Genomic DNA, 64,633 nt, shown 5'->3' with positions numbered 1-64,633 from the left:
TCCCGGTTCCTCGTGACATCAAACCGTTTCCATAGCGACCGGCTGTGAAGTCACAACCAACAAGGCGGGGGGGACATGGGACACGGGAGCTGATGGAGAAACGGGGCTCAGGGTTTGGGGTGAATATTAGAAATATCAGTGAATTGCCGCACAGCATCCCTACGCAGAGGTACCCGCTCCCGCTTCCCGCCCTAGCAACAGTGAAATGAGGCACCGGTGGCGCTTGGAGTTCAATTTGGGGACGTGATGGATGAGGATAAAAGCAGCAGCATCGTCCCGTGACACAGAATTATCTGCATAGATGCTTCCTGGAGGAGCGTCTGTCGTGGGGTTTAAACTCCATGAAATACTGGGCTCGAACACCAAAAGGCGAGAGCGTTTTCCATAGAGACACTTGGCGCTGGGAACAGCTCCCGAAAATGCGCAGAATCCCGTCACCCCGTGGATACGTGTCATATATTAACACATGTGCGGCGTGACACCGGGGAAAACCCACCTTGCTTATGGGTGGGAAGGTGTAACTGATGTTTCTTTGGTGGTGGTGGAGAGAAAATGAAGCATAAAGTGTGTTCTCTGGACGCAGAGCATTGCAAAAGCAGCAGCCACCTGGGCTCTATGCTTTCTTACCTTAAATGATCATCCCCGCTGGTCTGGGTGAGAATCGGTGTAAACGGACACTCTGTCCTCCTGGAGCTGGAAATTCAGCAGGTTTCAGGTGGAGTTTCCTTGAAATCCCTTCTCTGAGTGAGAGATGCCTGTGAAAATGAGTATTTGTAGCCTTAGGTTTGTATTTCCAGGCCGGACATTAATACCCGCAAGGCATTCAGGTGTCCTCAACACAGGCAGACTAAAATCTACCCATTATTCCTCCATTTTCTTGGGTAAAAAAAGAGGCTTTTTGGTAGTGGGCAGCACAAATTCTGCCCATGCAGGGGAGGGATGCTCCTCCTATTTTCTGGTATTTCATGCAGGCTGTTTTGTGTCTGTCCCTAAGAAAGAGACAGCGAAGGAAAAACCAACCCTGCTATTAATGTGATATTTTCTCTTTTTCACCTTGCATTTGTAACAGGTGACAAATACAAACATATTTCAAAGTTAAGATGGTTTCATTGTTCAAATTCTAAGAGTTTCTCTTTGCAACCAAAGGGTCTTGATAATATGATGACAATGATGAGCCTGCTCGTGGCTTTGCGGTCGAGGTTAAGTACAGTTTTGCTCCTAAAGAAGAAATTATGAACAGAGACACAGCTTTACAAACAAGCGGGGATGTGTCCTGCCTCTTATTGCGGGTGTTATAATTATTAATACATCTCCCATCAACACACACCAGCCTCACTGCTCCGGAGCTGATCTGACTCCTGCAGAATTAAGCCCGTCCTGTATCCCGGGCATTTCTCTGAAGTTTAAAACGACTGTTAGACCCCGGTTTAATCACAGCAGAGGGAGCTGCTCCGCTCCCCTCCTGTTTATTTCAATTGTGACAGTAAGAGCTGTATAATGAAAACCAACTCCTGCCCCAGGTCGGGCTCTAGGTCAATTGTCTTAAAAGAATCTCCGTCAGATATTTCAAATTTCAAGGATTACCTTATTGACATGCAACGAAAAGCTCTTATGATGTATTTTTTCTGTAACGTTTTCTGAAAAGTATGTCCCGGCCTAAGCCAAGGAAGTGTGTGGAATTCGTACCCATGGAGACTCCAATAACACAGCCGGCTCCAAACGCCGCAGGATTATTAGTTTTCTTACCTAAATATCAGGAATGGAGTTACTGGAAAAGGGAGAGACGGAGAGAAAGTGACCGAGGGAGGCAATGTAAATTGGAGAGACCCAGTCTTGCTCGGTTTGTCCACAGAATTAGGGTTCATAAACCTCCTCTCGATAGGTTACTACAAGAGTTATACTGGAAAAATTCCCAGAGTGGTGTGGCTGAGCACCGAGGATACGCCGGGTGAGATTTTGAGCCACTCCAAAGCAAAATAAGTGTCTTAATGGGCTGTAGACCCTTAAGCCAAGGATAAAAAGAGCAACTCTTAATTGAGGGTGTCTTTGCTTAATAAACAGTAAAACAGAAAATAGAGACTGAATTGTTTTTGAGAAGTCAGCTAATGCACATAAACATCCACCTTCACCATGGGAAATGGAGACCAAATTAATATCTTTTCCTTAATGGCTCCTTCTGCTCTCATTTCTTCCCTCCAGCTTGTTTTCTAATTAAGCAACGCTCCGTTTTTTTTCTCTTCACGAAAAACCCCAAGCCTTTCCAACAGAAGCGTTGTGTAAATAGTGGGGTTTGATCCTGCAGTACCGTGGTCATTTATTCCTGCCCAAGCACCATGCTTTGCATTTGGCCATATCGAATTGCGTCATGTTGATTTTGAGTCATCCCCCGAGTTTCCTGAGAGCTCAGTGAAATCCTCCCCGAGCACCCGCAGCCTCTCCCAGTTTAGCGTCACCTGCAACACACTGTTGCGGATCTGTCATCCCTTTAGTTTTTAGGGCACGATTCTCTGCTGCACGGCACCTGTTCCTCCGCAAAATTAATGTCAAACATCTTCAGACGAGCTCTTATTCTTTCCAAAGCATCAATTATTGTATGAAACCCAAAGCAGAGGTTCCCTGCCTTGCCCTACCCTCCCAGAAATAACCTGAAATTCTTGATAATGCGCAGCACACAACCTTCTATAAAGTCCCATGAACCTCGGGAAGTTTGCCAGTTCCCACCTGGGCACGCAGAGAGTAATCCCAGGGCTGTTATTTTTAATCAGGGACTTGTTTGTCACCTGTTGACGATCCCTGGATTTATTTTTCCCTTGTTTTTTTGCAATCTCTTGCATAAGCCAGATCTCATTCCTCTCGGCCGGTGCGGTATCGGGGTGGGTTATGGGGAAGGAGCCTTATTTAAGAAAGCTGCTGGTAAAGAAAGAGAAGAAACTTGAGCCTGATTGCAGAGGAGCATGTTTGCTGCAGCTCTAACAGACACCCACAGGAGGGCACGTTTCTCCAAGCAAACAGGAATTCAGCTTAACAAAGTTTGCTGGTGTTCAGCCAGATTTAATAAAAACTGAACTTTGCATCACTGGAAATGCTGATGCAGACGGGACAGGTTCTGGTTTTGTTGGTGGGCAGCTGCTCAAGCGAAGCACTTGAGTAAATTGAGTAAATCTTCATACCTGCTGCTCCCGGGGAAACTTCTTCAAGGATATTGAAACAAACTCAAGCGACGGCTTTTCCTACCTGGAGCCCTGCAGCGAATCGATGGTTTTGAGCGGCCAGGGAGCGCTGTCTTTGGCGTGATACATTTCTGGATTTGCTGCTGGTCAGACAGCAACCCTCTTCAGTGCCTTGGGCTGGGTTTAAGAGGATTAATCTGTTGAGTGTGGTTGTGCCAAGGCCACGCTGGAATTTCTCAGTGGCATCTTATCATGTGTCCTCCTCTACCCAAAGGTTTCTCCAGGAAAATGAAATCTGGGCTGTCCCTGGTCCTGTGTTACAGGATGCTCTGTCCCATCATGCCAGCCTTACCCAGCCTGAAAGCAAACAGGTGAGTGCTGAGGACGAGAGAAGGATAAAGGGCATTCAGCCGTCCTCTTGCCCTTCTGTCTCCCTTGGGTGGCAGCAAATATCACAACAGTCCTCAGCAAAGTCTTCCCAGTTTGCCATTTTGAGGACGCAGACTTTGCAGAGGTTGCTCTTCTCAGCCTCGTGTCCTCCCTCTAACATGTTTTTAGCACAGCTAGAAACCCGGATGCTCTCTTCCCTTCACCCTGCAAGTTTCCTTTCGGCAGAATTAAAGGACCAAGCATTTATCTGAAGTGTTGCCTGTTTGGTTTGGCCACAGCTGTCTGGAAAATCTGCAAGAAACGCTGGGAATGGTCATGGCAAAAACAGTGTTGAGTGGGTTTTTGTGCCACTCCCTGAGGATGTGTCCACAACTTGGATGTAATCAAAGATAATCATGTTGATATAGCTAAATCAATATAGCTTATGTCAACACAATTTCTGTGTGGAGGCAACGTCTGTGCAATAAAACTCCCAACGACTGACTAGCCCTGGCATAAGGTTTCCAGAGAAGTTCTGTACAATGCAGAACTTCTTTTCTAGTGCAGTGAGTTTAAATGAGTCTGCCGCTGTTCCCCAGAGAACCTCAGCCACAAGAACAACACGGAGGGACAGTTTCCTTCTACCAAAAACTCAGCGTTGGGAATTGTGCTGCAGCATCCCCTGGGATGGACGAGCAACAGGGCAAAGCCCCACGGCTGGAGATGGTGGAACTCGCATCCTGCCCAGGGAAGCTGGGGTGGAAAGAACCTGAAAACCAGGCTGTGGGAGGACAAACACCTTTTATCCACCTACCTGGTGAATGTTTTCAGTGTTCCAGGTCAATTCTTCCATCCTGAACTGGCACAAAAGGTTGAAGTCTTATGGAAGTTTGGAACCTGAATATTAAACAGAAAGGTTCAGCTTGTTTGTGTGTGTGACCATTTTAAAGTTCTGTAACTTTTTTACTACAGTGAGTGTATGTTTAAAAAAACACAGAAAAATATTAAGTAGCCCTGTGGATTATTAACATTTCAGACTGAATTACAGGTCTTGCTCCGCACTCCAACTACAGTCAACCACCGTCAGCAACTTTTCTGCTTGTATTGTCTCCCAGCACGCAGACCGGTATCTGGACTCTGGGTAATTAGGTGATAACACATGTTTCCATGCTGCTATCGCTTGCTCTGGTTACACATTGATCCCTTCCCTGGTTACACCACAGTTTAAACGCGGAGGACAAGACAGGGCACAGCCTTGTTGTGCTTCGGGTCAGACCTACCTGGTAAACATTGTGACACCGTTGGAACAAAGTCTCTTGGCTTGAGAACGGGAAGCAAGCCTGCTGTTCTGCTAGGCAGCGGGAGAAAAGATATAATTATTTTGTTTATTGACATTCCAGAGATGCAATTGTTTTGATTTTTTATTTCTGAGCTGCTGTAAACAACCCTACTAAATTGAACTTCCGCTGGTGTCTCATTTTGGAGCAAACGGCTTTCCATCAAATTATTTTTCAGAAGTGGAATGGTGATAAATAGCATTGTGATTTGGTTTAACTTCAACATTCAGAGGATACGGTCAATACCTCTGAAGAGAAGGGATATCTAGAAGCGAGCTATATTATTGCATAGGCTAAAAATTCTAATTCTCCACTGCCTTTCCACTATATAAATGCATGTGCTACATACACTGTGTGTTGTGTAAAACAACGGGCAGCCTTTGCCTATACCGCATTGTTTCAAAAACCACTAGTGTGCATGTTTTAGTGCAGGTTTTTTTCCACAGACACCCACATCTATTCACTGTAGACCCTTTCACGTGACCAGAAAGACGCTGCAAGTCCTTGGCCAGGAAGATAACATGACCTGTTTAGGTTTCAAAATGATTCTGCTCTAACCACTCTTCTGTTTCTTTTCCTTGTGACTGCGTGGTTACCAACGTATTTTCTCAGTGCATTCATTTCTCCTTGTGTTGTACTTGTTGTGGACATTTCTGAACTAGGCTATTGGCCCAACCCATCACCCCATTATCCCTCAAGTCAATGTCCTGAGGTGCAACTGAGTCACTTGCTCCCAGTGACTCTGGAGCTCTACATTTGTGAGTGTTATCGGAGGAATGCTGGCCCAGAATATCTTACAGATCCAATGCCAGGACTAGAAGGGAAAAGTGATAAAAGTGAAAAGTTGTGTAAATGGTTGTGGGTCATTTAAGCCAGCAGATATGATTTGTTCCATATGGGGAATGATTAAGCTGAAGAAGTAACATTTTTCCACTCTGTGTCTAGAGCTGTGTGAAGAAACAATTCTTTGCTTGAGATAGGAAAGAACTTGCAAATGGGATTGCTTCTGTTTCAGCTGAAAGCAGAGAGATGTTCTGTGGGTCACAGGAAACCTGTGGCCACAGGAAGCGGCTCTGGGCAGCTGCCAGCCAGCACCTTGCCCACAAACCAACATTGCTGTACAGCAGCGTTTCCAGCCACAGGCAGGCGATTCAACCTGCACAAACCTAAAGTACCACGGACCTGGTCTGCACTTATCCTGGGCCTTGTCAAGACGCTTATCCAACCCTGTTGTCTTGTGAGAGGCCACCCCTGTCCTCAGTGGCATCTTCCTCCCCTCAGCCTTCTGGTGAGGCATGTTAAACACCTGCAAATGTGGAGGCGGGATAGAAACAGGAAACAATCAGAGAACTGTTTTGGTTGGAAAAGACCTTTAAGATCAAGTCCAACTATAACCCATCCCTGGCACTGCCCCGTGTCCTGAGAACCTCATGTCCGTCTGTCCAGCCCTCCAGGGATGGTGACTCCAGCACTGCCCTGGGCAGCCTGTTCCAATGCCCCACGGCCCTTTGGGGAAGAAATTGTTCCCAGATCCAACCTCACCCTCCCCTGGCGCAACTTGAGGCCGTTTCCTCTGCTCCTGGCGCTTGTTCCTGGGGAGCAGAGCCCGACCCCCCGGCTCCAACATGCTGTCAGGTAACCGTAGAGAGCGCGGTCTCCCCTCAGGTCCCGTTCTCCACAGCAGAGAAACAGCTGCTGCTCATGAGTTTCCGAGGCGCAGCCGCGCTCATCGGCTTCGGGGTGACTCTGTGGCCTCTACCGCCTGTTCCACCGCCCCGCGGGCGCTGCGCTGGCTCGGCACGTCCCGCCTCCAGCCTGCGGGAGCCGAGGTGCCCCCAGGGGGGCCGCGGTGCTCGACCCGAGGCCGCTGATCGGCGCTCGGCGCCGATCGCAGGCTCCGCGCTTCGGGCAACGACCGCGGGTGACCCCGGCTCGGGTGGGCGGGGCCTCACCGCCTTCCGACCGCCGGCTCAGCCAATTGCGTGGCCGCGCGGGTCTTTCGAGCGGGGGCGGAGCGGAGCGGAAGGACACGCCCCTTTCTGGGCGGGGCCCCCGCCCGGCGCGAGCGCTTTAAAGAGGCCGCACGTGGCTGCGCGCGGCAGCTGCTGTGGCGCCGCGTGGGGGGGGTCGTCGCGCGCGGCTCCTGAGGTAACGGCGCGCGATCGGTCCACGCGCGCGGCCCCGCCCTCCCCTCGCGACCGGCCGCGCGCTCCCTGTCCTGTCGCGACACGGGGAGCGCAGCGCGGGAAACCCGCCGGCGCCCACGCGGGACGGGACAGCCCCGCCCACCCCCGCGGGGTGCGGGTGGTCTGGGGGAGTGGCTGGGGGCGGGGGGAGGGGGCAGCTCGGTGGGCCCGATTCTGTCCGTGCCTACGGGGTGTCCCGAGTGGGGCTGGTGCTGAACCCGGCCTGTCAGGGGCGTCACTCACCGTGACATTAATCAGCCTGGCAGCTTCTCCTGACGCTCCCGTCACGAGTGGGGCGGCCTGGCCAACGGAGAGGAAATACCGTCAGTTTTGGTGAGATAACCCCGGGGTCTGCGTGGGGCCCACCCGTCTGTTCAGAGCAGTGGCCGGTCCCTGGTGAGCATCCATCGCTTCCCACGGGCGGCCGTCACCGGTGACACAACGTGAGGTGCGTGGAGCCCTTAGGGACCTGCCAGTTCCCACGTGTCTCCGAGCACAGGTCCTGGGACATTGAGGGGATTTCCCACTCGGGGCAGGTGGCAGCAAAGAAAACAGCGGTTTGGGAAACAGAACCTTGAGTCACGTCCCTTGGCCAGGACGCGGCGAGAGCCGCACCAGGCGGCTTCCTGTGGGACGTACAGCTGAACAGGATCCTCAGACGGCGTTATTTGAGCTCACAATTCGCTTAACAAATCTCAAACTAAAGAGAGAGAGATACAGGGTAATCTGGCGTATACGATAATTCACATGTTGAAGGGCCAAGTTTCACTTTTGGGGGAGATGTGGAAAGGCGGTGAGATGATGTGGCAACCTCCTCAAGCTGATGTGCGCAGATAGCTGGACCGGATCAGCCGCGGCGCTTTTACCAGTAAAAACAAATGAAATCAGCAACAGGAAACTCTGAGCTGTGCTGGGAAATGTCAAGGTAGCTCGCGAACATACTCGGTAATTTAAATTTCAACTGGTGTTTTTGAAGCTTTATATGTATTTCAAGCAAAAGTGTGTTCAGAGCATATTAGAAATGAGACCTTCACTCCTGTCCTATTGACTGTCATGCGGTTGCACCTAGTGATTTTGTTTTGTCAGTGAAGCTTTGTAGCGGTTTCAATGAAATCGTTTGCCAACTTCCATTCCTTCCAGGACACAGTGTTCCCTCAAGCTTTGTGTTTAAATTAGTTAAGTCACCGCACGGGTTTAATGAAAAAGTAGGTTTCTTTCAGCAGGTTTTTGGGTGTGTTTTGTGTGTTCCTCGTGTTCTGCACAGCTGGGGTGCATCACGGTGTGTGAACTCTGGGAACAGCATGTGCCAGGAGAGGATCATTCATGATCCCGTTCACCCCAGTGAGCTCTGGTGAGCGTTAAGCCTGGCTTTGGTGAGCATTAAGCCTGGCTTTGAGTGTGTGTGTGTTTTCCTGGGGCTGTGCTTGTCACTAAGCACCTGCACAGGAAGGGGTTTGTTGCAGAGCTAGTGAGAGTATATATCGTCAAATTTTTTTTGTTTCTAACCTAAATTTGTTATATAAAATGCATGATTGACTTGGGATTGATCTGGCCTGTGTTCACAAGGAAAGTTGCCCAGTCAGGTTGCAGTTCAGCTTTCTGTTTCATGCTGCGAGGAGACCTGGGTGCTCAAAAAGTTCTGCTGCTGCTCTCCAGACCCCAAGGGCCGTGATTCCATCCAGACTCCCCTTAAGGAGCCCATCCCGCTGGATGTGATGGTGACAGTGACATCCTGCTGCATCTCCCTGGCCTTGCAGGTTGTGCAGCCTCATGTCCTTGGTCTTTGTGCATCTTGGGAACCTGCTCTCGAGGTCTTGAAGAGCACATGCACAGCCAGGACAGAATGCAGTGGTGGTTTTCCACCGTGAAGTGCTTTCTCCTTCTGAGCGGCTCAGGGTGCGGCACAAACCCACAGCCGACGAGCCGAAACGCTTGTCCGGGAGATGAGGCTTCTGCCTTTTGTTGCCCGACGTGTTTCCAACCAACACCAGCCGCCCAGGAGCTAGCAGGGCGGTGCTGCGGCATCGCTGGCGCGAGGACACCCCCACCTGCGCTAGAGAGCAGATGGCAGGAGAAAGGCTGTAATTAGAGAAAGGCTTCCTTCAGGAACTCGAGAGAGCCTTCAGCTCCCCGCTGCGGGGTGCTGGGAAGGAATGTGGGTACAGAATTGCAAAAGGGGGTCAGGTCTGATGACAGCTCGTATGGCACGTTCCTCCTCCCTCGTGTCTCCTTGAGCAAGAGGGGTGGTGGTGACACCTCCAGTGGGGACTGTGGCCGGCACGCTCGTGCTCCTCTGCATGTGGGTTTGAGTTCCTCCAGGCTGGGGAGGGAACTAAAACCAGGTTTTACAGGTCTAGGTGGCTGCTCTGTAGAGATAGTGCCGGTGTCTTTTTTTCTCACAGCTGTCACGTTAAAAAATACTCAAATAAATCTTTCTGGTGTTTTGGCCGAGAATGGGGGGCTGGGCAACATCTACCGATCATCTTGGAGCTTCAGAGGTGGGATTTCTGGAGACATCCCATTCTCGGCTGCTCGTGAATGAAGCTGGTTTTGCGTTGTGAATTGTAGCTCGCAGCAGTGTGTCCTTGCGTAGACAGGGAGGCAGAATGTGCTTTCCTGGGCTGGAGGCAGCTCTGCCAGTTGTGAATGAACCTCCAGCCAGTGAGAAATTCCTTGAAACAATTAAAACTCAGCCTGCTAAGTCATAACCATCAAATGCTTTTGACTGTCAACCTTAAATAAAGCTAAGCTTGCTTTCAGCATTAGGAAACACTTTGTTTAGATGACGAAATCCCCTAAGGACAAGATACGGAGGGGGATGTAGGAGCCGCGGAACACAACAGCTGCAAAAACGCTGATTCTTATGCAAATAGGTTAAATCTCTGGGGTGTTCCAGGGCTGTGTCCCCAAACAGGGACCCCAGACCCTTGGGGTGCCCCAGGCTGGCGGCAGGTGTGGGGCCAGAGCTTCCTTAAGAGGCGGCGTGTGGGGTGAGGAGCCGCTTCCAATTGCGAGCCAGGCAGCACATGACATAAGATGCTCCAGATCTGCCTCCTGGGCGCTAGTTTAAAAATAAAGGGTATTCCACGTCGTCCTTAGCGCTGGTCCGGAGCGGCTGCGGGAGGAGAGGCGGCCATGCGTTGTAAGGCTGGACCCAGAGCTCCGCGGTGGGGGGGTTTGGGGCTCCATGGGGGGGTTTTGGGGTCCGTGGGCGGGTTTGGGGGGGTCTGAGACTCGAGTGGGAAGGTTTAGGACAAAGGGAGTGTAACATTTGAATTGTTAAGCTCCCAGGGCTCTCTCAAAGCTGTGATTGTCATGCTTGTTTTATGTGGGATGGGTGTCTCATGTACTGCTGATCAGGGTTGTTGAATGAACCGAGCACAATGTGGAGTGTGCTGCGTCCGCTCGAAGAGTTTCCCATATTTCACACACATACAGCAGTCTCCGCTCCAACCTGCTTTGGGATCGTCTCCGTCAGACGGCTGCATCAATATAAGCTGCTTTTGCTGTAACGTTTGATTGTATTTTAATTTTTAATACCTATTTTTTCCAGGGACGATGCTGTGTGAGTCAGATGCACGCATGGCGCTTGCAGAACCAGTTCCCACGGCTTATTGTAATTCAGATCCTCAAGAGAACGGGGAGGTGTCACTTGATGATGTGCTGCTCCACTCGCCAGCGAGGTTTGTCTAATTTAGGATTTTATTTTCTCTGTGTACATAGGGTATTGTTTGTATCCTATCATGTTTACTTAGATTAATTAAGCTTTTCTTGGAAGAAGTCTCAGCCATTTCTTAGTCCTTCCAAAATCCACAAGCTGCATTTGCAATCTCACCCTCTCAAAAGAAGAGGAACACAATTAAATTTGCTGTATGTAGCTACCACACAGAGTTGGGAGCTTGAAGCAGTGTACCTTTAATAAAAACTTAAATGACAGGAACAACAGAATCTTCTGTGTAACCAAAGATCACCTCTTGCGAAGGAACTTTGCATAATTGTTAATTGGGAGGGCACTGATCGAATAGTTGGAATACCAATAAGTAGGACGTTGTTTGTGAAGTGTTGCTGGCCTATAAACAGAGGTGTGCTGGGAACAGCTTGTGAGCAGGACCTACGCTGATTTATATCAAACTCCTGTTTGTTTGGCTGGAAATTTAAGCAGCCTCTTAAAGAGCGTATTAGTAGCTAAGTGTCTCTATCTCACCACGCTGTAATGGGATATAGCTGAAAAAAACCCTCTTTACCTCATTTTTTTCAGGCTTCATTTGAATTACATGTAGTAAGGGGGAGAAAAAGATGATGTAATTCACTGGAAGGGAAATAACTGGGGCTTTTTTTGCTCATATTATTGGGTCATTTGCCTGCTTTGATCATAAAAACTGGTGGAGCAATGGTGCAGAACTATTGCAACTGAGGATTAATCTGTGCTGGAAAATGCTCTCAGTAATGAGGAGGAACTGTGTAGTAGGGAACATCTTGTAATCCCTTTGGGGGAAATAAAGAAAAAAATTGATTTACTTCCCTCTTGTTTCTGGCTTGCAGATTAGATGGGAGAAGCAGTTCTGCTTTTGAACAGCACACTGGAGTAGCCATGTCAAACCTTCTCTGTGCCTTAAACCTTATCCTATGCTCAAGGCAAAAATAACTGACTATCCCCTAGAAATTCAGAGGAAAGGTAAACGAGAAGGAAGCGATTTACCCCTTACACTAAAGTTCTTGTTGTGCTGTGTGCTGATTTGTCTTCTCTTTGGTCTGGTAGAAAGGGAAGAAACGGCCTCAAGTTGCGCCAGGGGAGGTTGAGGTTGGATCTGGGAACAATTTCTTCCCCAAAGGGCTGTGGGGCATTGGAACAGGCTGCCCAGGGCAGTGCTGGAGTCACCATCCCTGGAGGGCTGGACAGACAGACATGAGGTTCTCAGGACATAGGGCAGTGCCAGGGCTGGGTTATGGTTGGATTCAGTGATCCTGGGGGGCTTTTCCAACTCAAATGATTCTATGACTGTGATGTCAAGGGTATGCAGCCCTTCTAGAAGACCTGGGAGCCAGTGCCAGGGTAAAACCTTTCAGCAAGCATGGCCGTGGGGAAAACACCTGCCACTGGCATGAGGAAACAAACACCTTCATCGTAGCCTGAAGTGAATGAGTGACCCCAGGAGGGCTGTTTGGCAAGGCAAGATTGAAATTTGGGTTCTCTGGAATAAAATCTTGGGTCAACTAGAACTTGAACCTTAGTACTACAGTGATACTCTGAGCATCACCGGGTATTGACCAGGGCAGGGGAACAAATGTCACCTGCCTGTGAATCGGAGGGTGGGATGTCCTAGAGAGCAGGGCACAGAATACCAGATCTCACAGGGTCTGGCTTCCACCTGGTGGTGTCAAGCGGGACATGTGACTTGATTATTCCTCATCCTCAACACTTATGGCCGGGAGAAGGTTTCTCTTGGAAAGGGATGGCGGAAAAACACTGTTCTGCAAATGTGCGCAGGTGGCATCTCACCAGATCTTGCAAGGATGAGAGTAAAAGGCACCACAGGACAAACCCCTGAGCAGGAGCGTGGCTGAAGCACACAGAGCATGCGCCTGTTCCCATTTCTTCACAAACATCTGGTGGGAGCCCGATGCACTGACTTTATTAGGAATGCCTAAGAACAAGATTTCCTGTTAGATCCATTTCCTGCTCTTCAGCTGGCCTGGCCCTTCTGCAGGAAACCTCGGGGGTTTCCCCAGGGTGACTGGCCAGCAATTGCAGCTTTGGAGAGAGGCCCCTGGTCCCCCTCCCTTAAACTCCCATCCTGCAGATGGGAGAAAAACACCAGCTCCATCTGCCCCTTCCCAACCTCCTCCTCACCACTGCAGACTTGTTGTTTCAGGCAACTAGAGCAGATCTCCGGTGCTAAATTATCGCTGTTTTCTAGATGTTTACGAGTTCTTCTGCAGCCTATCTGCAATGATAGCTGCACTTAGGACAACATACACTGGTCTAAAACAGTGCAGGCAGTTTGCACACACTCTGAGAGCAAGCAGTTTTGTTGCCATAGCCATGCAGGCTAGTAAAATTAATAAAGGCACTTGCAGAACATCAGGAACCACTTGGACATCCAAGGACTAACGTAATTAAGCGCTGGAGCGAGCCTAAGGCGTTCTCCAGCCCGTGTGCTAAAGCTTTAGCCAGGGCTAATTGCCTTTGCTTTGCAGAACTGGGGAGGCCCAGAGCACTGGGACAGTTGAAGATACCGAGATGGAGGGAAATAAGAGAGACACACTTAGTTCAGAAGGTAAGTGGAAAGATATTTTAGTTCGTGTGGTTGTGCATACAATTGTTATGGAAATGAGAGAGGAATTTATCGAACCAAAACAATGGAAGAAATAACTCAAATTGCAGAATGGTCTGTCCAGAAGCCTCCTGACGTTTGGCTTTCAAGCACAGGTGTGCTTCAGGGCGTAAAATAAGTAGTGTTGCTGCCTTGTGCTTGTCTGCTTTCAGTCCTCCTTCAAAAACCAAAAGCACAGTGTATATGATTGTTGTGGGAAGCTGCCACCTTAGCTGTACAAGAGCTTTAGGGCCGCAGAGCAGGTTAGAGATGGGGATGTACATGGAAAATGTTTAACAAAACTTTGAAAGTGCTTCAGCGGCTTCATCTGTTAGTCCTGATCTAAAGTACTGGGAGTTGTATGGCAAATTTCCCGAGAGCAAAGTCATAAAACTTGGGTAAGAGGCGGGGGTATAATGACATTTTCTTTCTTCATTTGATACTTATATTTATATGTTTGATACGGCGGCAAGCAATATCTATATATAAGACGCTGAGCACGTTTCTTTCAAAGCAGCCTCTGCACCTGCTGGCTCCCGCTTGTGGACCACGCAGCGCGACGGGGAGGTGAGGCTGAGGATGGAGGAGCAGGGCATGGGCAGCGAGCCTCCCAAGACCGTGCACGAGCTGTTCCAGGAGGCCGTCCAGAGATATGGGGACAACTATGCCCTTGCATCCAAGAAGGGCGGCCAGTGGGTAAAGATGACTTATAAGAAGTACTACGATGAGTGCTGGAAAGCGGCCAAAAGCTTTCTGAAGGTGAGTTTTTTGTTGAATTCTGCTCCGCCTTCATGTCCAGTTTAACTGCTGAAATGGCTGTGGTCAACTGTATCTTAAACCTGCACGTTTTCTGAGTGTAGGTGAGTCTTAAAGTGACAGTGAAATACTTGAACATGCATGAACAGCTTGGTGATTACCGCCGTGTTCTTGTTTGGATTTCTTACAAGTTGCTTACAAGTGTGTTAGAAAACATTTCAAGAGAGTTGTTTGAGGTGTATGGCAAAGCTGGACAATGCACCTCATGAGACATGTAAATTCTAATCTTTCTAAGAAAAGAATGATTAATTTTCTCTGCTTATGAATCAGACTTAAATGTCAATACTGGTTGAGGCTTTTACCTGTACTGTTGGGGTGTTAAGCTGGGTGTTAAGGAAGGTGTTGAGAGAGAAACCAACATTACCTGTACGTACTGTTACCATTATGAAGTCTTATTTCTTGAAGTGGGATCTTCCAGTCTACACACTTCATCCCTGCCTGGGATGAAACCAGAGAATCGCTGAAGGAGATTAAAAACTGGGACCTCAGCAGCTGGGAGTTGGTAGCAAAGTGCCTCTGTTGTCACTGGAGCTTGTTGCTTGTGTCAATTTTGATATCTGGCTACCTAACCTGTACTAGATGACAAAATATCTCAGTGGGTGTTGTTGAACTTAACCTCTCCTCATTCCCAGCCCAAAGGGAACTCGTAACTACCTGGACTGCAGTTCTATAACCCCGTTAGTGTCGGTGAGCTCACCATACCAAGCGCAGACCTAACCAAATCCTCTTTTTCCTGCCTACTGATGAAGTGGGACAGTGTCTGATGTGAAACTTAACTGGTTCCATATTAGATCTTCCGAAGTGTTTCAGTGTGAATTACTGTATATAATAGCATGAACTTCTCCCTTGACATTGTCTTCGCAGCAGAGATCTGTAAATTTAAGCACTCCTCAAAGGAAAAACAAGATTACAGCAATCTCCTCTCTTGTTTACAGCTGGGACTGCAGCGTTTCCATGGCGTGTGCATCTTGGGGTTTAATTCTGCGGAGTGGTTTATTGCTGACATCGGAGCGATCCTCGCAGGGTGAGGAGCAGTGCTGGCTCTCGAGATGCGTTTTACTTTAGCGTTCACATAGTCATTTCAGTGTTCACGTGAGAAGCAGCTTTCCATTAAAACCAAGCCAAATCAACTGCTTATATTTGAATTTAATTAAGATAGCTAGAACATGAACTTCCTTTGTACTTCGTTATGAATTAATGGAACAAAAAATCATTTTGATTAGACAGGTGCTTCTCTCAAAATAAGGTGAACAGTGGGTTAATCCAAAAGTGTATTTGCTTATTTAGAATATGATGGGAAATGCCAGAGCACTGCATTTTGATAGCTGAGGCATTTTGGTCCCTTGCACCACTTAGACATTTCCCATGCCCCAGAGCAGAGCCTTTGCTCTTGGAATTAAGTCCCCTGCTTTCTGTTGTTATTTTATGCGCTATTCTTCCTAAAGTTTTCTCCCTGTTAAAGTTTGAAATGGTCTGACTTTTGCCAGCAATTCTACTTATCCTCTAATTCTATTTCTTTTGTCTTTCTTCTGTAGTGGACTTGCTGTTGGTATCTACACTACAAACTCTCCCGAGGCCTGTCATTATGTAGCGGACAACTGCAGCGCCAACATTCTGGTTGTGGAAAACCATAAACAGCTGCAGAAAATCTTAGAGGTAAATAGACTTTTTAAATGGCTGGGGGTGGCTCCAGCATCCTCTTGGCAGATGTGCGATGGAAATAGCCAAGGGAAATGCTGGATCTGAAAGCAAGAGGTGCAGTGGCTGAGCCTACTCGGTGTGTTCCCTGCACAAGCCAGAGGAATAGTCGCTAGTGCTAAATCTCACGAGAGGTTAAGCGGTGGTTCCACAGCTTAACAAAGCTTCGACCTTAAGATATAAGAAGCCAAAATGAACAACTGAGCATCCCTGGGTTGTTTGGCAACATCCCAGTCCAAATGATTAATATCTCTATGGAGGCTTCCCCGTGCTCTTTCAATAACGCAGATGAGATTCTCTTAACTTGACTTAAAATGGCAATTGGAAGTAACATGTGAAGTGGTGGGTTACTTAGGCTTGGAAGGAACAAGCAGGATTTGCTCCTTCTCATGAATTTCCCTTCTTAATGCAGATTCAGGACAGACTACCTCATCTGAAAGCTATTGTCCAGTACGGGGAAGAGCTGAAAGAGAAGAGGCCAAATCTGTACTCTGTAAGTACCGGCTGTCTCGATGACGTGTGAATACCAGCTGCATTTATTTCATGGTTTGCAAGCGACCATCACCTTCCACGGGACTGTCATCACGGGAGCTTGTGGTGGTTTTAGTGTGGGATCGCTTGTTTTGCTGAAGCAACAGGCGCCCAAACCTCGCTAATCTGTGTTGCAAGGCAGGGTGTTCACGTGCCCACTGCTGCAGGGCAGCCTCGGGTCCCACAGCTACTCCAGCTTGGTGTTCCCAGTGAGTACCAGGGTTGCTACGGAGCCAGCCACCTTCCTCAGGCTGCATCCGCCTCCTTTTCTGCTTTCCACCACGGCTCTGTGGCAGCCAGAGAACATTATGGGGGTGACGGTGCATATTTACAGCCTCTTCCAGATTCTGCCAGAGGTTTGGTTGTAGGAAGCAGTTTTCTTCTCTTCATGGGTAGCAAAACGTTTAATTTCACGTGCGAATGCGAGCCAACAAACTCATGGAGCTCTTCTCTTTTATATACACAGTGGAGTGAGTTCATGGCCCTTGGCAAAGATGTTCCAGATACTCAACTCCGCGAAGTCATTAAGTCGCAGAAGCCCAACCAGTGCTGTATGCTGGTCTATACCTCGGGGACAACGGGACATCCCAAGGGCGTCATGCTCAGCCATGACAACGTAAGCATCTTTTTGTATAAATGCCCATTCTGTGACCTTGGCTGGGGGCTGAGACCAGGGAAATAAAAATCCCTGATATAAAGACTACAGGATGCCGTAGACATGTTTTATGAGCTGCGTGTTCTGTGTTGCTGCTGGATGCGCCATCACCGAACGCTGCTGTGGGTCTCGTTCCAGCTGACGTGGACGGCGGCCGTGGCGGGACGGTTCATCATGCACTCGCGCAATAAGGAGAAGCAGGAACGGGTGGTCAGCTACCTGCCCCTCAGCCACATTGCTGCACAGATGGCAGATATTTGGTTGGCAGTGACATTCGGTGCACAAGTTTTCTTTGCTCAACCAGACGCATTGAAGGTAAAAAACACAAACAGAAGAGATTAAAAGTCCTACCCCCATCCACCTGCTTGTAGCGGGCATGGGTGTTTTAAAATGACCGTGGCTGACTTACCTCCTGATTCTGAAAGCTGTTTATTTGTGTAGTGACCGACTGCTCCAGTTTAAGGGTCTGTTGGTCACTCTGACCTTTGTCTTTTGACTGTGTGTTGCCAGCAAGGCTGAGCTGACCAAGCGCTTGACAACCAGAGCTTCCCAGTGTCTGTCTCACCTGACACCAGCTCTCCACCCCAACGGCTCGGTTGAGCAACGTTTGCTCTGTCCACATTGCCAAATGCCACTACTGTTAAATCTATTTGTGTCCCGAGGAGAGCGTGATTCTCCTCTCAGTGCTGTGTCAGCGTTGACACTGAAATCCTCGACCCTTGTTTTCTTAAAACCTCTTTCTCTTGGTGGCAGCGCAGCTGAAAATGAGCAATTCCTCAAAACCAATGGCAAAGTCAGTCTTAGGCCTGGCCTAGTGACCAGCACTGACCCAACGATGTCTATAGTGAAAGCTGTGTTAAATTCTTCGCTCAGGGCACCTTGGTAGACACCCTGCGGGAAGTGAGGCCAACGGTTTTTTTGGGAGTTCCTCGTGTCTGGGAAAAAATTGAAGAGAAGATGAAATCCATCGGTGCAAAGTCGTCGTCACTCAGAAGAAAAGTGGCATCGTGGGCCAAGGGAGTCGGGTTGCAGACAAACCTGAAGTGGATGAACGGGTAACTATCAACTATGCTTAATAGCTGTTATGAATTTATGAGTATTAGGAGAACTTTGCTATCAGATCAGATGTATCCCATGTAACAGGCCGGACTCATGGACAGTAAAAGCCAAAGGTTGGACCAGAGGGTGAGCAGCGAGGGCTGGAGAGGGAAGTAATTTACTTGTTGCTGAATAAACTAAACCGGAGGAAGGGGGAGAAGTTCTACTTTGTGACTGAGATCTTGCCACCATTTGTCTCCTGCAGGTGCTCTGAAGTCCCAGTGAACTTCCACATAGCCAGGCACTTGGTGTACAACAAAGTGCGAAAAGCCATTGGGCTGGACCGCTGCACAAAGTGCTACACGGGGGCCGCTCCCATCACCCGAGAGACGCTGGAGTTCTTTCTGAGCCTGAACATTCCTGTGCTCGAGCTGTACGGCATGAGCGAGAGCACCGGGCCGCACACCATCTCTCTGCCCCACGTGTTCAGGCTCACCAGGTAAACACCTTTGTTGAGCAGAGAGATGGTGCCAAGGAAAAGCTGCTTTAAGGTTTCTCCTGCATCTGGCACATCTGTCTGGCCTGATGCAGTTTATCAGTGCAGGACACACATGGACCTGCTGGAGAAGGGCCAGAGGAGCCACAGAAATGACCCGAGGCTGGAACAGCTCTGCTGGGGACAGGGGAGAGAGCTGGGGTGTTCAGCTGGAGAACAGGAGCTCCAGGGAGACTTCAGTGCAGCCTTTCTGTGCTTAAAAGGGGCCCATGAGAAAGATGGGGACAGACTTTTGAGCAGGGCCTGTTGCGACAGGACAAGGGGTGATGGTTTTAAACTAAAGGAGGGAGATTCAGGCTGGACATGAGGAAGGAATTGTTGCCCTGAGGGTGGTGAGAGCCTGGCCCAGGTTGGCCAGAGAGGTGGTGGATGAACCATCCCTGAGACATCCCAGGCCAGGCTGGACGGGGCTCTGAGCACCCTGAGCTGGTGACGATGTCCCTGTCATGGCAGAGGGGGCACTGGGCGAGCGGGAAAGGTCCGTTCAACCCAAACCATCTGTGATTCTGTGATCCCTGGAATCTTGCTGCCAGGAAACAGACACTGGGGAGCCAGTTCCTTTGGCCACATCTTGCAGATGAAGAGATCTGCCAAGGGCAACAGCCATGTTACTGATATTTGACTTGGCCTGGATCCTCTAGGAACTGAGGAGGAATCAAGTGATAGGAAGAAGGAAGAATTAGTAACTCTAACCTACAGCTCACTTTAATGTCAAATGAATTGGAACCGTAAGGCTGTGCTGTTGCTTTGAGTGGCTTGTTCAGCCTGCAGAGTAAACAGCCCCATTGGTAGAAGTTTGCTGCCAGGGACATAGATCTTCTCATTCAAAGCTCAGGTGTTTGAGAACAATGAGTGGAAAACACCAGGTGTGTGCGCACTGATCTCTCTGCAATAACGACTTCTTCTGTTGTTCCCCTTACATAAACAATGCCTTTTAAGTCTGTAAGCTCCTTGCTGAAGCCGTTGCAATAAAAGACTGCCCGGCTTTGTTCAGACGCTTTAGCTTGAGAGAGTCCTGACATAATCTCAGTCTGCTGCTCAGCCTTGAATTGAAAACCGAAATCAATGGCATGGCTTTGTGCTTGTGTTCTCTTTGAGCTGCGGAAGGGAAGTCCCGGGCTGCCGGACGCTGATTCATAAGCCAGATGCTGACGGCAACGGGGAGGTCTGCTTCTCGGGCCGCCACATCTTCATGGGCTACTTGAACATGGAAGACAAGACCAAAGAGGCGATCGATGAGGACGGGTGGCTGCACTCGGGTGACCTCGGCAAGCACGATAAAGATGGATTCCTCTACATCACTGGCAGAATCAAAGGTAACGCACCCCCTGGCTCTGCCTTGAGGTTCCACGGTGCTGCAACACCTAACCCTGCACGTTATGTATTTTAAATACTCCTGAAGTTTAATATGAATATGGCTGCGGTGTGTTGTGTCACCGAGCAGGTGACCTGGTGTGTAATGGGAGTAGAGGATTGTCCTCTAAACCAGCGTGTGTTTGCACAACGGATCCTCTGATCTCCCGGGTGGCAGTTAAAGCTTTATTGCTGTGTTTTATGGCGCCGGACCCCTCTGTGTCCCTCTGGTTTCAGCTGGCTGGGCTAGTTGAGCTCTAAGAGAAAACAAGAGCTTAACGTTGTTATGAAAGGGGCTTGGGACACCGCTTTGAGCAACCCCAAACAAATCCAGTTTCATGCAAGATTTCGGTAATCAAAAAGAGAGAAATAGTCATGCAAAGGGGCCGCTTGAAGAGATCTATAAAAGCCAGTTGAGACACATGGGTTCTGTGGATCTTCAAGATCCCCGCTGCGTCTCGGCGTATTTTGTACTTCATTTTCTGAACATCTTGGCTACCAACTGATGTCCCCTAGAGTCTAATGGGACTGAGGTGCTCGTAGCCCACACCCTGTGTCCCTGAACTGCAAACATCTCTGGAGCAGCAAAGCAGCTTTTGCAACGAGCCTGAACCAGAGCCTGGGTTCGCTGGGACACAGACTTGCTGTCCAAAGGTGCTATAAAGTCATTTCAGATGGTGAAGGAATAGGGAAAAGCTCCAAGCGTCAATCCAGATTTGACTCTTTTCCAGAGCTCATCATCACCGCAGGAGGTGAGAACGTTCCTCCCGTTCCCATCGAGGACGCTGTAAAAGACGCTGTTCCCCTCATCAGCAACGCGATGCTGGTTGGAGACAAAGCCAAATTCCTTGCTATGCTCCTAACGCTGAAGGTAACGGGGAACGGGGGGGAATCTGCGGAATGGCTTTAGCTCCAGCGAGGAAGATCACTGTTACACATTAAGTGTATTCTGTGGGCAGGAAGGGTTGTAGCCAAGTTGCAAACAGTTGTAACTGTCCAGAAAAATGAGCATTGCAACTCGAGGGTCTTCTGTTGTTCAGGGCAATTCTTCTGTACCACGCAGGGCAGAAAGAAACAGAAGTAAAAGACCTAAAAATGAGACTAAGAAACGATTCTGCTTTTCTTACCCAGTTTTAGTATCTCCTGGCGCGGGTTGGACAGTAACAAGCTCATTAGCGTGGAGGGAATCGAGTGTTCAACACCAAGTCACCTGTTTGGCCTTGTCTTGCAGTGCAACGTGAATGTGGAAACTGGTGAGCCAGGGGATGATCTGACTCCGGAAGCTGTTGAATACTGCCAGAAACTGGGCAGCAAGGCCACGAAGGTCTCCGAAATCATCGGCGGCAAAGACAAGGCTGTGTACGCGGCCATCCAGAAGGGGATCTCGGCTGTCAATGAGAGAGCTGTCTCCAACGCCCAGAGAGTCCAGAAATGGGTTCTTCTTGAAAAGGACTTTTCCATCTTCGGAGGCGAGCTGGGTGAGTGCTGGGTGGGCACCGGGGTCAGCCCGTCCTTGGGGATGAACTGACAACACACGCAGGACCCCCAGTACATGGGGCGGCTCAGCCCTTCCTTGCTGTGGCTCTTCCACGTTGGGGTTTTGGGGAGAGTGGGAGGAACTTCCAGTTCTGCCCGGCTGGGCAGTGCTGGCCCAACAGCCTCAAGTTGCGCCAGGGGAGGTTGAGGTTGGATCTGGGAACAATTTCTTCCCCAAAGGGCTGTGGGGCATTGGAACAGGCTGCCCAGGGCAGTGCTGGAGTCACCATCCCTGGAGGGCTGGACAGACGGACATGAGGTTCTCAGGACATGGGGCAGTGCCAGGGCTGGGTTATGGTTGGACTTGATGGTCCTGAGGGGCTTTTCCAACCAAAATGATTCTACGAATCTACGACCCTTGGTTCTGCGCTGGCTCTCGCAGGGCGGTCGTGCCGTTTGTACTCACGAGAGATTTTATCCATTGCAAAGAGTAATTTTGAATTCAACATTTGTTCACGTGTTTGGAATCTTCCCCCGGGCTTCCTTCACCCTAACATCGCTTTGTGCCCCAAAACGCCGCCCCCTGCAGCCCCATCACCACCAACCTCACGCCGTCTTGTCTCCACAGGCCCCACAATGAAGCTGAAGCGACCCGATGTGGCGCGGAAGTACAAAGAGCAGATCGCTCAGTTTTACGTGGACGCCGAGACGCCCGCGGCGCCGGAGAACGCCCTGCGGCAGTGACACGGAGCCCCGAGCCCCCTGGAGGATCCCCCGGGCTCTGTGTGAATAAACCTCATCGTGCAGCCCTCCCCATTCACCCAAATCTATTTCATTTTGGCCCTCGTACTGCAGTGTGGTGAGCGTGGTCGTGCTGTGTCCTAATGCTGAGTATTCCTGTGGATGTTTTTGTCTTTCCACTTTATTTTTAAGAAGGGCAATGCAATGTTTACCCCAAATCCTTATTACTGTTGCGTTTTAACCAAAGTTGTCTTTTCTAGAGCTGAATGCAAACCAATCGGGAACTGCAATCTTCCCTACATAGCCCTGTCCTTACCTCTCCCAGCGCGCATTTATCTGCATGCTGATGACATCTGAGTTATTTAAATCTACCTGCAAACTGTCCTATGTCAAAGACAACAACGCCATATGGCCGTGTGGAACCTCATATTTGCTGTGTTCGTGCAATATTTTGAGTCTGTTTTCTCATTTTGAGTTGTAACGAAGCCATAAATCGTATTGTTACGTGGCCTGTGGTGTGAGTTTTCCAGAAAGCGCCTCATTTATAAGGCAAATGTGTGTGAAATCTGCGGTGTTACAGTTGTAGGAACGGAGTGTCCTGCAATGGGGGAAACTCCAGAGCAGATGGGGTGGAAACCCAGTTCTGAAGGTCCATGATCAACTGTTCACCCAATAGAGGGGTCCAGAAGCTCTTGCTGGTCTCTATGTGCTTTTATAAGGTTAATCCCAGTCTGCCCAGTGCCCATTAATCCCCCAGTAAATGAAGAATCACTTGATTTCAAACTAGGAATCATCCTCTGGCAAAGGAGCAGCACAAGGGGACAGATCCTGTGCTATAAACACGGACAGCGCTGCATTTTAAACCTAAAACTCTGTATCTGAGCTCAGAGAAATTCCCTGTGCTGAAGGGTAACTCAGGTAACTCACTGATGGTCTTGGAACCACCTCCACCATTCAAATGTCTAATAAATCAACTCTCTTGTTTGCAAAACAACAGTCAACTCCAACTCAACATCTGAGCCATTGGGGGTTGAATTTGGGGCCTTAAATCCCGCATTAGTGGGATTTAAGGCCCCAAATTCAACCCCCAATGGCCAAGCAGCTCTTTCCCCAACCCACACATTTCAATTCCCTGCGCTAATAAGGGCGTGGAGAAGCAAAACACAACCCACTTAGGACTTTTCCATCTTACTTTATTTCACTTTTTTTTCTAGAAAATTCCTCCATAATTCCACAAATTTACCAAAAAAAAAAAAAAAGAGCTTAAAATTCAGGACGAACAATCCCGTAACATATTACAAACATGATTTTTTCATCTCGAAGCGAGCTGAATTTCTTACAGCTCCGCAAAGGATTTCCTTTCCCAACACAACTTTTAAAATGCTCAAGTGCCGAGGTATTTAATACCTCGGGCTCTAGGCAGAAATACAGTTAAAAATCATCTAGAAGAAGTTGAAGTACTTACAGTTTTTCTTTAGGAGTGCAAACTCATCTTGTCAGGTTTCGATGGCTATTTTCACGCGCCCCAGGAAAGCGAATACCGATGGGTTTTCATCTTTATTTAAGTCAATACTTGCCCGTGGACACAAGCGGCGACCCGGAGAAGCCACGACAGAGCTCCATATGGGACCTTTAAACCTCGCTCGCCATCAAATCCGTTCCAAGATCTGACGAGATACCAAATAAAAACCTGCTTCTGGATTGTTGCATCGATCGCTTCACTCGTTCCGCCGCTCCCACCGTGGAACCGGCGGCCAAGTCGTTGCACGTCCGCGTGTCCGGCGGCCTCGGCACCGCGTGGCCAACGCTCCTCGGCCGGGTCGGCGTGCGGCCGTTTACTCGGTGAATCTTTAATAGCAAATATCAGCGATCAGGCTTCATACGTACGCAGACCAAGACAACGGGAAAACACTCCTGACCCCGCTTTGGCCCGGAGGCCAAGGGCAAAGGAAAAGCCGCGTCCTGATCTCACCTCCAACACGATTCGCTTCGACGACTCCGAACCCATCAGCAACAAGGTGAAGGACACTGAGGAGTAACAGAGTTCTGTCCATTTACTCAGAAATAAAAACCATTATGGCTAGAAGTCTTTTTTTTTTGTCCTTTTTTTTAACAACGCAAGCTACTACACATCCTCGAAGACCTGACAGCAGCACTGCCGCCTCCTTCTAGAGTACAACAATCCATCCATGCTCTCAAGAGTGACACAAGAACAAACACTTGATCCACAAATACCTGTACACGGCATGTTCAGAACAGCATTCAGCCAGCCTAGAAATCTACACGGGGAACTCGGCGCTTGGAACTGGAAGGGGACGCGAGACGAGGCCCCGCGTCGAGCATCCTGGGTTTGCAGAGCCGCTCCTCCTGCGCTCCCACGTACCCCGAAAAACAACAACTCTTGTAGAACAACTAAGTACTTGCAAGAAACCTTTTAGTAACAAATCAGCATGTGCACACAATGGAGAAGAACTATTGCTGGGGGAACAATCCTAGCTCAGGTTTCCAAGGAGATTACAAACAGGCTAAAAAAATCCATGTGTAAAATACTTCTTATAAAAACCAAACAAAATTCCTATCAACGCTCATTCGACTTCACAAATAAAGTCGGTTCCAGGACAGGACGATGCTGTGGCAACCGGGTGCTCCCAGCCCGTTCAAACTCCCTCCGGACGTGTTTATGGATCAGCGGGAGCAGTGGGACTGCCCGGCTCTTGGGGACAGAAGGAGGTGGCACCTCGGACCCCTCGGGGGTGACCTGGAGGCCACGCAGCCCCAGGACAAACGCTGCCAGGACGGGTGACACGGTGAGTTACCCAGGTGGGGAGACAAGGCACAGACCTCGGGAGGTCTCGGCCTGGCCACCACGGCTGCTATGGGGACAGGTACAGCGTCACCAGCCCCAGGGGCACCAAGTTTGGGGCCATCGCGACCGCACAAGGTTTGTCTCCTCGGTGCCGCACACCAAGAGCGGTTCACACGTACCCACGGGTGGATGCGTGACACTCGGGGACCTTGTGCGTCCTGCGCTCCTCTTCCTCCTCTTCCTTCACCTTCTCTGCGTCCGTCTGCACTCGGGGTTCCATCCGGGCTCAGCATCGTCCAGCAAGAAAGAACAACAGCTGCGATCACTGGTGTGACAGGGTTTGCACCTGGCATGAGCTTGATTTCTTTTTATATATATGTATATATATATATATATATACACATACACACACACAACACATGAAAGATGGTACGAAGACAAAATTAATGGGAATCGGGTCAACATGACCCAACTCAAACAAGCTTATCATCATATTGCCACTTCAGTTGATTAGTTGCAACATTTCCATGATAAAGGACGGGGTAACCCAAAACAAGGGACGCGATTCCGGGGGAGCAGGGACAGCGAACGCCGGGCACGGCAGGCACCGCACCAGCCCGTCACAGGTTCGGGGGGTTTGTTCGTGTACAGACGGGTCCCTGCGCCGCTGCCCGCTTGACATTTGGCAAAAGCTTCCTCGCCAATTGGAAAAACTGAGCAATTCTTCAACAAAATACTGAATTTTAGGGAACGGGAGTAATAGGGTTTTGATGAAAGCTCCGGGACTTTCCTCACAACACTTGCAAGTCAACACTAGTTTAACGAGAAATATAATACAGGAAAGACTCTGGATTAGTGTTTACTGTTTCCTGCTGTTTCTGGAACAGGCAGCGGGCGGGAGAGGGAGGAGGAACCGAACCTGACCGCGCTGGCTTTTAAACCAGCGTTTTCTCCCTTGTTTTGGTTTTCCCAACGTACGGCCGCTACTATAGGGGCCACTGGAGGAGATTCCTCTTCGAGAACACAGAGCAAAACCAATCGTGTATTTTGGCAAAGTTATTAAACACTGACAAATGAGACGACGACGGGTGAGTCCCTTCCAGAGCACAAAACGTTCTGAAGTTTTGCCGTTCAGCTTTCAGACACTAAAAACTGTCCACAAGAGGCAATTTGAACAAACAAGTCAAATCTTATTAAGCGCCCTTCCCCTGCCATAGCCATTAAAAAACATTAACAGAAAAAAACACACCCTTAAGATCATAAGACCCAACTAGGCCCTTCTTATACATACAGTACATACATATATATAATATATATATATATAAAATATACAGCTTACAGTTTCGTAGTCCTATTACAGTTAAAGCAGACTGAAAGGAGTGAGACTTTTTGTTTAGGAGCTCAGATCAACAAACAAGACATCTCAAAACCCCGGTGGGGACAGCAGGTTCCAGAGGCCTCCGGGGAGCTCGAACCGTCTCTGCCGGGAGCTGAACCGCGATGCCGAATCCCCGCGGCGCTCGGTGGTGCCGAAGCGCGGCACAGCTCACTCGCAGGCCATCCAAACTGGGGTCTGTTCCCTCCTCCCGCCGCAGCGGAGCAGCAGGGCCCCCCTGGAAGCTCCTCTTGTCATCAGTCTCTCGGCTCAGCTTTGTAAAAGCCAATTTTGCTTACGCAGCGCGGACGCTTCTTGGAGGAGATGGGACTGGCGGGAGCTCTCCACAGGCTGGTCCCTCGATTGGGTGACAAACAACACCATCCACGCTTCTTCGGATCTCGGAGACGCCTGAAAACGTGCTCTTCAAACACAGTTTCTTGGAGGAAAACCAAAGAAAAGGTCGCGCTGTGCAGCTAAGTGCAGCACGTCTCTTGCTCCGCTCGGGACCGGCGCCCAAGCGCAACGACGAAGCCGGGGAGGACAGACTCAGCAATACGGGCGCTTGTTTGAAGCCTACAAGAAAGTGCAGCTGGCTGTGCATTCATCGAGCATGGCTGTTCTCTAAGGCAGTGCTTCAGGTGGAGCAGGAGGAAAAGAAGGCCTAGTTCCGTGGGTTCGTTTCCTGGTACCAATCAAGGGGATCGCCGGGTCGGAAAGCAGCCTGCTTGCGACGCCAAGCGTCATGTCGCCACCGCCTCCAAGTAGCTCTGCAGCTTACGGACGGTCGTCTCATCCAGGGAGAAGAGGTCAAAGTCAAAGGTTGTGTTGGTGACGTTAAAATGCCCGGTTTCCTCAATGAGGTTTACAATCTGTGCGGAAAGGAGACAAGCGGGATCAACGGAGAGCCCGTCAAGATTGAAGCACAGCAGACGCAGAGCGACCCCCCCGCTGCTCCCCTCGAATGTCCCGAATCCCCTCCCAAAACCGCAAACCGGCTCTTCCTGCTGCCGGACCAGGCATGTTTCCTGCCTTTTAAATGAGATCCAGAGCTTTGGGGCCGCTACCAGGACAGCGGAGGAAAGATGCGCAAACCGCACTTCTGGATCTTCTCCAACTAAAACATCGTGTGCACATCGCATTTGGTTTTTCTAGGTATCTTCCCTTTCAAAGCAGGAAGGACAGGCAAGGGAGAGGCCCAGGAGCCGCGGCCGGTGCGTACCTGCTGCAGCACGTTGCGCTCCCGCAGGGCCATGAGCCGCCGGTGAAGCTCCACCAGCTCGTCCGTGTAGGCCTGGAAAGGAGCAGGACAGACGCTGACACGCAGCACGTTTGGGCAGCCGCCACAGCCGCTTTCCAAGCGTGGATCAAAAGGACTCGAGGCCCCTTCAGATGTGCTCCTATTCCACATTTTTCCCTATGGTTTTACTGCCTCCTCCAGCCTTATCACATACTGGGAGACTAAAGGCAGATGATCTGAAAACCATCGGCAAGGGTATTTAATGCCACCACTAAACACTCATAACCAGCTTTCTGAAGCAGCCAGAAGCTTCGAGGGCCTCAGCAAGGTGAAGTTCACACTGGTGAACTTTGGTGCGAGTTCTGCATCAACGGGTTGTACTAATGAGCTATTCATTACCTCGAAATATCTTCACCAGTGACCAACAATGCTGTGCTGGCTGGGAGCCCCGCTGTCTTTGATAAAACTTCTGCCAGTGAGAAAAGCGGATGGTACTTCAGGCACTCAGAGGGTCTCAAGGGTGTCCCCTTCTCTGTTTATTAATTAGTCTAATAAAAGACGCTATTACCTGCAAGCTTTGCCTCAGTGAAGCCACCTCAGCTACATCTAAGAGTGATTCTGTAGCAAGGAAACTCAGATACAAGTATCTCCAAATCACACTTAGACTTGATATGAAGTGATTAACCTGTGCTGTATTCTCCTGTTGAAAAAGCGTTAACACAAACGAGAGCTACAGCCTGATGCTTCGGTTACTCTCAAGGAAAAGTATTCCGATCCCATTTGATTGATTTCTTTATGAGAAAGAAGAATCACAGCAGGAGAACTTTATGGACAACTCGGGGTTTCCTGCTTGCGAGCACGTTGGCCGCTCTCTATGAGCACAGTTGCTGCTCGGCTTTCCTTGGAGGCAAAACAGGGGAATTGCACTAAGCAGAGGTTTCAACTGACCCAGCAAAGCAGAGCAGCAAATCATCTTTCATTTCTTCCAAATTAAAACTGCCTTTTAATGAAGCGGCACTCCCAACAGCGGCCAGACCATGGGTTCGGATAAAGGGCAAATATATAAAGCTATCTTAACACTTTGCGTATAGAAATGACCAGAGGGTCCATCTATTTACTACAGACAATTTGTGCAGTGTCACTCTCCCACATTGGTCCTTTCAACACCTGGTTTTCATTACACTCAAGTTTTAACCTGCCGAGACAGAACAACGTGAGCAGGCCAGGCCTGTTCAGCTCCGCGACACGCAAACCCTCCAACACACCTTGTCGTACGTTCCTTTCTTCAGGATCTTCTCTGGCTTGTTACAAGACTCCGGGCTTTTCCTTCCAGATGCCTGAGGGTAAAAGAAATCAACATCAGGGACCAAAATCACTGAAGAGAGAGAAATGACCCCTCTGATGAAGACAGTGAAACAGGGAAAACTCGATCCAAGTCAGAGCCGGCACCGCGGACCGAGCACAAAGCCGAACACAGCGCTGGATGGGCAGGGAGGATGCGGTACCTTGTTATTCGCTGGGGGCAGTTTCTGGCCCGGTGGCGGCTCCCGGCTGGGCAGGCAGGAATCGGCGCTGTTGTCACTGTCGCTGTCACTCAGGCTCAGTCTGAAAAACAAGCGCCAGAGAATCAGCATCAGCAGGTAAAAAAACCCTCAGCTGTCAGCGGGACCACACAGAGTTCAGTGAAATTCTCTTTTTTATAGACGATTAAATAGTCTGGGAGAAGCAGTAGGGTGGTCATTTCCAATAATCCATTTTTTCCCAGCTGTCGTCACCTTTGGCGCCTCCCAGTCCCCGGGCAGGTTCTCGGTTACACCAGTTCAGCCCTTTCATCCACAAGCCCCTTTAGAACAACTGAGTAAGTACCACCCAATTTTCCCAAACAGCAACTGCTCATTTGCGGGATTCACTCCAAGATCCCCAAGTACCTGGGGGAGAGGCTTCCCAACTCCAATGCACACAAACGCATTTAGTGTTGCTGTTGTGACCTTTGAGATTTCCTGTTTATTCTCTCCCCTACAGATGTATGACAGCCGGTATCCTGCTTTTGATGAGCTTGAAAAACTGTTTATTACCTATCCCCTAAAGGTATAAAAAACATCCAAGTGTCTCCGCTCCTGTTTAGTGGATCGTGACAGAGTGCAACACCAGATATTTTGGTTGTTTTTTTGGTGAACACAAGCAGCATTCGACACTTGTGGCTGCTGTCTCTTCAAATGTTCAATCTGAGACTCCAGGCTTTGGCTACAACAGCGTTTCCTGAGGGGAGAAGGATGAAATTCAACTGCTTCCGTTGACTACAGCAGGGAACAGTTGTTCACCAGATCTCTTAGGAGCCAAGTAACCAACAGTCAGGACGCACTGTCAGCAAAGACCGAGACTTCTTGGTTTCGTATCGTACGCAGCGAGACGAGCGCAGGTGCCAACATGTCTCTGGTCTCTGCAGATCAAAGCGTCCCGTGCCGCTCTGTGGAGATCTGAGGGTGACAACGAGGTGACTATTCGAAGGGGCTCAGTCCCTGACACCTGCAAGCTCAACACACACCACAGCTCGGTGGTTCTTCCTTGAGCTCCGGGGATCTCTCCTCACCCAGTTCTGTTTTTATATCGACTCCGTGTTCCCATGCACCAAATACTCCGCACATCTGCCCTTTCCCTCCTCCTCTCACATTTAGCACCATCACTTCAACTCCTCCCTCCAAACACACGCCGGGCAAACCCACACAAACCATCTTTCTCCGTGATTTGTTACCACCTGGAATCCCGGCTGACCGGGTTGGCTTTGACCGCGGCCTCTTCTCCGGAGGAGCTGTCGTCATCGTCCGACTCCTCCGACTGCAGATCTTCCACCATGGAGCGCAGGGGACCTGGAAACGGGGCACGGAGCGATTCAGCACCGACTCTCCTTAAGATACATCAACGTTTCTGCGCGATGGCACCGCTGTTTGCACTTTGCACAAATACATTGCTAAGAGACATTATATTCCAGCTCCAAAACTAAAGCTGAGTTGACAAACTGCTGTAAACCCCCCCCCCCCCAAACCTCCCCCTCTCTTCTGAAATGAAACCAAAAGGACCCATTTTTCAGGTGTTTGGGGACTATTTTAAATGTCACTCAAGGGACAGCATTTGTAGAAACGCAGCATCTGCTATAAGGTTAGAACATTTACTTTTGCCACAGTGTATCTCTGTGGATTATCGGCAGAGGAATGTGAAAAAGCAGCTGTTATGCACTAGCAGAGTGATGAATGTTACATTTATAATTTTTAATAAAACATATATGAGATTGGAGGAGAAATATTCTGGTGATGCTATAGATCAAACAGCAGCAAACACATTTATAAACCGAGGAAGAAACCAAAGTCAACAGGGAAAGAAGCAAATCCAGAGAGATACTCTACTCATAAATTAACTGTCAAACCAAGAAAAATACTTGTTCACAATCACACTATGACATTATTGCCTCTTCTTGCTGAAGCGTCACAGCTTCAACACGCGGCTGCAGACAAGAAGATCTGTCAGCCTTCGATACGGTGCGGGGAAAACAGATTTAATTCTCATGAGCCTTCTAAGGTTATGCGAGGAAGAATTGAACACATTTTATGTCTTGCAACACACCTTGACTGTGGTTCTGAGATGGCTCGAAATCAGAGTCAGAGCTGGAGTCGGAGCTGGAGCTGGAGTTGGAAGGGCTGGACTGGACAGACTTAACCCCCCATAAAAGGGAAAAAGAGAAAAAGAATCTTAACCTTTCTAATCCGCAAAACCAGCACAAAGCACAGTGAGACAGAAGCATTTGAGCACTGTACAACATCACCCATCGGCGCCCTTGGAATTACAGAACATACGCAAATTGCAAGGTGAATAAAGCCAACGTTTGTGTGAACCGTGGTGGGCCGGAGCTCAACGCAAACGCCTCCCACCCAAACCTCCCATGCCACTGGTTTCCAATAGCCTCAAGTGATGAAACACGGCATCTGAAAAATGTCAAAGTGAAAAACCCCTTCCTTTGAAACAGGGAAGATGACTGGCAAACAACCCAGAGCAATTAGCAAAGCCTCTTAAAAAGGGTATTTATTGCAACCCACCAATGTTCCCTGTGAACAGCTCGTGCTGATGATTACCCCTGGAAAGGTTGCCTGCCCTAACTAGCTCGCTTGCCTCCAAAATCTGTTCAAATTTATTACTACAGCCCCAAACCAGTTGTTTCTCCACCACTTTGAGGGATCCACAGTACTGCTCCCAGTTTATTGTGCAAACATAACCAGCTGAACTGCAGTGAAACCAACTCCCCACTCGGCAGAACTGACGGGGGCAGTCAGAGCGAGACAAGACACTGAGCTACTGCTAACAACAGCCTCCAGAAATGGGGTTCAGGAACCACAGAATTCCAGAATGTCAGGGGTTGAAGGGCCCTGGAAAGCTCATCCAGTGCAATCCCCCCATGGAGCAGGAACACCCAGATGAGGTTACACAGGAAGGTGTCCAGGCGGGTTGGAATGTCTGCACAGAAGGAGACTCCACAACCCCCCTGGGCAGCCTGGGCCAGGCTCTGCCACCCTCACCCCAAACAAGTTTCTTCTCATATTCAAGTGGAACCTTTTGTGTTCCAGTTTGAACCCATTGCCACTTGTCCTACTATTGGTTGTCACCAGCAGAGCCTGGCTCCATCCTCCTGACACTGCCCCTTTCCATATTGATCCCCAGGAATGAGTCCCCCCTCAGTGTCCTCTTGTCCAGCTCCAGAGCCCCAGCTCCCTCAGCCTTTCCTCACACGGGAGATGCTCCACTCCCTGCAGCATCTTGGTGGCTGCGCTGGACTCTCTGCAGCAGTTCCCTGTCCTGCTGGAGCTGAGGGGCCACAGCTGGACACAAGATTCCAGGTGTGGTTTCCCCAGGGCAGAGCAGAGGGGCAGGAGAACCTCTCTGACCTACTGACCACCCCCTTCTAACCCACCCCAGGTCCCATTGGCTTCCTGGCCACAAGGGCCCAGTGCTGGCTCATGGTCACCCTGCTGTCCCCAGGACCCCCAGGTCCCTTTCCCCTACGCTGCTCTCTAATAGGTCATTCCCCAACTTACACTAGAACCTGGGGTTGTTCCTGCCCAGATTCAAGACTCTACACTTGCCTTTGTTATATTTCATTAAATTTTTCCCTGCCCAACTCTCCAGCCCTGTCCCGTTTTTAACATGAACCAGATACTCCAGAGCAGCCGCGTGCTCTGGCTCCGGGGCCCACGAGGTGGCAGTGAAGACTAATTCAAGTATTTCCTCGCTGACAGCAGCAGCCGCTGTTACAATAAAGGGGTTTTTGTTACTCAGTAGGATCTATTTTAAGGATCACACATTCCCACTGATCAACAAACTGTATCACAGAAAGCGTTAATACCATAAAAACATTGTGAACAGGTAGATAGAGGCACATCAGCAGCTCTGGGCATTAATAAGTGAAAGCAGCGGCAGGACTTTGATCCCTACATGACCTGTCCCTATAATTTATCACCAAAATGTTGTTAAGTTCCATTTATTCAGCTGTAAGAATGCAGGGAAAAAAAGGTCAAAAACAGGTATTCTAATTGCCAGTTATCCAGTAGCAAAGAAGCATAGTTTAACAGTATATATAATGGTATTTTGGCACATTGCAGCAGCTCTATTTCTTTAGAAAAATTACAACATGAAAGAGCAATAGTTTCAAAATAAGGCAGCGCAGCTCTTGCGTCTCGAGTACAGATTCAACCCTAACATCCCTCATTCCTGATAATCTGGTGGGTGTTCCTGCAAAACGACTTAATACACCCAAGAAGCAGATGTTGGAAGTTTTATCGACTCCCGTTTCTCCTTTTGCCACGACCCCCTCAGCCCTTTGGGCCGTTCCGGGGGCTGGACGCGCTCAGGCCCCGTTCCTGTCACCACCATGTGCCAAAAGCACATGCCGACAATGGGGAAAAAGCAATTCCTGCCCTCACATCTCAGCCTCTCCCTTTTGTCAGCACCAGCGATTCAGCAGCCAAGCATGAGGCCAGTGCAGGGAACCGGGCTTGAGAGGGGAAGGGGAAAAAAACAAGGAAATAAGGATGGACCACGAACTTTTAGCAGGGCTGAAAGTGGAAGGAGGAATTCCTGCAGCGCCGCAGTCACAGCAGCACCGAGAGCGGGCCGGATCCTCTCACCGCAGCCTGCAAAGACGTGAACGGGGAGCAGCCGCGGAGCCGCAGCCCCGAGCACGTTGCACAACCCGCTGGCTGCGGCAGCCAAGCTGAGTTAAGAGTTTCCGGGCCCTGATCCACCTCCAGCTGCTCGTTCGCTTTAGTGATGTGGCTTCACCACGCAGATCACAGCCGGCCGGACCAGCACCCAGCGGCGAACCGAACGGCAGCGCTGGGAGCTAAAAGAGCCCCCAGGGTGGAAAAGGAGCTCGGTCTCCACCAATGCCTTAAAGTTTGAGCCTCAAGCTTCAAGTTCTGTCATGAAACAGGCTAAAGAACCATCAGCTTGGAGCCGCACAGCGAGTCCCGAGGGCTGGGTGACGCTTAGGACACCGAGTGCCGGCGGCGGGTGCAGAGATGAGGGTTTGCTGAAATTATTTCCTCCTTTTCTCCATTAAGATCACATTCCAAAACATCACGCTATCATAAGCGGGTAGAAAGCGTATCTGCACCTACAATACTCTGGCTTTATAAATGTCACTGCAAGGGATGAACAAGGAACCATCACCTTTGGCTCTGACTTGTAGGTCAGTGCCTGCAGATAAGTCTAAATAGAACTGTATCTGAAATGGGAGAACAGCAGCAGCAGTACCAATTAAGAGTTTTATTGGAGACACAACCCAGCCCAAGCTTTTGCCAGTGTGGTTCTCTATCTTATCTGAAGGAATACTTTTCAAGACCTTTTTCATGCAGAGACTTAAGAAGCATCTTTAAAAACTCTGGTGAAGGACAAATCCCTACTCACCTCTGACTTGAAAGAAGTTTCATCCTCTGAATTGGACTCGTCCATTTCCACCGGCTTTTTGATCTCCTTGGCCTCGCTTTCCGATTTTACCTTTTCCACTTTGGCATTCATCTTCTCCTTGGTCTGTTTCTTCTCTGGGTATGAGGAAGACGAGGTTCGTGGAGATGTCCCGAGGATGTTCTTCACCCCTTTGGAGCTGCTCTTTTTCTGCTTTTTGGCGCTGGGCTTTGGTGACTCCACGTTGGACGGCCTCTTGCTGGAAGACTTGAGCTCCGGCTGCGGGCCGCCCTTTGGAGAAGTGTTCTCCAGTTTGGTCTCCTTCACCGCCAGTTTTGGTTCCTTGAAAGCAGCTTTTGGAGGCGCCTTCTCCTCCTTAGGCAGTTTGTTCTCGGTTGGTTTTCTGGAGGAGTCCTTCAAAGGCTTGTTTTGTTCTCTTTCCAGGTCTTTGGAGGAGTTTTTACTCTCAGAGTCTTTCCTCGGCCTCTCTCTGTGCTCCTTGGTTACTTTGTGTGGCTTAGATGCCTTGCTGCTTTCCTTGTTTGCATCCTAAAATTCAGCAACAGAGACACGCGAGCAAGGTATCAAACTGAAGCTCTTGAAATGCTTTCTCATAAATCACCCTGCCGCTTTTGTTTCACGTAGACACATCCACCCACACACGCCTAATGCACTCATCTACCTCCGAGGCAGACATCTCCATTTCCCAAAGCTGATGGACACAAAGTGACAGCGGGCACTTAAATATCTACACTAGGAGAGGATGAAACACTTCACAAACGCCTGTTCCTTTCTGTGGTCTATAGAAGGAGATCTATAAACATCTATGGATGTTTAGTTCAGATTTAATCTGCGGGGTTAAGGTCCGACGCCAGGTAAGAGGAAACTCACTCAAGCCGTGTTACAGAGTTATAGTTCAGACCGCATTTTAGGGAAAAAAACCCAGCAACTAAAGGAATTTGTGAAGGTTAAATCACATCTATGGCAAATGCAAGTTATGTTTGCAGCACAGCCCTCAACTCACTGCACGGACCACATCACAACTTGACAAAAATACCGAGTGTCCCACAAGCAGGAGAGCCCAAGCGTCTGATATCAGCAGCTATTTCATCACCTCTTGGAAGAGCTTTAAGACACCGACCACTGGGACCCTGCCCATCCTAAGAGTCAGGTACGCACAGAAGGATTAATTCCCTTTGCAAATTATATATGAACTCAAAATACTGAAAAAAGTGGGTCTTGTGGGGGAGATACTGGAGTAAGAACTGGACATGCTGAGATGCAAACGCAGAGGCAGCTCTGAGGGCAACAGGGAGGAACAGAAGCAGGAGATTGTTTGCTCTTTAGCTACTGGCAATTTTCACCAGAGCTCATGTCAGAGCCCTTCGTTTTTGCTCTGTCTTCCGCGTTCTGTAATGCTTAATTCCTGACCAAAATTAAATCAGCCACTGGCAGATAAGTCATCTTTACTCTGTTTCATATCATCAGTCTCAGAAAGCATGACCAGAGTGCCAGCAGTGTTTATAGAGCCCTGAAGAAAATGGATATCAGAACTGAATTACACTATAAAATGAATTGCTCTTAATATTTGGGACCGTTTGGACCGATAAAGTGTATGTAATCTGCTTCAAAACACACTGCTAGTGGATTGGTTCTCCTATGTAGAATTACACAACACCAGCTTCATCACACTTAAGGTGGACTCCATTCCGCTTGATCCGCTATAGAGTATCAGGATGACGATGTGATTCACCAAAAATTCCCAGTCTTGGACACTGAGTTTTCTTTTCAAAATTTCCCTGGGGAGAAGCCTAGCGAACCATTCAAAAGTCTCCTAAATTATCATAAGTTCCAGACCATTAGTTGGCAAACCACAGCGCACAGGGAAGGAGGTTTCGGAATGAGCAGCAGATAGAAACAGCTGCTAAACAAGCTCTTAGCAGCAAGTCCTGAGAGACTTTTTCACCTGAGGGTGACACCAAAGGACGTTCCACTGACCTTTGAGCCATGGGACGGTTTGGTCTTCTTGGGATCCGAGAAGGCAGAGAGCGGGATCGTGGGCAACATCGGGTAATCGGGACTGGGCCTTGACACAGTCTCTGCTCCTTCTGGCATTACCATCACCTAGTCAAGAAGAAAAATTATGTACACAGACTATTAACACGTGATTATGTTAAGTCACTTGGCTCAATTAACACACTATTATTCATCTTTTGAATGTTTTTTCCCATAAAAAGATATTTTCTCTGTTTTCAAGGCAACTCCTCAAAAAAAGCACCAAAAGAATGAAAGGCAACATGCAATATCAAGTATCTTCCCCCAAGAGAACGCCAATATTCTGAGCACAAGCAGGCAATAAAGCGCTGGACAAGGACGGCGTGTTCTGCTGCAAGCGCTCTCATCCTGCACAAGAGAAATGCAGAAGGAACGAGCAAGATTTCATCAATTTAGAAGCTGAATTCACCTGTTTGGGGGAAAAGAAAAACGCAGGTCTTGGGTGTCGCTCTTGACAAGATCTTAACACTGAGCTCCATGAAACACTTTCCCTCTTACCTCCCTGTGCTCAGAACCAAAGATGAACCACCTCGGTACATCGGGCACACAATAATATGCTGTGAGAACCCGAGAAAATCAATGGTGTCCCAGCCGCCCTGGGGCTGCAACAAGCGCTCTCCTTGTGCCTGACACAGCGAGGAAGATCCGCACCACTCTCCAGATTTATTAGGGTCAAACTTCCCCGTGTCTTTTTTGACTTTGTTAATTTTTCCGGCTAGATATGTGGGTTTTTTTCCATAAGAAAATTTTGCCCCCAATTAAGACCATCTTGAATAAAGCCCTTGAATAGAATATAACAATAATTACTATATATGTAGGTGTTTCAAAATGCAGTCTCGACATTTGCTGCCTGGTTAAACACGTCATGCACTTTGTGGTTTACGCTAATTTGCCTACATCTTGTGGTTCTCACTTCCTTAGTCTATCACTGAATATTGCTTACCCAGAAATAAGTTCATCCACTGTACATATCCTATTGTGCCTTCAAGGGTAACCCTGTTTTTCTCCTCTCACACCCATTTTTGCTCTGAATTCTAACGCTTTTCCTTAATTTTTTATTTTCTAAGCCACAGGCAGGTGACCTCAAGTATAGAGGAGAGTTATTGATGAGAAAGTGCTGAGTATTGAGCTTTCCCATGGCAAAAATGAGTAAGGAACACACTGGAAGGCTGCAGAAAACCATAACTGACGGACAACACACGATGTCCACACAGGATCCTTTTCCAGAGGGGTTTTTGATATTAATAGTCACATTTCAATTAAAAATGAAGCACCACCAATCACGTAGGCAACAGTTTAGTTCTGCTTCATGTAACCAGGAGGAAAAAGGGGCTGGGTCATCCTTTAAAGAAATGTGGAAAGCAGTGGGTAAAATAATAGCAAGCCAGAGCAAAAGGAGATCAGCGCACAATGGAGCGGAACCTCCTCGGGTCCCCGTGGCACTTACCCCTCCGGCCCGGATGAGTTTGCGTCTGAATTCCTTGGTGGGGTTGTTGAAAGTCAGTTTCTCGCAGCGCAGGTGGTTCACGGGGGGGTTTCCCTCCAGGTTTAAGAACAGGTCGTAGGTGAAACAAACCCTTTTCGGCTCCTCCTGAAAACAAGAAAGACTTTGCAAAAACGGCACAAGTTTGGCGAGTGCATTAAGGCGGAGGATTCAAATGGTTACTCCTGAAAACCCCAAACGAAGCGCCGAGTAAGTGCCGCGTTCAGTTTTTCATCACGGTACCAGAGAGCTAGAAAATGAACTATTTGGGCCTAGTGTTAACATATTGTTGATCAGAAACTCAGGCATGGCTTCTCACCCCAAAAACAACACACGGACAAGGATACTGACTGAAAATTGTCACTTGAAAGCTGTTCAAGTATCCCAGGAAAGTGGATTCAGAAGCTTTAACCACGATTCTGTCTTTCACTCAATTCAGATCCTATCTCCTTTGGGAAGCTATTCAACTATAAGTATCAATATTAAGCAAAGCATAATCCTTTATTTAGAGAATGAACACCTTCTGAATTCACAGCATCTCTGCGGACACTGAGAAAAGATCAAATGCGGCGGTAAAAGGCCGACTCGCCTGGTAAAATCCTTTTCAATATGCACATTGCAGGGGCTGAAAGGGAAGAGACCGTGGGCTTTTGAACCTTCCAAGGGCACTTTTGCTGGAGGAACGCGGAGTTTGCATGCACGGCGGGATCGGCTGCGCCTCGCTGGTTCCGTTCCACCTGCCGCAGCACAGCGAACGCTCTGCATCTGCACAAACTACTGCAGAAAGCCCTTTTCTCCCCCAAAATTGCAAATAATACACGCTACTTGTGTATTACGAATATTGATGATAACATTGCCAGGTATCATCTCACATTATGCGTTTCGAGGTCCATCCAGCGGCTCCATCTCTGGTGCCGTTGCATTGTTGGGTGGAACAGACGCTGCAGGCTCCCAGCCCGAGCCCTTAGATTTGCTGAAAATAGGCTCCAGACTACAGCGATTCCTGCTGTTTGCTGGACGCGAACGTCACTAAAGAAGCCGTTTCTTGTACAAATTATACCTTTAATAACGATAAGTGTGGTAACCACACCTGGTTTATATCAAAATCAGTAGCCTAAGCCCCCCCGGGAGTCAAAACAGGGGAAGGCAATATCAACGCAGACACATAAAAGCAAGAACATGCGACCAGGGTCTTCAGACCCTCTTTTGGAAAGTCCTGAAGAATCCACGTGTGCTTTAAAGGTTTACACGGCTGCTAAAACAGATCAAAGGGAAGAAGTAGAAAGATACTCGCAAAATACACCACACAGTCATTTTACTCTCTTGCTACGACCATTCTCATTAAATGAATCATTAGTGTGTGTGTGCTGACGCTGGGGCTCCAACAGCAGCTGGAGAGGGGCCCTCAAAGTCTAATAAACTTAAATGAAGGGCGAATAGAAATCCAAATGGAGCTAAGGATGGTTTCTAAAATGCTTTTCCTAGTTTGCAACATAGAAGAAATTAATCTTGGATATATTAGCAAAAGCAGGTTTTATTCATATTATCACAGCTCTGCTTTGTCATCCACCTGTTTGCTTTCAGAGAAGGAGAGGGGCAGCGGATTAATTCCCCTTTTAGCTTACGTATCTCATTTTTTTATATATAGAGAAGCTCTCAAATATTTACTGTACGTCTGCTGACAAGAGCATCCGCTTTTTGCAAAGTTAAGACCATTTCTCAATGTGATTTTTCTCCAGCTCCGAGATCCCACGGTGCTGGGAGCCGAGCCCGCCGTCATTACAATATCCTTTGTATCGCCTCGGGCCATCTGAAGCCCCCACCCCAGTGAATAGTTAAGATTACAGCGCTCCTAAAAGCACCAGTACAAAAGTCTCAAAGCAAAAAAGCTGCAAATAAACATTCTTTCCTTTACTGCCTTCCCTGACAGCTAATGATTACAGCTCAACACTCGGCAAAGCTTAACCCATCCGGTCCTCCCCAAAGGCTCTGCCCTCAAAACGACCATTAAGAGGGGAGGGGAAAAAAGGGGGGTGAGAGGAGGAAAGAAACCCAAGGAAAATCTGGACGTCCGCATCCTCAAGTTTCAATGGAAAGCCACGCTAAATCCACACTTCAAAGCCTTTTAAATAACGTGTTGGGATCTATGAGCTGCAACGCACGGTTGGTACTTCCTCAGCCTACAAGCTTAAGTCCAGGCTTGAGTAGCAACTATCAGTGTAAGCCAAGCTTTACTCTTGCATGAATCCACCTTCTGATATTCAGCCCTTGAATCCAACAAATAACGCTGAAAAGGGGAGCGAGTTTTGGTGGATATTTTGTCCCCGAGAACATCCAAGAAAGGCTTTAGAAAGCACAGATCACACCCATTTCTAACTGGTAGATACTGCGGTTACCCAGATTAAAATGTGGTGGTCAACTTGGCCATGAAACGGTTAAGTTGGTCTGGGATCTCCCAGCAAGAAGCTCAGTTTCTATCTGCCCCTTCAATCTCACAATGCCCGAGAAGGAAACTGGAAGTGCACCACAAAGCTACGGCCAAGCTTTTCTGTCCCTCCATCCAGTAAATCCCCCTATTCCACTCCCAATCTCCAAAGCTCAGAACGTTAGACTTTTATTGTTAGTGTTTTCGGCTTCCTGTCTGCCGCTGCATTGTTAAACACACCGAAACCGCTTCGTTTTCCTTCTGAGTTTTGAAGTAGCGGGTTAAAGTTCTTTTGGGAAGAGGAGGAATTTTTCAAAGTCTTTGTTAAAATTTCCTTGTCCTGTTTTTTAAGGCAGGGTGTGCCCGTTCCCACTTAAACACCAATCAGAATTTCACTGGTAGCGTGCGCATGAAGCTCATAAATCACTTTTAGAAAGCCATAAACCAAAATTCTCCACAAAACGCAAGCACACCAAGGAAGCTCACGGTTATTCAGTAACTCCAACATCCAGCCCAACGGAGTCATTTATCCATAACGTCTGGAGAAATGAAACCCCCTTTTTCCAGCTCGTCCAACCCGTCTGACTGGTGTTCCACCCGCTCCCACACGGGACATTTCAAAGGGAATAGCCCAATATTCGTTTCTTTTTAAAGCAAGTAGCCTTATGGTACACTCCGCTAACAAGTCCATGAAATACTCTCATCTTATATTCCACATGGGTAAGTAAAGTAACCAAACAGCATTTTGGAACTCTCCCCCGTCTGAAGGTTATTACCTTGTTTGAAAATGAGGAAAATATGCTCAATGCTCAAACACAAGCGTTTAATAATCTAGCAGCTGTTACAAATATATGATATGATGCTGGTATGGTCGGTAAAGCTGCTGCATTCGACGCCTCCTTGCCAGGCACCGTGGTTTATTCAGCGTATGGAGGTGGCCGTGAACACACCATACTGGTCGGCTACTGAAATAACACAACCAGGTGGTTCGGCCACTAAAAAAGCCTGTTAATTGATAATATGTATTAAGTTATAACAGAAAAAGTAAAATATATATATATATATATTAATGACTTGTCAGCAACACAAAAGAAAGTGCTACAGATTTGGTAAGATAACACAGAACAGGCATAAAAAAATGGGAGCGACAAACGCTTCCACTTAAAGGCTCGATGAAACGACAAGTTTTACTCATCCTTTCATGACTTTCAACAAAACTAAATAAATACCAACAGGTTAAATCTTCTTTCCTCAAATCTACGCAGGCGTTGCCCCAATAACACAGCGATGTGTGCAGTAAAAGCCAGTGTCTCATGCGAACACGGGTTCTCGAGGAGCATTGCACAAGCTGAAGCCTTTGCTGCAGCCCAGTCCTGCCACCAATTCACCTGCCGTTCCACCCGTCCTGCCATCGGCACAACCCGCCTACAACGTCTCCACGGAGCACCTACTTCAAAACAAGTCATTTTTCCTTTCTCTGGTGTTTTCCTCTGTATTTGATGTACCACACCTATAAATATTGCAGACTAAAAACTGCACGTTTTGATTTTGAACCTAACTGGAAAACAAAAAAATCAAACGGATTTTTCCGCTTTCTTCCCTTATCTCCCTCTTCACTACCAGAAAAAGCCCAAGTTACATGTATCCATTATGTAAATACTGGAAGCCTTTTATCTCTAGCACTGAAATCAGGTGGTAGCATCTTTAAAGAGACTTTAATACAACATCCTATCCATGTTGCATTAATATAATCTGCCTTACATTGGAGTAGCATGGAAGGATACGAGACCTTTAGCTCTGCTGGGGGAAAGGGGGGTTGATCTAATTTGATTAGGATGCAAAAAATGTAACAGGAGATGAATACCAAAGTCACACTCGCATTACAGCCTCCAGATAACAATGAACGCCACTACAAGAGATGTATTTGGAGACAACAATGAGGCCACGAGAAAAGCTTCAAGATGGTTGAAATTGAGCGGGGGAGAGGGAAGAGCAGTAGAAAAACCAGCCGACGCATTTATTGTACCCGGTTTGTATTGATTCAAGCACCAGAAGCCACTAACAGCGGCCCTCATTACAGGAAGGAACACAAAGAGTGTAAACACAAAAATAGCACGCTAACGTTTTCAGTCCAACAATCCCAAATGATTCGCTATCATGAGCCAACCGTGCTTTCCCAAAGCTTCACGGTTCACCCCGCTGAGCCCCTGCCGCTCGTTTTTTGGGTTCAGTTACAGAGGAAAAGGCTCCAGGGGGTTGTTGGTCCCATTCGAGCCTGCAAGTCCTGCACCATGTATAGAACATGGCATCTTGGATACACAAACCTTCCAGTTCACAGCAACAGGCAAAATATAGACCCTGTAATTCAAACAACAGGACTGAGAAAGCACTTGCTTATCAAGGAGCTGAATTACAGCACAGGAAGGACAAACACAAGCCAACAAGGCATGACTGTGTCTGTAGAGGATAAAACCAGGCTCCTGCACCTTTTGGAATCCTTTTTGAATATTCTGACACTTCCCTGTGTGACAAAAATGCACCAAAAGCTTCAGAGGGGCCATGAGCACTGACTGTCCTGCTGCAAACAAACAAAATACTCCAATGCAAAGAGTTAATGGGCGGTTTTATGCAAAGTTGCCTAAAAAAAATCCCCGATTGAGTTCATTAAAAATATTCTTAAGCCACTCTTAGTAGAAGTCTTCCTTAGCAGTGAGCAGGTCCACATTTCTGCAGCCAAAGCAAAGAGTACACTGGCTCCAATAACCACGATTTATCAGCCTAGTAACAAATGAGAACAGGGAAAGGAAACTGCTAAGAAAGGAGCTTAAACCGTGGAAAAAAATGCAGCCAACCATGGCAGAGCTCAGCCCGTGAAGAGCAGTTCCCTCCCTCTTTAAACGCTCTCTCTTCTCACCTTTACAAAGCTAAACATGCATTGATAAACAAATCCCAAAGCCTTTGCCACTTGTTTCAACTGAGAGGGCACAGAGCAACAAAAACCTGCTAGAATGGGGGAGCACATCACAGAATCCCAGAATGTCAGGGGTTGAAAGGGACCTAGAAAGCTCATCCAGTGCAATCCCCCCATGGAGCAGGAACACCCAGATGAGGTTACACAGGAAGGTGTCCAGGAGGGTTGGAATGTCTGCACAGAAGGAGACTCCACAACCCCCCTGGGCAGCCTGGGCCAGGCTCTGCCACCCTCACCCCCAACAAGTTTCTTCTCAAATTTAAGTGGAACCTCCTGTGTTCCAGTTTGCACCCATTGCCCCTTGTCCTGTCACTAGTTGTCACCAGCAGAGCCTGGCTCCATCCTCCTGACACTCCCCCTTTCCATATTGATCCCCAGGAATGAGTCCCCCCTCAGTCTCCTCTTGTCCAGCTCCAGAGCCCCAGCTCCCTCAGCCTTTCCTCACCCGGGAGATGCTCCACTCCCTGCAGCATCTTGGTGGCTGCACTGGACTCTCTCCAGCAGTTCCCTGTCCTGCTGGAGCTGAGGGGCCACAACTGGACACAAGATTCCAGGTGTGGTCTCCCCAGGGCAGAGCAGAGGGGCAGGAGAACCTCTCTGACCTACTGACCACCCCCTTCTAACCCACCCCAGGTATCATCGGCTTCCTGGCCACAAGGGCCCAGTGCTGGCTCATGGTCACCCTGTTGTCCCCAGGACCTCCAGGTCCCTTTCCCCTACACTGCTCTCTAATAGGTCATTCCCCAACTTACACTGGAACCTGGGGTTGTTCCTGCCCAGATTCAAGACTCTACACTTGCCCTTGTTCTAGTTCATTAAATGTTTCCCTGCCCAACTCTCCAGCCTGTCCAGGTCTCTGATGGCAGCACAGCTTCCAGTGTCAGCCACTCCTCAGCTTGGTGTCATCAGCAAACTTGCTGACAGTCACTCCATTCCCTCGTCCAAATCATTGATGAATATATTGAATAATACAGGCCCCAGTACTGACACCTGAGGCTCTGCACTGCACTGAGTGCGGTCTGGATGATCGGGTAGTGAGGTGGACTGCGAACTCACTGAAGAAACCAGAGAGTTGTGTCAATGGGGCGGAACTTTCAAGTTCCTTCCAATCCCTGGACATTCTGTGATTCTGTGAAATTAAGTGCTACTTCCATTGTTTCCACTAAGAACAGAGACCACCTATTTCCCTTATTTATAAAAGCCATCCCACCCTTAATGCTGGAAAGAACAACCGCGCAGTCACGTGTGTACAGAAACAATGAGAAGTGATGACCCCAGTGGGTGTGAAACCAAGTTAGATTCAGAAATCTGCCAGTTCCACGTTCTTATATGAATAAGGGACAAAGAGAAACAAGGCACATGAACGCAGATGTCACTGCAAACAAGTGCACCCACCAAAAAAATACAGGAGAAGAAAAATAAAAAGGTAGAAACAAAACACAGTTCACCCAACACAGTCATCAGAAATTGCCCTTCCAAGAAATCAGCATTGGAGACGTTCACATTTTTTGGTCAGGAACGTAAAGGTCGATTTTGAACCTGAATTAAGTCGACGTGCAGCACAAAGAGTTTCCTGATTTCCATCCAAAACCTCAGCAAAGCCACCAGATGTCAAACTACTTTTAAGCTTTTGAGGTTTTGGGTTTCTTTTGCATTCAGCTCGTAGTTTTCAGCATTTGCCAAAAAAGCTGCTTCTATCAACAACTTTCATCCACAGGACCCTAACTGCCATTTCTCTTCACAAAAAACAGTTGTGGGCAAAACACTCCCAGGTTGGCCAGACGAGTGTCCTTGTGGTTCAGTGGCATCACTGGCTGGTTACACTCATCAAGTGGGGTCAGAGCAATATGGAAGGCCATAAAAAACCAAACTAAAATGTTAATTATTCACAAAATGACAGCGCCAGGAAAGCATACTGTGCTAGACTGGGCGAGGAGGAAACTATAGATATATATGGGGGAGGTACCGTGGAAAGGATGCTGGGAATTTAAAGAGAATTTGGTTGTTTTATGTAATCTGCTGTCGACAAAACGTGGGGTTACGGCTCGGAGGGTTGAGGGGGTGGGAACGAGAGCACACATTGTAGTGATGTGATTTAATGGTCAAATTCGAGGTTATCTGGGTTCCCTCTTAAGAATAAAAAGCAGATCTTTTTTTAAATGTATTTCAGTAGTAATCAAAACCAGAAGGATTTAGTATTCATGTTTAAGAAAACAATTTAACTGAAACAGAGTTGATATGAACGCAAGGGCCCAAATCCCTATTTTCACAACCTCCTTCAAGTCACGTAGCACGTGACCTCTGTGGTAAGACTTAAAACAAGCAATAAATCCCAACGTCCAACCTTCTTATAGTTGTTGGCAACGCATCTTAAGATTAAAAACATTTGGTGTTTTCTTTTCGGAAGAGTACTGAATCTGAACAACAACATTTTTAACATAGCTGTAAATACCTGTTCCTATAAACGCAAATTTTTGTCTTGGGCCCATGCAAATTTTATACCTGTACAATTAATTTAATAAGACTGCAAATTAAAAATCAATCTTTAATATATTGCCAGTCAACACAGTATTTACAAATATTTACAAAAATCAGTGCTTTATGCTTAGTTACTTTCCTATTTGCATAAAATATTTTCAACTGCTTTAATATAACCCACTCCAGAGAAGCCCGTTACAAATGGTCCAACCTCTGCTCAGAATCTCTCGGACCATCGCGTTGTCCTGATATCACCTTTCGATACAATCCCATTTCTGCCAAAAGCTTTCTTTTGAAGTCTGGCAGGAGCTTCCAACTCCCAGTTAAATTCTATTTATTAGACTAATAAAAAACACACACATAAACCAGTCACATAATTCAGAGTCTTTCTGTCAGGCAGTTTCAGGCTCTGGCACAGCTCAAAACAATTAGAAGACCAGAAATCAGATTCTACCTTATTTTTGAAGTGCACTTCAATGGGCATAATGAAGCCTGCGTAGCCAGACTCCTCCACTTTGTAAGGGGGCTCCTTGCACACTGCAAAGAGAACAGACAAATGTTAACTTGGAATACAATGCGACTAGATTGTAACCAAAAAGGAGGTGCAAGATGAGAAATGGGCCGCTTAGAATTCAGGACACATTTGAAACCCTGACAAACCAACCCAAACAAATAAGAGAACAACAAAACCACCACAAACACACCAAAAGAAGATGGTGGTCATAGGCGTAGTTAAGAACATGAAAACCTGTTCTTAGCTCCTCCCATGGAAACATAAATTGCTCCATGCCAGAGTCCCCGTGAGATTCTTCCCCCTCTTTTGCAGGGAGATACAATTACATTTCAGTGCTGTTCCACAACAATGCAAACTGCCACTTCAAGCTGTCTTGCAAAAAGGGAAAAAAAAGGCAAACACCCAGAACGTGGCAATTTACAGTAAGGGAAAAATTTACTTTGACATCAATTAATCAAAACATTATACCATACAAGAAGATTTCATTTTTTTTCCCCTTGAAACGCTCTTCAATCTTCACAATTATGTAACAACCACACTACAAACGGCTTCGCCCGAAGCTCGGAACAAACCTGAAGGGCAGGTGAGCGCTGCTATTCATTGCACATACAAGGAAATGGAGAAAGGTGAAGCAGTTTGCCGCTAAGGTCACAGCGCCGCTGCTGCACAAACATCCACGACAAAATCGTTTCTAAGAAGTTAATCTACGTGCTTCCTGCCTCGGTTCACCCTGTCCTGCTACCTGTTGTATCTTTATGTTACTGAATCCTTCCCATCGTCTCCCACTGCGTTTCAGCACAGCGAAAGCCAACTCAAAGGCTTCTACCATCGTTTAGTTGGCCACGACATAACAGCTGCCAGAAGAAACACGAGACCAACACAGATATTCTCTCAGGGACCAGATGCACTCGCATCTAATTTATGCACTACAATATATGTAAATAAAGTCAATTAGGCAATTAGAGGAATTCAGTGCAAATCTTTTTACCTTCTCTGAAGAATTCCAAGTAATTAATATGATTAGGAAACCAGCTCAAACCTCAAAGCACACAAATTGTCTTCCTTTAATGCAGATATACTATCCTCAGCTCTAAGCACGTTTACCATCATAAAGGTGCTAGAAGGCAGCACTGAAAATCAACTGTGAAAAAAACGCATATCCAAAAATAATCGAAATCTCTAAACTTGCATTTCATACAAGAAATTTAGAGGAAAAAGCCCCAAACCAAAGAATACTGCCAATATGGCAACAGGGATCTGAAGACTATTTGCCAAGCAGCCTTTGTTCCTTTGCTGCTCTACCCTAACAAAATACAATTACTAGAGATGCAACGTGCCAGCAGCACGAACCCACCTTCACCGGAGAACGGGCTTTGTGCGAGCCATCCCAAGAAAGCCTTCAAACACATTTACAACTAGTACGCATCTGCTGGGCCTTTTATATGCAACCCGGACACGCTTCGGTCTAAACCAAGTTGGTATTATGAGCAAGCTGAAGAAAGCGTGCAAAACCCAGAGATTGGAAACAACGGCTCTTTAAAGGGAGATGATACAGCAACCGACCGAGCAAAGCCCGTGTGCTATCCCAACACAGTTGTTTGTAATAAAGCAATTACACCAGATGACAAGAATTGTAGCACGGCGGATTGTAGCTTTTACTCTATAAATGAGCTTGCAGCTCAGTATTGCACTTGCTTATCATCCATCAGTTTTACTACATCAATTGGAAGGGGATATTATTAACATACAGACTAGGTTCACATCCTTAGGAGCAGAACACCCTGGAATTACTTTCCACTGTGGACTCTCACAAATAACCAAGGCGGCAGGTAGTCCGAGGACATCCCACGTGCCCAGCAGCCTTCCCAAGAAATAATTCCCATCACAAAGTAATTTCCAGCACCGCTCTCTGGCAGGCAGCATTCCTCATAACACCACAGAACCATAACCCTGCAGATGCAGCTCCACAATCTTAAGCAGATCTAACTCGGCACCGCTGCTGAAAAGGACAATTCCCGCTCCTCCACCTCGGCCGTGTGTTCCTGCTGCCCCGTGCCAAGAATAAGGTTCCTGTCGCTGCGCAGCCAGAGAGAAAAGTACAGATCCAGCAGAAAATAACACTATGATCTGTACACTCCCCCCAACCTTGCTGATTAAATATATTAATTCAGAGACCACCACCCCTTTGGCATCATTGATTTCTGCCAGCTTAAATACTATTTGAATTGGCACCTGGGACTAGAAATTGCAAGAATGCTTATGGCTGCTTACTTACCAATGCAAAAATCTACACACTCCAGTACATATACAAGCCCAGTATTTGAGCATCTCTCCCCAAACGCATGCTTCCAGCTTGTGCTGGCGAATATTAAAGTACCAAACCCATCTTTGTAACATGAATTATCTCCTGCTATCGCTGTCTTGAAAACTTGCATGCACTAATGGTTAAATAAGAGGAGAATGCATCTCACCTCCAGCCCTTTCATCAGAAGAAAGGTCCCATTCTCCCTGACCTTCCTCAAACAACGACGGTAAAGGTTAAAGCTCAAGTGCACGCAATGTACATTTTGCTCCTCTTTAAGAAGATATTTCAGAGCAAACTGACAGTCCAAGACAACCTTGACTCGCGCGATGCTCTTTCATACAAAGATGACCTAAGAATCCATCTTCAAAAACGCACTCACCTCGCTTGGGTTTTGGGAAGCTCTCATGTAGCCGGAAAACCACCCTTTCCACAAAATGCTGGATGTCGCACTGCTCCGGGCCGCGCACGAACACCATCCAGTCATGGGTGAACCCTTCGGTCGTGGGCTTTTTCCGCAGTTGGGCTCGGTGCCCCAGCTCCAGTTTCACTTGAACCGTGCACTGTTTCAGGACAGAGGTAAGAGCAGAAGGAAAATGAAACCGTTTACATGTAACACATAACGCTGAGCCCCACCAACTGAAGACGCTAGATCACTGCAGGGGAGGAATTCAACAGAGAGGTTGGCTTCACATTGAAAACTACAGCGCTGCCAACAGAAAAGTTATCATAAAAATAGCTCCTAGAATCATTTCATACCTATTTTCTTACTAGTATTAGTATTGCAGAGAAAACAGCTTTAAAAGAGGGATGGGTTTATCTGCCTCACCTATCAACTCAATTGCCAGCAGAGTCCTGATTGCAGGATCTTTATTTCTAGAAAGCGTCAGGGACAGAACCTGATGTTCACAGCTTAGAGCATTCACAGCACTGACAGCAAACTACTCTTAAAATAGGAAAAATTACATCATGAATTGGTGGTTTATGATATTCTCTGGAATAGGTAATCCATTAGAATACAGCTATGATACTCCTTGTATTCTTTTAAATATATTTCATTAAGGCACTTTCAAAGACCAAGTTGAACATAGAACACGCCTGCACAATATCCAATGCTAAAATGACCCAATTCTGATTTTTACTCCTGAATCCTCCTCTAATCAGTGGATAACAGAGAAGGTGTACTCAGTGTCTCACTCAAAGCACAAAAATCCCATTAAGTGTCTTAAAAAACAGATTAAGTTAATTGTGAAGATCCACATATTATTGCAGACTTCACAGTCAGAAGAAAGAAAATTAATTAAACAGCTGCAACAGAGGAAAGGCAAATGTGATTCAGACACAAGTTAAAGCAAGCAAATCTTAGGGCAAAATTTGTAGAGATGGAATAACACCTCAGGTATCCAACTACTTACTAATTTTGTGCATATACATTACACAAACTCCTAAAGCAAATAAAATCCAGCTTCAGCAACGGGAAGCTTATGAAAACAGGGCTGGTTTTAGTCCTTTCTTCACCTAAGACATGAAAATAAGTGTCTTGCTCTTCCTGGCAGTTCTCATTTACTGTTGAGAGCAGCAACATTATTCACTATTATCTGTATTACAGGTGGACACAGAACCAAAGTGAGGCCATGATGTTAGACAATGAGCATGGAAAGGGAAAGCTTCCTGAGCTCTAAACAGATCTTTAGGAAAACTATTATCCTCATTTTCTCTTTAAGAAATTACAACCAGGAGTATGACCACGGTTAAAGCTCAAAAAAATATATTTTGCACATCCAACCTGACAATTTATCGAAATGTGCTTTTCAGAGCACGGTTAATACTTTCTGAAAAAGCCTAAGTCACTCAATCTCAGCATTCTTCTCTTTGTAAAAAGATCACACAGGAGGTCTGCAGAGCACCAGACATCAAAGCTCGACCTCCCAAATTGCAGTCCAGTTCTAATTTCAACTCTAAGCCCTAACACGCTCTTTTCAGGCGGTTATCTTCATAGCAAAATACCTTCAGCTGCCATCCAACCTATCCATTCTAAGATTCGGGGACAAACTCATCTAATTAATTGCTTCACCTGTTTTGCTACAACATTTCTTTGGGTTACCTTCCTCTGCAAGTTCTCTTGCCAGGCCATTTTTCCCATTCTGTGCTTTAGCTACACTGGCTCCATCTCACTCCCGCGCTAAAAATGAAGGTACGTGGCCGTCTGTTCTTTTATGTCGTATTAAGGAACACACACACAAAAAAAAAGGCAAGGTACGTTCCACTCAAAGCACAGCAATCTCTGCTCCAGTGGAGGAGTATTATGTGGAAACAGCTTGCCTGAATCCCAGGCTCGCATCAGAGGGTGTTTGTGGGTCTGCTTTATCTGGGGTACTTCCCACAGTGTTCACACAAGCGTTCACATCCACTGATCCAGTCTGTTCAGCAGCTTCACGGTATCGATTCCATAATTACCCTTTAAATTGTGCTACTGTTGCCAGTTACTACCCCTCTCTCCAGAGAAGTGCAAATGACTGTCAGTCTACAAAATCTGCCTTTCTAGTTGAAACGGCTGAGAAATTTTAGCTGCGAAACAGATGGGACTATGTGGAAGAGAACAAAATTAAACATAAAAGAGAACTGTTTAACTGAGAGTGAAAGTTGTACTTGCTATACTCCTCACATATCGCTCCAATTAACAATCGCTATGAATTAAGCCAGAAGTTGAAACACATTTGAAAATAACATCTCCTAACATAACAAACATACAAAGTTGTTCCACTGAAAATGGAGGGGTTTTTTTTTTCTTCCAAGCGTGTCTCTCAACAAAGGGAAATCAGGATCCTATTCAAGCAATTTGTAATAATACAAAGGACTCTGCTTTTCAACTTCTCAATAAACATTCTGAAGCCTGCCCCGGCTTTTTTGTTTGATGTGCTAATTGCCTGAAAGCCATAACCAGCTTCCCTCCGCTCTCCTTTGGCTGATTATTCAAACGATATAGCGGGGTTCACCCTCCTGAACCCGCAGGTAACCTGTTAGCAGCTCACCCGCACACAAAAGGCCTGAGCTCCGGGTCCCCCCAGGTAGAACCCGCCGCCCCGCGTCCCTCCCGCCGCGGTTACAACTCTCCCGGTGGCATTAACCCTTCACATGGCGGCTGCCGGGGGTGGGAACGCCGGCACCTCCCTCCTCCGTGCAGCAGCCCGGGCAGGAATTTGCGGGAAATGCTGCTGCTGCTGCTGCCACCCCCCGCCGCGGGCGAGGCTGCAGCGCGGCCGCCCATGAAGGGGCGAGGGCTGAGCACCCCCCCTCAAAAAAAGGGGGTGTTGGGAGGGGGTGCGGAGGGGGGGGGTGCACCTCCCCTAAGGGGGCGATGCCCCCAACACCACCGGGGAGACCACCCCTCTCCGCTCCCCGATGGGGGGATGGGGGGGGTCCTCCGGCCCCTCCCCACGCTTTGCCCCCCGCGCGGGGGTAGGCGCAGCGCCGGGCGGCACCACCCCCGCGGCGGGGCGGGCGCCGCCGCTCCCCTCACCTGATTGTCCATGGCTGGGCGCAGCGCCGCGGGCCCCGCTGGCTCGCTCGCTCCCGCCGCGGCGGGTTCGCTGGCCGGTCGGCGGGAGGAGGTGTTTTTCCCCTTCTCCTCTCTTCTCCCCCTCTACGAGCGAAGCCGCTCTCCGTCCCCCCCACCCCCCTCCCCGCCGCCTCGGCCGCCGCCTCCTCGGTCGCGGCCCCTCACGGCCCCGCCGCCGCCGCTCGCCTCATTGTGTGTCACTCACAGGCAGCAGCCCCGCCACCCCCCCGGCGCCCGCCCCGCGGAACCGGAAACCGACGCCATCAGAGAAGCACCCGCCCACCGCCAATAGCTGCGCCGCCTCACGCCTGCAGGCGGGGCTTCCGCCCGGGCTCTGCCAGTCTCCCCCGCCTCCGCCTGATGGGCGGCTACTTCCACCAATCGGCGGCGGGCGGGCTGCCGAGGGGGCGTGGCTAGGGGCAGAGCCTGCGCTGGGTCAAGCGAGGAGTGGAGGGAGCGGGGCCTCACCGCCTCCCCTGCCCCCCTTCCCCGCGGCGCTGCGGCGTGGCCAGGCCCGCTGCCCGTTCCCGGGCGCCCTTCCCGTGCGTGTCTCCGGCCCCTCAGGCCGGTGCGGCGCGGCCGCGAACCGAGACCGTGCGCTTGCGGCCTTGTTGCGTGCCCCGTCCGCGCCAACCCGCCCCTGTTCCCTCCCTCGGCCCACGCTCCCTCGCCGCTGGCGGTAGCGAATCTTCACCCGTTTATTATAATTCCCTACACAAATGGGCTGAGACCGAGGGAAACCACAGCTCCCAGTACAGCCCGGAATGGCTGGGCAGGAAGCCGGCGGGCTCCTGTTCTCGTTCTCCCTCCTCTTTTTCCTTCGCTCTCATTTTTCCCCTCGCTGTCCTTCATTCTCCCTCAGTGCCCCCCTTTTCCTTTCTTTATCCCTCATTTCTCAGTTTCTCTCGTTTGTGCATTTCTCCTCTTATTCTCCCTCATTTTTCCCCTTGTTCTCCCTCGTTTCCTCCCAGCTGCCCGCGGTCTCTCTCATTTTCTTTCCGTTTCTATCATTTTCCCCTCAGTCTCCCACATTTCTCTCAATCTCTCTCATTTTTCTCTGATTTCTCCTCAATCTCCCTCATTTCCCCTTCAGTCTCCCACATTTTTCTTTCTTTTTTTCCTTCGATCTCCCTCATTTTTCCTCAGGTTCGATTTTTCCCCTCAGTCTCCCTCATTTTTACTTCTCAATCTCCCTCGTTTTTCCTTCAATCTCCCTTATTTTTCCCCCTAGTTTCAATATTTTCCCCTCAGTCTCCCTCACTTTTCCTCAGTTTCTTTCCCCCCTCAGTCTCCCTCTTTTCCCCCCTCAGTCTCCCCCTCTTTTCCCCCCTCAGTCTCCCCCTCTTTTCCCCCTCAGTCTCCCCCTCTTTTCCCCCTCAGCCTCCCTCTCTTTTTTCCCTCAGTCTCCCCCTCTCTTTTTCCCCTCAATCTCCCTCTCTTTTTCCCCTCAGTCTCCCCCTCTCTTTTTCCCCTCAGTCTCCCTCTCTTTTTCCCCTCAGTCTCCCTCTCTTTTCCCCCCTCAGTCTCCCTCTCTTTTCCCCCCTCAGTCTCCCTCTCTTTTCCCCCCTCAGTCTCCCTCTCTTTTCCCCCCTCAGTCTCCCTCTCTTTTCCCCCCTCAGTCTCCCTCTCTTTTCCCCCCTCAGTCTCCCTCTCTTTTCCCCCCTCAGTCTCCCTCTCTTTTCCCCCTCAGTCTCCCTCTCTTTTCCCCCTCAATTTTCCCCTCATTTTTTCCCCCTTAGTCGCCCTCGTTTTTCCTTCCATTCCCCTCGTCTTTCCCCTCAGCCTCCCCCCTCGCCCCGCTCATTTCCCCTCAGTTTCTCCCATTTCTGCCCTTTGTCCCTCCCTCTCCGCCGTTTCTCTCATCTCCCGCTCTTCCCGCCCTTCCCGCCCGCCGGAGCCCGCGGGCAGCGCGGTGTTCGCGGCCAGGGGGAAACAATATCCCGCTCGCTGCTCTGGAGCGGCGGGTATTTGCAATGCAAATGCAGCCGGGGATTCCTTCAGAGCAGCGCTGGTTATCACCGCCGGCTCAGCTGGGTGACGAGCCCGGAGGTCACAGTCGTGGCTGAGAAAGGAGCCGCTGGCTGCGGCGTTAAAACCCGCCCGCCCTACAAAATATAATAAAACCCACCGCGGTTTTCTCAGCAGCGCTGCTGACTCCGAGCGTGGCATTTGCATCTGAAAAGTGGGTTTTGTTTACCTTGCCATCGAGCCCCGAGTGACAAGTTGTTGCGCTCGATTTTGTGAGCCTCAAATTAACGCGGGACCCGCCATCTCGAGTGCGATTCGTGACTGTTTCTGAGTGTATTTTCTTTTAGACGCAAAGGCGGAATTTTTTCGTCGCGCAACTTGTTTGAAATAGTTTGTTGATCTATGTGAGGCAGCAGAAAAATGCATGTTAGCCAATAACGGTGTGTGTGTTGCTAACTGGTGGCCACAGGCAAGGATTAATCGGTTCCCAAATCATTCTAAAGAGCCAGTTTACCTCATCAACCTGATAGAGGATATTAGTAAAGCAGAATGCTTAATCACTTCAGTTAACAACAACAACAACAAAGAGCCCAGTTTGGATTCTAAGTGCTGCAGTTTTCATTTTCCGTGTTTCTGATGCAGTCCCAGGAGACATCTTGGACAGTCTCTTTTCTTCTCCATTGAGACGGGGCCTCTTTCTCTGGGAGTTCTCATTGATACCTTTAATTGTGAACATTTTTCCCATGCACGTGACTCTTGGGTCTAAATCTTTTGATTTTCGAGCTCCCAATCCTCACTTTTCACTCCCGGCCTCATCGCAGCCCTTGGTGGTTGTGTGTTATCTTTTTTTCTGGAAATGTCTGCGTTTTTGCCAAGTTTGGCTCCACTCGTGTTCTGTTGAATTTCCTCCTTGTGCAGGAGATATTGCATTGACACACTGAAACATCATTAGAATTTGCTTCTCATTTTCATTCCCATCAATGACTGTTTTTCTGTACCTTCGTTTTTGCCTAGCCTGGTGTTAGCAGCTGTTTTCATGCTCTCCTCGTGCAGGACCTGGCCTGTCCTCCTACTTCACACAGTATTTCCTTCTGCTGCTTTGGACACACGTGGATCCTCCAGCCTTTGTTGCCACATGGCCTGGAATGGGATCCCAGCAAGAACTTTGGCATTTTCAAGCCAGGTACTGCAAATCTCCACCCAGGCACCTCGGCTTCCCCAGCACCTCAGGTGTGCAGCCCTGTATGTGGCCATTAAACTATACAGGAGATGCTGGGGTGCACATTGTTATATCGACACCTGCTCCAAGGCAGGAGCAGGGGCTCAGTGCTGGGACATGCCGTGCAAGTGGATTGATTTAAAATGTGCTGCGGTAGCTCCTTACATTCAACTGGGAAAAAAAAGGAGAGAAATTCCTGTAACCAGCCTTTGCTCTACTAGTAGCTCCCAAGTCTGAATGCTTTCCAGTCCAAGGACTGATCAAGCTTCCCCCTGATTTTCTTTTCAAGCTCCCCAAAAGAGAAGAAAAAGAATCACAGCCAAGGGTAGAAAATTTGCCAGGCTCGACAAGAAAGCGTTGTGTCCCAGGCACCTCCAAACCTTTGGATTTGCGGGGCCACCTCAAGCTAACGAGCTATGAGCTGAGGCCTTGGCACCCAAGGCAGCCGCAGGCTGAGCTCCTGGTTCTTTATATCTATTCCGGCAACTTCTGGGTTCTGCAATAAGCGCCTGCAAATCCAATTAGCGTCTTTCTTCGTGGCACTGTGCGCTGGCAGAGCGCTGCCGTGCTGCTGCCATCTACAGCAGGGCCAGTGCCAATGGATAAGAAACACAGCTGATTTGCATATTCAAATATGCACCACAGCTCTCCCTAATTGTTCTTGGGGCTTTTTCTTTCCAGAGTCTTGCTTCGAAGATCCTTGTCTTGGATTGAAACCTCTGTGTTTAATCTGTCTTGGCCCATGGTGGAAGATTGCGCCAAGGGTTGGTTCTGTCCCCTGGGAGTTATGGATGGTGGAAAATCAAGTGGAAAAAACACCGTAGCAAAAGTATTTTCCTGTAGGTTTAGCACCGCTCCTGGGGATGGCTGGTAGATGCGCTGCAAGGGCCTATTTTCAATTTATATGTGTCCATCTGGATGTTTGCTGCTTGTCCTTCCTATCACCAGAGAAAAAAGTTTGTTTCACTGTTTGTCATCATGCTTTATTATTTTCTCATTACTTATTTAGCTACATCTTCACTTTTTCCACTCTGAACTGAAGACCCCAAGTTCTGTAGTCAGTCTGGGCTTTGAGGGGCTTGGACACCAGTCAGCCAACAAACACCTAAAGAGCTGGGCAGCCCAGAAAAAGAAAGATCTTGTAATAAACCCATGGACTTACAGATTAAGACACAAATCTTGCCTCTGAGCAGAGTTTCTCTGAGAAAGTTTATGCCTTCACTTTGTGTCCATTTGCAACACGACTGAGTGGGCAGAGCCCTACATTCTCCCCTGGATGTGTGTAAGTCACTTCACTGCCTTCTCTTTGCAGCTGCAAAATGATTCTGGTGATGGTCACCTCCTCTTGTGAAGCTTGTCCGATGAGCCGAACACTCTGGCAGCTCCGAGATGGACACACCTGCCATGGAACCAAAGAACTGATGATATTTCGGGCAATAAGAGGCTTACTATGGCTTACCAACTTACTATGGCTTTACCAACAAGTGTCATGTCCTTACGTACAACCTTAGAAAACATCCTGAACAGAGAGAGGCTGTGAGTGAGCAGGAGCGAGTTAGTTCCACAGCGATGCTTGTTCTGGTGTAACAAGGCTCCTGGTTTGCTAATCAGCCTCAGGATCCCTGCAGGGAGGCAAGTTCCTTCAAATCAGCAGTTAATCCTTGCAATATTTGTTCTTCTAAAAATGATTTTGCTTCACCTGTTGTCTGCCTTCCCCTCCTTCTCCAGTTCACACTACACGCTACAGTATTCACAGCACATATTTAATGCCAGGGTAGTGTAGCGAAAGTCCAGATTGCTAATAGCCAAGAACTCTGATTGCCAAAAAGATACTCCTAGCAACTACTAGCTGCATCTGGGAAAAATTACAGACAGCTTGGAAATTCTTTAGTTCCTTCATTAATGAAGGACTTAGGATAAAAAAACCCCCACACTGTAATACAGTTTAGCTTAACTAAGTTCTTTTGTGCCTGAGAAAAATCTAAATTATAGCATACTATAGCTACTGAAAAAATGCAAAAGGCTTTTAACGTACAATAACCCTCCAAACCAGAAGGAAGAGGGAAAAATTTCTTAGTAAGCGGGAACACAATAAGAATTTATTTTATTCTTTCTCTGTATTTAGTGCTGGTGAAAAGAGCCAGATGAATAGTCACCAAAATACGTCATGTCCCTCGCAGATGTAGCATGGGCAGCACAAGCGTCCTCAAACTGCCCCACCAACGTGCTTCAATTCTGAATGAGAAGGACCAGCTTTCTGGGTGGGAAAGGATTCTGCCTCTATTCAGCCCCCGACCCTGCTGCTGGAGGCTCTTAATGAGGGAGCCTCATTAACACCAAAGGTGAGCTTGGCATTATAACGTAGCTACTGCCTGAATCGACACCTATCAATTCATTTCGCTTGGTTACTGAGCAGCCGGCGGGTGACGATACCTCTCCCTTGTACTTTACAGACAGAGGTCGTGTTTGGCCAAGTGATGTAACGCTGGGTGTTGTGCCAAACCCGTCAGCCGGCGGGACATGCCACAAAGGGCATTTCACAGCCTGGGATTGTCTGATGCTCAATACGAGCTGCTGGCAGAAGTGCCAAGGGCTGCAGAAGATGGGCCCAGGCACCTTACGCGCCCATTGGAGCAAACACAATTGTGCTACAATAGGAGGAGATGAGATTTACTGCTAAAATTTGGGTCTGCTTTGCATGGGGCTTCTTTAGGTTGATGCCCAGGTCATTGAAAGGTGTGTGCTCAGAGAGAGGTGACTGGCACCCTAGACGGGTAACCTTTAGGCCACTCAAAAATACCAGATGGGGGAAAAAATAACTTGAAAAACAGGACATGAGAGGAGGAGATCAATAGGGGGAGGTCTGACCAGCACCAAAAAGCCTGTTCTGAATTGTTTTCAGGGCTGAAAAGAGTCAGAAAAGGGAGTAGGAATTACTATCCCAAACAAATACACTGTGATGGAGCCTCTCCCAAGGCATTCCTAGTGCCTGGAGGTTCTGATGGCTCTAACGTTGCAATCTGGTGACCGCACGCTCACACTTGCCGTGTTTCTGACCATCCTGAGCTCTGACTCACATTGTGTGACACCTTTTCCTCTTGATGTTTCTGCGATTTCAGAGTAACTGGCAATATTCAACATCAGCAGGTTACCCAGTCTGGTGGTTTGATCCTCTCTATACTCAGAGCAGATTGTGAGACATCCCAGCGCTGTCAAAGCAGTTTTTCAGAGCCCAGAATTCTCACATTAGTTTAATTATCTGATTTTTGTGGATACTGGGTCAGCTGCTCTCGTGACAAATTCCAGCAAAACAGCTTAGAATTATATGAAATGAGCTTTCACCTGTCTGCACAGCAACTGGAGGAGGGTTGCCACATATGTAAATGTATGCAAACCACCTCTAATCTCAGTAGCTCAGGTGCGATAGTGGCTCAGATAATCCCCCACGCTGCAGCACGGGCTACGCAAACTTGCCTTTGACTCTGGGAATTTGGCTTGCCCTGCCGTGCTGAAATCTGTCCCACTGAAACTTAATCGTTATCACTGATACCGCTACCTGTGAAACAATAACGCACCTGATCGATTGCGACAAAGTCACCTCTCAGCAGCGCAGCGTGTCCCAAACACCTTGGAGCTTGGTTTTGTTACATAAAGGCCCCACCAGAGCAGTTTCGAGGGAGTCAGGTTGGAATGTAAAGTGACATAAACATGTGACAAATACCATTTTGACCAACGCAGGGAGAACTGAGAATTGTCTCTGCAGCTGCGCTGTGCAGGCAGAGCTGGAACAAATTCCTTCCCTTTGTTACTCAAGCATCAAAATAAGGCCTGTAATACACGCTCATGAGTGAATCCATTACACGTGCATTTTATATGCCATCAATATTTTAGATAGATGAAGAATACAATCAATTTGGACACGTTTCATGCAATTTTGAAATGCATTATGTAAACGCTGCAGATGCAGGCCATTTTCTTCCGTTGCCTGTGCATTTTTATATGCTATGAAATCTATTTTAAATATATGCGTGAAATGTGTCATGAAACATCTGAGATATGTGGCAAACATATTACTGTGCCGTATGGGCAGTGTGGAAGGTCGCTCACGAACAGCTTGAAAACAGCAATCATTTGCATATGGATATATAGCTGTTTATGTGATGATGCCATCCGAGGGGAATAAGGGGAATAATCCCAGGTCCATGCAGGTCACCAGTGACATCGGTACTGTTGGATTTGTGATAAGTAAAGTTATGCAAAGAAATACAAATTGCTGAAGCGTTTGGTGCCTGGAAATTTTCCTGCCTTCCTTTCAACAGAGCAATTCAGAGAGTTTTGTGGAAGGCAAGGGGGGAAGCAGGAGAGTGAAATAATGTTTTTAGCAACCTTTTGCTCTCTGCTATTTTGGCCATTAAATGTCCCACTTGTTCAAGCACATTTCTGCTGTACCGGGTGTTACTGATCAGATTCTGTTCACTTCCAAACATCCACTTGGAACCAGACTGGCTCTCTGGGCTGAATGGTACCTGTAGGGTCAGACCCTGTCTTTATATGTATGTCTTTCTGTAAGGAGCACAAACACTATTCAATGTTACATCAACAAATCTTTAAGCCCAATAGGATGATTGATGATGAAGAACAAATTCAACTTGTTGCCATTTTCGCTCTTTTTCACAGATTTGGGGTTGATTTGACTTGGCAGCGTTCTTGTGGCAATATTAAGAGAGTAAACAGCAAAATCTCACATACATTAATTTTTACATTTTCACATTACAGTTCTTCATTGATTAATTTTTCAATTGGTCCCAGAAAGCACTTAGAGAAATATTGCAGTTTGTGCTTTATTGGCATTACATGGCACTATTTCTGGCTCCAGCCCAGTAAAATATATTCTTAAGTGTAAGCAAGTGCCATTGATATCAATGGAATTATTCATATTCTTAAAATTAAACATATGCTTAAGCATTTTAGTGAACGGAGACAGCTGGTCTCTTATGGAAGGCCTAACTAAATAAATGCAGCATTGGTTGCAGATTGTGAATTTTACAACCCAATGCACAACTGAATGTTGCTTTTGGTGAATACTTCAGCGTTTGAGATAAGTCTTTGCCTTTTTGTTGAATATTTGTGACAGTGAGCTCAAGTGTACCATTTCAGAACAAAATGATCCAGTTTTACGTTTCAACACGTTTATAAAAACCATGTGCTTCAGTGAGCTCATGAATCGGGACCCAAGTGACTGAATGCTCATAGAAAGTGAATATAAAAAAGTGGAGAATGGCCCTAATTGAAACCATGTTTTGCTGTAATGTGAAGGCACAGAAAAAGGAATCCTTCCATTTTAGGTATTTTGATAGCAGCCATTACCAGAGAATTGAAGTTATTCGAACCACTTTGTCAGACAAATGGGAGCTGCTCATTTTTCCTCTGAAAGCAGCAGTGAGAACGTCTTGCTACGTGGAAGCAAATCAAGGAGGTTTATAGAAACAGCTGAAGAGATCGTTTGATCTTTTGCTCAAAAATCATTTTTGCTCCCTTGGTTTATTTGGCCAGGTAACGGTTGTGCTGCTCCTTCCGGAGCAGTGACTTTAACCCATATCTGCTCTGTGATGGTGGGTCCAAACCAGCTCCCATTGTGTGTGCGGCCACCACGGGAGCTCATACAGAAACATGCAGGCAGGGGACCCCGACTGCTGCAACCAGGGACAGAATATTCACCAGAATATGACTTCCAGCTAATCAGGACCTGATACCTTTCACCTGCCCAGAACAGCTGTCGATATCTGGAAAATCCTGGCGTTTATGTCTCTACGGCTAATTTTGTCTTATATGAAAACAAGATAGCAAGGATGTAGGTAAAACAGTGAATATATAAAGATGAAACATCTTTCCTGGCAGTTGTGATGTGGGTGTAACAGAATTGCCAGTGCCTGAGTTGGAAATCCCGTGTCAAACCTCAAAAGCAGCACTTGGAGTTGAAAGGACAAGACCTTAGACGTAATAATTCTTGGAGCTTATCTCTTTCCTTCCTGGGTTCCCTTTGGGTTCACGGTTTCAAACTTCTGACTGCAGCCCTAGGAAATTACAACTAAAAAAAGAAATCAAAGCTGAATCAATGTTGTTTTAACATGACTCCAGCAGAGGGTTCTTTAAATCAATCGTAAAGATTACCAGGCTGGCAATAAAATCCCAGGACTTAGCGACATCCATTCCATGCTTCAAAACTCTTATCTTCCTTTCTCTTTGAGACAATTAACAAATAAAGATCTCTTGCAAAAGGCATAAGAGACACTCCAGTGAAGCAATTGCTTCTCCTGGCATTGGTAAGAGCAGAGACAGGGTTATTATTAATTACTTTTGCATTATTTATGCAGGTCTATGAATGTGCAATGTCCTTTATGGATAAATCATTCTGCCTTGAGAAGTTTTCCAGTCTGCGAGCCAAATTCTGCAGTGTAAATTTATAACAGCAGGAGGCAATTGGGTGCAGCAGTACAGGTAAGTGTTAATCCTCGATGCTGCAGGACCAGTGCGTTATCAACATTATTATTTCATTTCTATTGCAATTGCACCAAATAGATGCCATTGTTTCACAACCTCCTGAATCTGGCACCAGTTGAAAGCAGCAGCCTCTATCCCCTTCCTCATTCCTGCTCCTTCTCTTGCCTCTTTTCTTGTGGTTTCGGCAGGCACATGGTGAACCAAAACGGGGAAACCATCCGGGTTAGGGCTCATCTGGCAAAAATAAGGAAAAGTTTAATTTTGACCAGTCCTGACTCAGATCCCCGCCCGTGGTTCTGCAGCTCTCCCTGCCTTGCCTGTGACACCCGCAGAGATGCTCGCATGGCCAAGGGTCCTGCTGCAGGACCCTCCATCAGAGCTCCCCATGGCCTGGGGGCGGTGAGAAGGGGCCACTGTTGCCTTTTGCCCTCTAAGAGCTCCCAGCTGTACCCTGGTCCCTGCAGGACCCCTTTCAGCTCAAGGCATAAATGCCCCAACTCATCCCTTTGAGAGCCCCCTTCATTTTGTGGGGTGTTTGCCAGCGCTGCGGCGCAGGCTGCACCCCGCAGGCTGGATCCAGGCTGGATCCAGAGCATCCCAGCAACTCAGGGACCTTTTGGAGATGTGACCCCAGGCTCGGATAACCCTGGGGATGCCCAGATCGCAGTCACACACTGGTGTCACGGCTGCTTTGCTTTCTCATGCGACAGCCCTGCTTGGAGCAGGAGGCCCTGCCTCCAGCGCTGCAGTCCTTTTAGAGCTGCTTTGTGGGTTTCTTTTCTTTTCTCTTTTTTTTTCCTCAGGTTCCCAGGGCTGGGGATTCAGCTTCTGGCTTCATCCAGAAATCCCTGAGGGTTTCAGATCCCCACGAGGCCTCTCAATGTCTTGATCTGCTTGAATAGGCATTTTTAACACAGCCCCGGCTGTCATCGGAGCCTGTTACAGTCACTCAACTGCAGCAACATTGTTCTCCAGGCAGCAGCGCCTGGGACACCTCCCTTATTACCATTCCGCACGGGGGATTTTACTGCTGGTTTTCTCCACCGACCACCACATCAGCTCAGTGGCTGGAGGTGACCGGTTCGCCCTCCTGGCCCACACCACTGCCTCCATCCCTGCATCTCAGCACCTCCAACCCAGGGCTGCTAGCGCCTGTCCATCTCCACCCATCCCGTCGGAGGCGAAGGTGACCCCTTTTTCCTGTGCCAGGCTCCCTGGCAACGCGGCTTTTCTTTGCGAGCGGCCTCCTCCACCCCCTGACGGGGAGAGGGGCTGTGAAAGCCCCGCTTGCACTTTTGAACTTGCTGCCGGCATGTTCAGTGGCTGCGCGGGGCAGCGCCGGCCGAGGGGCCGAGCCCAGCGGGGACCCGGTGCAATTGCCCAGAAGTTATTAATAGGCTGTAGAAGAATGTGATGGGCTGGGGAAGGGGTGAGGCGGGGGGAGAGAGTGAGAGAGAGAGCGGAACGGGGAGGGTCAGTGAAAGGGAGATGGGGTGGTGTGGGGAGAGGCGGGAGCGATGGCATGTGGAGAGACAAAGAGGCGAACAGAGGAGGAGATGGGCCCTGGCAAGGGGAGATGAGGGCACGCAAAGGCTGGCGCTCCAAGTCCACCTTGTCCTGCACCTTGTGCAGGTGCCTCATTGGTGACCGTGCTGGTGGAGAGGTGTCTGATCCTGGTGCTGGGGGATGGAGAGGGCAGGGGGACCAGGCCTAGGGGCTTCAGTCCTTGTGCAAGGCGTAGCTTCCCTGAGATGAAATATTGCTCGGGGTTCATGAGCCACATTTGCCATCTAGTGGCTCTAGGGACCATTGCAGAGGGACCCACGGGACAGCAGTGGCCACGCTGCGTGTCAGGATGCCCAGCGCCTTCTGCCTCTGGCGCTGAGCCCAGAGTTCTGTTCTGCTTTACTCACAGGGGCCCAAAAAGCCCGTGGTCCGTGGGTGATGTTACCTTGTCTTGGCCAATCTCAGCCACTCTGCCACCCTTTTGGTGCTCTCCAGAGTCCCCACTGGCTAGGAGAGGACCCAGACCCACACCGTGGTTCACCTTGTCACAGTAACACAGCAAGACTCGGAAAACAGAAGTGTGTCCTGTCACCACAAGAGCAAATCCTTCACCGTGACATTGTGGAAGGTGTTGCTTTGTACCCATGGCACGAGAGTGGTCTTTCTCCAAGGCTCTGCATCTTCTCTTTGCTCTTGCAAATGTACCAATGTGTTTATTTAACGTATTGGCTCCTGACCTCACCCTCTGCCACTAGTCAGCCCTTTTGGAGAGCAGAGGAGTCTCCAAATGGCCACAGAGGACTGTCAGAGCTGGGGAGGAACAAGGGGCACTGGGAGATGAAGAAGGGGTAGAGCACTCCAGGATCTGGGACAGCAGGACCTCTTTTGGGCTGTCACCCAGGAGAAACAGCTGTTTCTCTTTAGAAACAGCTCTTTATGGTCAAAGGGAGCTTTGGCCACCCTGTCTGTGGGAATGACTGGGAGATAACAGGGGATGTGATGCGGTTGGGGGATAAAAAGGGGCTCAGTGCATATCAGTGTCC

At 48.2% G+C, this 64,633-nt stretch overlaps 2 protein-coding genes across 6 annotated transcripts; one reads left to right on the top strand and one right to left on the bottom strand.

Moving 5' to 3' along the window:
• Window positions 1-10,620: 10,620 nt before the first annotated feature.
• On the top strand, window positions 10,621-22,255 carry ACSBG2 (acyl-CoA synthetase bubblegum family member 2; the record flags this gene model as incomplete). The annotated part of the gene is made up of 14 exons (XM_080359179.1): window positions 10,621-10,745; window positions 13,261-13,340; window positions 13,867-14,135; window positions 15,128-15,216; window positions 15,728-15,848; window positions 16,303-16,383; window positions 16,888-17,037; window positions 17,215-17,391; window positions 17,950-18,131; window positions 18,380-18,613; window positions 19,769-19,986; window positions 20,755-20,894; window positions 21,255-21,501; window positions 22,128-22,255. The coding sequence occupies 14 exons, from the start codon at window positions 10,621-10,623 to the stop codon at window positions 22,241-22,243; spliced, it is 2,229 nt and encodes a 742-aa protein (XP_080215305.1). The 3' UTR covers window positions 22,244-22,255.
• A 1,075-nt stretch (window positions 22,256-23,330) lies between these two features.
• MLLT1 (MLLT1 super elongation complex subunit) lies at window positions 23,331-52,495 on the bottom strand. Of its 5 annotated transcripts, XR_013923308.1 has the most exons (13): window positions 52,358-52,495; window positions 49,220-49,400; window positions 46,476-46,558; window positions 38,112-38,255; window positions 36,608-36,733; window positions 34,613-35,158; window positions 31,280-31,367; window positions 30,417-30,528; window positions 29,167-29,266; window positions 28,927-28,998; window positions 27,644-27,715; window positions 25,226-27,293; window positions 23,331-25,027 (listed from the first exon to the last, which is right to left on the bottom strand). XR_013923308.1 is itself a non-coding variant. In XM_080359307.1 (12 exons), the coding sequence occupies exons 1-12, from the start codon at window positions 52,367-52,369 to the stop codon at window positions 27,165-27,167; spliced, it is 1,665 nt and encodes a 554-aa protein (XP_080215433.1). In that variant the 5' UTR covers window positions 52,370-52,495; the 3' UTR covers window positions 23,331-27,164. The 5 variants fall into 5 exon arrangements, 3 of the variants coding, with proteins under 3 accessions (XP_080215433.1, XP_080215434.1, XP_080215435.1); XM_080359307.1 differs by having other exon boundaries at window positions 23,331-27,293; XM_080359308.1 differs by lacking the exon at window positions 27,644-27,715 and having other exon boundaries at window positions 23,331-27,293.
• Between the last annotated feature and the right edge of the window lie 12,138 nt (window positions 52,496-64,633).

This window comes from Nesoenas mayeri (genome assembly GCF_963082525.1).
Source record: "Nesoenas mayeri genome assembly, chromosome: 25".
NCBI lineage: Eukaryota > Metazoa > Chordata > Aves > Columbiformes > Columbidae > Nesoenas > Nesoenas mayeri.
The sequence above is the reverse complement of the archived record's forward strand: the minus strand, read 5'-3'. Positions and strand labels throughout refer to the sequence as shown.

Bases quoted from the DNA above. Each gene is read 5' to 3' on its own strand.
- MLLT1 (XM_080359307.1), bottom strand. The intron at 30,529-31,279 runs GTGTGTTGCAAG...CCCCGTTTCCAG, and splicing joins ATCTCAGAACCACAGTCAAG to GTCCCCTGCGCTCCATGGTG. The intron at 29,267-30,416 runs GTGGTAACAAAT...CTTGTTTTTCAG, and splicing joins CCGGTCAGCCGGGATTCCAG to ACTGAGCCTGAGTGACAGCG.